This window comes from Phascolarctos cinereus, unplaced genomic scaffold (assembly GCF_003287225.1).
Source record: "Phascolarctos cinereus isolate Bilbo 61053 unplaced genomic scaffold, phaCin_HiC Scaffold_9;HRSCAF=440, whole genome shotgun sequence".
Taxonomy (NCBI): Eukaryota; Metazoa; Chordata; class Mammalia; order Diprotodontia; family Phascolarctidae; genus Phascolarctos; species Phascolarctos cinereus.
Genome location: NW_027556402.1, coordinates 120,832,741 through 120,904,829, shown reverse-complemented (window position 1 = coordinate 120,904,829; position 72,089 = coordinate 120,832,741).

The window sequence follows — 72,089 nt, the reverse complement described above, 5'->3', positions numbered from 1 at the left end:
CAGTCCTTCAGAATTGAAGGATGCCTAGTAATAACAGGATTAGCCTAGTTCTTCTTGGCCCCAGAAGGCAGAACTAAAAGTCCTGGGAGATCAGTACAGATGTGGCTTCATGTTAGCAAATAATTCCTAACAATTAGAGCCATCAAAAAGCAGACAAGTCTCCTTCAGGAGATAGTGCTTTCTGGTCACTAGAGGCCTTCAAATGGAAGCTGAATAACCTGAACGGTCTGAGAGAATTTTTATTCAGCTATAATTTGAACCAGTTGGCCTCTGAGGTTCCTCCCACACTGAGATTATGTGATACTATGAGAAAATCCAATTCAATTTACATCATTTTGACTTTTCAGTGCCTTTTCCAGGTACATAATCTGCCGTGAAGGCAAGAGCTGCCTGCAGAAGTGCATTGAGCCATATTTTAAATTTTCATTAAAATGCTTCCTTGCCCTCAGAATGATTTCCTTTATTCACAGCCCAATTTCAAGGTAAGCCCTTTGCCTGGGAAGGCAGGGTAATTTGCCTACTTGGAACCCAAGGACTCTCTGTGAATACCTTAATTAAAAGTGTTTATACCTAGAGGTGTTACAGCTTGTGGTGTGTGGAATCATGGGGCTGTACTGCATGCACATCCTTTAGGTGCGGAAACCCAGCTACAGGTACTTTCTTGGCTCCGGTCGCACATCATATGGTTAATTTCAATAGATCTTTCCTCAAAGGGCCTTCAAAGTGACAATGTGCCATATGATTGTTCACCGCAGGTAGAGATCGCTCAAACTCTAAATAGAAGAGTGAATTCAGTTCCTAAAACAGCATGCCTACATGATTCAAACAGTCATTTTTCTCAGGGAAACCTTTTTTTTTCTTTTTCTTTACAGAATCACCTATGTAGAACTGAAAAGGACCTCAGAGATCATATAGGCCACCCCCTTCACTTTAAACATGTAGAAACTGTGGCACAGAGAAATGAAATGACTTGCCTAAGGTCACAATTGTTGTCGTTCAATTGTTTCAGTTGTGTCCAACTCTTCATGACCCCATCTGGGGTTTTCTTGGCAAAGAAATGGGAGTGGTTTGCCATTTCCTTCTCATTTTACACATGAGGAAACTGAGGCAAACAGGGTTACATGACTTGCCCAGGGCTGCATAGCTAGTAAGTGTGTCAGGCTGTATTTGAACTCAGGTCTTCCTGACTCCAGCCCTGGTGCTTTATCCACTGCCACTGCATCACTTAGATGCCTTAAGTTCACAATAACAATTCCAAATCAATATGAAAACTAAAGTCCAATTTCTTGGTAAGTTGTATAGTGTGAAACAAATGGAATTGGATTTAGTAGGTTTGAGTTTTAATCCTACCTCTGACATTTCTGTATAATTGTGGATAAGTAATGTAACTTCTCAAAACTTCAGTTTTGTCTTTTGTGAAACTGAGATACCAATGCCAATAGCATCTATTTGACCATGCTTTGCTAACCTTATAGCACTACACAACTGTGAACTTTTTTTTTTTTACTAACCTCATGTCATTTCCTTTCAACCTTTTCCACTCCCCATTCTTCTTAGTAGACTGTATCAGGGCAATGCAGTGGTTTGGTGAGCTCTCTTACAAGGTACTCAGTTTTGATTGTTAAGTGTTGGAGGATGCTTTTAGAGGAAGCCCATAACTCTTCAACTGTCTTTCTCCCAGATTAATATCTGTAGTTTGAGGCCATCTCTATTCCCTGGCCACAAAAATGCGTGGAGTGTGATTGATGAATTTATCTTGGCCTTCCTCACGATTGATCAGAGCAGGGATCCATAGAGATGAGCATCCCTCATTAGCAGTCTAATTGACAAACCTGCTTTGTTTTGATACAGTGTTTTGGATGGGTATTCTTGTTTTTAAATTTTAAATGGATTCTTCTGTGGTGAATTTATGGGAATATAACATGAGAGCTATACACGGGCATGGATGTGTGATTTAAATCATTGGATGGAACATTAACATCACAGATCCATTGGCTTACCATGGTATTTTTGGTGATGAATGGGTTAATATTTACATTGATGAAGGAAACGTCCATATTGATAATTTCACTGATTGGTGTTGTTCAGTTGTTTTCCACTCATGTCTGACTCTTTGTGATCCCAAATGGGGCTTTCTTTGCAAAGATACTGGAGTGGTTTGTTATTTCCTTCTCTAGCTCATTTTACAGATGAGGAAATGGAGGCAAACAGAGTTAAGTGACTTGCCCAGGGCCACATAGCTAATAAGTGTCTAAGGCCAGATTTGAATCCAGGTAGATGAGTCTTCCTGACTTCAAGCCTGACACTCTATCCACTGTGCCACTTAGCTGCCCCTCATTGTTACATACAAGCAGTAAAATTCTCTTTTTGATTCTGGACGTAAAACAGACATTGATTAAGGTACTCCTGTTTACTTAGGCATTCTCCAAGTCAGAACAATTAATTAGGGATGGCAATAAAGAATCCTGGCAATAATGAGTATATTCTTGTTAAAGCTCCTTGCCTGTAAATGCTATGAAGAGAAGAGATGATTTTCAAAATGAACTATCTTTACCTCAAAGCATAAATCCCATGCATGGCTATTTTGAATGGCTTTGATTTTTTCATAATGAGTTTTCCCCAGCTGGAGACAACCCCACCCCTGTTTTTTTTTTTTCCTATACAGATAAAGGTCTTTAATAAGAAAAAAAAAAGTAAGACATCCATTATCTATCACTTTCATAAGACGGCAATACCGCAAAGAAGTTCTCCCTGTGAATTAAATGAAGGCTAGAACATTGGATCAATATTCATTTAATCAGGCAAAAAAAAAGCCTGGCATCCTATTTCCATGATAACTACTGACATCACTTGTCACTTGACATCTGAGGGCCTGGTAAGGTGCTGGGTTTGTATTCATCTGCCTCTATGTTACCGACAATTTAGATTTGTTTATCAGAATCGTCTGAGACCCAACGAAGGCCATGTTAGTTAATACACTGGTATTCACTCAAAAATACCTCGGTTGTAAATCCACACAGCTGCTGCTAGGTTTGTTAATATCACTAACTTGTTGAGGCAGGGTGACCAGGCATATGTATACTGAATCTTTAGATTCTGTTTAAGTCTGAAACTGAGATTGACTATCTGCTTATATCCCTCCAACAAATTTATTCCCCGCATTGTTGACTTTTATTACCTTGGCCTTATTTTTTATTTGTTAGGTTTTGTCTTGATGTGTGATTTCACCAATACAGGGAGCTCCCCATGTGTGGAAACTTTCTCCACCTATTCAGAGCAGCAAGTCCTCCAGAATTTATTTTTAGAGAGATGCTTGGGGGTGGTGGAAAGAACTAAAACGTTAAGTCACACTTCATAGGATCATAGATTTGCAGGTAGGAGGGACCTCCGGAAACCATCTAGTCCCATCCTTCCTTTGAGGAAACTGAGGCCCCCAAAGGTTGAAGATATTGCCCAGGATTAAACAAGCAGTGCCAGAGCATGGATTTGAACCCATGTCCTCTGCTATCAAATCTATCATTCTTTCTGCTGTGCCCAATTGCCTGTCTATGGTCATGTATAAATAAATGTCAAGCAGGATATAGACCCAGTCTTCCTGACTTTGTTGTCTACCCTCTATACATAACCCCACACTGCCTTTTACTTAAGCCTTATAAATTGGAATAAACAAAGCTCTGATAAATTGGGGAGTCCTGATAATCTATCAGTTATCTTTCATATTTTCTCACAGGGCTTTTTAACATTGAGTAAATGACAGACCTGGCTCTAGGCATTGGCACGGGATAGTACTCATTTATAAATTATGAAAGGCTACCATTGGTGTCTGGGAAACAGCCTTTGTACTCAAGAACTTACAAGAGTGGCATTCTGTATTTTGCTTATAACCCTTCTTCAGAGAAATCACCTAGACATTTATCAAGAACTTTAAAGTGATTCTGAATAAATTGACATCACTTTGCTGTCTTCTCCTATGCAAAGTGAAGGAAGTGAGGCAAATTGTGGACAAATGGCTTTCCCTAGGTCACACTATGTGTCAGTGACAATGCCAGGAATATAAAGCAGTTACTGTTGTTCCCAGCACAGCAGGGAAAGACAGGTCAAGCAACGTTCCAGTTGATTACCATCTTTGTCTCTCCACATGGTTAGCAGTTCATGCAAACCTTTTGACCTGACCTTAGAAAAATATTTAAAAGATTTTTTTAAATGTAAAAAATGTGAATACGGTGGAATCTGTACATCTGTCCATATACACTGGTCTATGGTTCAGCTTTTTAAAAAAAAATCCCTCTGCCTTAATGTAAATTTCCCTATGTAAAGATTGAGTTCGAAGAAGGAAATCAACTCAATTGATTTCTTTCATTGATCTGATGAACAAATCTCAGTTTCCTCACCTATCAGTTGACCCAATTTGGATCTGATGATCTGATCTAAGATCCCTTCTTAATCTCACATTCTATGATTTAAAACAAAACAAAAACATGAGCTGCCTAACAACATAACTTGGTTTTCATGGAATCTATTTGCATTGAGTGATGGCTAATCTGGATCATGCAATGATAAAAACAGCCATGCATGGATATGGTCTGAAAAAAAAAAAAGAAAAAAGAAAAAGAGAGAAACGTAAGTAGCACACAGGAAAGATTAGACATTTATCAATGATATGGAAGGAACTCTTCTCATACCACTTCAGTTAAAGCGCGCATCTGCCAGCCAGCCAAAGAGCTATGCTGCCACCTACTGGAATAATGAATAACATGCAAGCAATTGACAGCTTTTAAAACTGAACTTACCAACAATACTACCTTTGCTATCTCTGTTTCTTAAAAGTTGCGCCCTGGTTTGAATTATGCACACATATCTAGAAATGTTTCAATGCAGATACATAATGATTTTCCAATTTTTACAAACTGTACCATTTTTAGTTTGAGGGAGCATTGTCTACTTTACATAATCACTCATGCCCTTTTTTCAGTAACAAATAATGGATATTTTCATCAATATTCTGGTTTATTTGTGTTATCATCAACAACATCCACAGCAACACGTCTCAGACTTCCAAATCAGAAGGACATTCTAATTTTAGAGTCTACATCACCAATCTCTTCTGCAAATGGAAACTCCTAGGTATTGATACTACTCTAAATGAAAGACACAAAGTCACCTTATAATGACTAGCTATATAGAAAGTGAATCATGTAAGAAGGCATGTTTCCTTGACCTTTTCTAGTGTTACTAGCCTAAAAATAGCAGCACCATTTAGAAGAGTTAAACTTAAAAGTATTACCAACTAAGCAACTTCAGTGATGCCAAGAAATTAACCATTTATTCATCTGTAACTGCTCTTGTCTCAAAGACAGAATTAGATCCTGAATGTGCAGCTTTGATTCTTATTATCCTTTTTATAGAACACTGACAAAGAATGACATTGAAGGGATTGTGTTGTTTTGTGTGTGTGTGTGTGTGTGTGTGTGTGTGTTTCTGTTTGTCTGATAACGCAATTCTTTGACAGGATACTTGTTCTAGGGAAACCTGCCACAGGCAAAAGCAACTATCGTGTTTTAACAAATAACATTTATTTTCAATCTGCCAGTGGAAAGCAGTAAATCATACATTTTAAAATTTTTTAGGCTAGGATATTCTATTCTGCACCCCTGTCTGACCCACCTCCCCCCAAAAAAAGGAAAGAAAGAAAAGGAAAAGACATAGATCTTAGAGTAGGTTACCTGATTCTCATTTGACACAATAAATATAGAGATTGGAGAAGTAAAGGGTCAATCAAATGATTTCTCCTTCTTTCAGTCTGAGAAGGGCTGCTCTGTGATATTCTTAGGGCTTTGAACAGTCTTGCTTTAATGTTTTGAGCAGTGAATCCATAATCAAATAGATCACTTCATCACGAGGATTCCTGGAACAGTGAGCCTGAATTTTAACTTTTCTTCTCTAAGGTGAAGGATCCCATTTTGCCCAATTTTTTTTAAATTTTTTTTCCTTTTTGATAATTGCATTCTTTAAAATCTTTCTCTCTCTCTCTTTCTCTCTCTCTCTCTCTCTCTCTCTCTCTCTCTCTCTCTCTCTCTCTCTTTGCACATACAGAACTCCTTATTGTCTATACATTTAGATAGGAGAAAATTATGTGAAATGCATATATATGTATATATGTGGGAATATATCATGCATATATATGTTAGAGAGAGGAAGGAAACATTAGACATTATTAGCTATATGTTACTGGTTCTTATTATCACAAATGAAAGATGAAAACAGTCCCTTCAGGGTCGATCTAGCATATACCTCTCATTTTATAAATGATGAACCCAAGGCTCAGAAACTTGCCTATGAATATACAGCTAAGTGTCAGAGGTTGGGTTTAAATCCAGGTCTTGCCAATGAGTGTACATCTAAAACTCCCTTCACTATTGTGCAATGTTGTCTCTCAAACAGATTGACTAATCTGGGCAATGTTAAATCTATGCTTTTTTAATTTAATTTTATTTTTTTAGCTCATGTAAATACAGTTCTTTACAACAACATTTTCAAAGTGTCTTATTTTACCTATCATAGTATGTGAAACTTATTGTAATTCCCTGGGGGCTAGAAAGAGGTTGAATATAGATTAACAGATAAAATTAAGCTCTCACTACAATTCCATGGATTTTAGCTTTCTAACCCTTACTGAAGGCCCTCCTACTTGATTGGTGTAGAAGACCTGGCTGTTTATAATGACTGTTGAAATTATCTTTCTCAGTAATCATTTAGGATTAAATACATACATATATACATAAGATATGTTTTCAATTTCCTATTATCTGGGGAAAGAGGGAAATAGATTTAGTGAGTTTCCTCTTAAATACCTAGAGTCAGCTTGGTGGCATTGTGAATAGTGAATATGCAGCCAAGAAGACCTGAGTTCAAATCCTGTCCCAGACACTTACTACCTAAGAGATTCTGGGCAAGATACTTAAAAATCTTTGTGCGTCAATTTCCTCATTTGTAAAATGGGGTTGATAATAGCACCTTCACTGTTATTCTGAGGATCAAGTGAGATAATATTTTGAGAAGCACCTTGCAAACCTCAAAGCACTGTGTAAATGCTAGTTATTATGTTTACTACCTTTTAACCCTGATATTTCATGTCCGTGTAAGTTTGGGGTGAGCAATTAAATTGAACAAATGTTTATTCCATCCTTTCCCTCTTCCCTCAAACTCTTTCCCAGTCAAGAGGTTCGATAAAGTGGTGATGTGTTAGTTTAATTAATTAAATTAGATTAATTGAAGATTAGGTGTTTTAATACTATTTTAGAATGATTCAGAAGAGAGTTAAAGTCAAAGCAGTTTCACTAATATGAGCCAACCTGCTACTATTAGTTATGGCCAGGCCAAAACTTTCTCTCAATTTCTCTATAAGTATGAGCCAGTAGTAATTTGCATTGTGGTCATAGTTGAACTTCAGATATAAAGATTATGAACAGGGTTTTAGGAAGAAAAGGAAAGAATTCACAAGTTTCTTGGCTCCACAGAGATTAAATAAGAAGGAATTGGAACAGAGATGTTATACATGGGTAATGAGGAGGGAAATCAAATTCAAATAATATAGTTTATAACAGACAGTAGGCTAGTCTGGATTTTAGAATGTGGTATAGAAAGAATGCTGAATTTAGAGTCAATGGCTTTAGGTTTTAATTTGGAGTCTGGAATTTACTCTGAGTCTCAGTTCTCTCCCACCTAAGACTAGGTGATCTCTAATGATTCCGAACTTTGTACTTTTTGCTAAATGGTAAGAAAACATACATCATAGGTTTATCACTATAGACTTTTATCTTCCTCTTTTCCTTGAAAAGGTAAGAGATAGGGGTGTATGATGTTAAGTACTCTGTCAAAGTTGATCTCTGTGCCCATTGATTTTGTTTAATTATATTTCTTCACAAGAGAATGATCACTGAAGGGAGGGTATGCTGGTGTAGGGGCATTTTCTGGAAATAATTATCATGCAAAAATTATGGGAATCGATACAATTTAAATATATTGGAAAAAATTGATTTTGATAAATCTACAATCAATATCACTACTAGAACTAAAGTTTTAGATTTTCCTTGAGAAATAATAGGATGTAAATAACTATTCTTGGGTTTCAATTTTAATATACATCCTTATGTATCACAGGAAGAATGTGAGGATGTTGCCGAGATTCTTAACTATCCTTTAGAGTGAGTGACGAGATCTACAGTGAACTACCCTGGGACAATATGGATACAACTTTCAATTTTGTAATCAGTATATCTACCTCAGCATTGTTGCAAGTTGTTTTTGAAAGACATTGCTCAACATGTCATATTCATGTAGGTGGTTGCTTTGTGAGATTCCTCAATCACTAGCCCTGTTCAAGAACCTCTCTTGCTCTCTCTCTCCTGAGTTTCAATCCCACATCACCAATTGCCTCTTGGACATCTCAAATTGGAGATTCTATATGCATTGTTCATTCAACATAACCAAAAAAAGAACTCATTATCTGTCTTTCTAATTCTTCCTCTCCAAAATTTCTAATGTTATCTAAGAGACCACCATTTTCTCATTTTCTCAAGAATACAACCTTGCTGATCCAATCCATATGTATAAAATCTGATGTCAGTTCTTCTCTTTGCCTTCACGACATCCCTCTTTTGTGTATTCTTTTCACTCACTCAGCTTCCACTCTGGTAAAAGCCTTTATCAGTTGATATCTGTACGACTGCAATGGCCTTCTGTTTGGTCTCTCTTTTTCAGATCTGTCCCCACTCCAAACCATCATTCACTCAGCTGTTAAAGTGCCAAAGTTTACTTTCCTTAAAACATAAGTCTGACCATATTTTTTCCTGACTCCTCAGCTCCCTTAATAAATTCCAACAGCTCCCTATTACATCTTGAATGAAATGCAAGAAGTTATTTTTGACATTTAAAGTCCTTCACAAGGTGGCTATATTGACCTACTTCATCTCATGACTATACCTTTTCACTGGTTGTCCCTCATGTCTGTAATTCTCTCCCTCATCGTCTCTGGCTACTGGCTTCCTTCAAGATTCAGCTTAAATCTTCAAGAAGCCTTTCTTAGTCTACCTTGATACTAGTGTCTTCCCTTTGAGATTTCCTTCCACCTACTCTGTGTGTGTGTGTGTGTGTGTGTGTGTATTCAAGGGATGTATTGACTTGCGCATTGTCTTACAACTAGTAAGTGTCATAAATAAGATTCCTGTGGAAGCCATCTTGGAGACCTTTTCTATAACATTCTGATAAGAGAGAAGAGACCAAGAACAATAAATTTACATATATGTGTAATATATATTATGTAAAATATAGATTATATCACATATTATATATAATATGTTTTATATATTACAAATATTTATGACTATTTACATATTGTTTTCTTCATTAGAAAATGAAAACATGGGTCATGTTTTTGCCTATCTGTGTTTTAGCACATTGCTAATATATATAGTAAGTACTTAACAAAAGATTAACTGACTAACCATTCTATAAACAATTTTTTAAAAAGGCCAATCATAGTTTGCTTTTTGAGAGTCCAGTAGTTACAGTAGCTAAGACTGACTTTAGCTTCTGTAAAAATTCCAGCTTATTTGTTACTTAATACTTCAGTAATGAAAGGATTTGTAATGCAATTATTGTAGGTCTCTTCTCTCTTACTGAAGTGATGTTATAGAAAAAGAGATGACCCCTGCTGGAATCTCACTTATGACACTTACTAGTCCTATGACCATGGACAAGTCATTGAATGTCTTGAATTCTAGCCTCCTCATCTGTAAAATGGAGACAATAGTAACTATAGAAACTACCTCTAAAGGTTGTTGTGAAGGTAAAGTAATATAATTTATGAATAGTTCTGCAAGCTATAAAATACTATATAAAGTCTGTTTTCTTCATCATCATCATCATCATCATCATCATCATCACCATCATCATCATCATCATCATCATCATCATCACCTTCTTCTTCTTCTTCTTCTTCTTCTTCTTCTTCTTCTTCTTCTTCTTCTTCATTCTCATTGTCATTGTTGTTAAAGTATAGATCGTTTTCAGAAGTATTGTGGCAGAAAAATTCATCAGGCTTTGACTTACATTGTGATGATATGTTTAAACTTACCTGGGGTGGTTCTTAAACTATAGATGTATAGTCCATCACCAGGTATGTACTGTAAGTATTCCCTGCTTAACAGGATTTACCAAAGCTTAGCCTTTTCAGACACTTTCTTTGAGATTTCAGATTTAATTCTACATTATAATGAGATATCAGATTAACAGTTTAGGGGAGTGACATTTTTAGTAAATGACTTTTTCCTTCTTCAAGAAAAGGGAGAAGGAGCAAAAACATTACCTTTTATTTCAAGAATATGAAGGGGAATAATAGAATAAGAATGCTATAACCAGAACAAGTTTGGGTATATCTATACCTATATCTATATATTCACATCTATATCTTTATGTATGTATATGTGTATACACCCACTCACCCAACATATATATTGTATACAAACAATATATATTAAACATTGAGAGAGTAGTTAATTTCTATACTATATGAATTGTTTTCAAAGGAAAACATAACTGCTAAAATCCTTTTATGAGACAAAAAGAGGACTGATATGCAAAACAGAAAGATGAAAGAAAATACCCCCAAAAGAAAAGAAAAACAACCCCCAAAACCTTATATAACTGGGTATTGATAAAATGTTTTAATTAACTTTAGCAAAGACACAACAATGATATTTCTGAACAATTTATAATTTTGACCAATTTGGATTCATAACACACATACAAGGATGATTCAATATTAAAAAAAATCAGTATAACTAAGGTTTTAAATAATAGAAACCAACAAACAATCATATTATAGATATAGATTCAGAAAAAAGTCACTGGTAAAATAAAGTCCTTATTTATCTTACAAAATGCAAAAATAGTTTGAAGGATTTTTAATATAATCAAAAGTATTTATCAAAAAACAAAATCTAGAATTAATTATACTAGAGAAATCTTGTATCCTTTCCCAATAAACTTAAAGGTGAATAAAAACTATCTTTATTATTAGAATCCATAATATGACAAGAAAAAATAAAGTAAGGAAATGCTCATGAAGATTTCTAAGTTCCTTCTAGTTCTAAATCTTTGATCTTGTAGTGTTATGCTTTTTTTTTCCTGTGTGAAAACTGCATGATGGATTATTTAGGAAACCATACAGAATCCACAAAGAATCTACTCAACACAAGAACTTCAACAAAGTAACATGACAACAATTAATTACACACAATATTAGCATTTCTGTATATCACCAAATAATATAAAGAGAAGACTATAGAAAAAAATACACTCTAAATAATTGCAAAATTCATAAAATACGTGGAAACCAACAAAGATATAATTTAGACACATAAATACAACTTCAAAATACTCTCCAATATGGGGTCATAATGCTATCATAATATTACTACAATAATACTATATGATAATGCTACAATAATGCTCCCTGACGAAGTAAAAGAATATTACATAGCATTCAAAATTAATGACTGAGCCATACCAGCATAATAAAAATGAAATTTCTACTTAATTTGGTCTACAAACCTAAGAATGTATCAATCAACAAATAAAAAATAAATTTCATCAAAATTAAACAAAATTTAAAGACAAAATGATATTTTTCTCAGGAAAATATTGTGTATAAAATATGAATAAAGTTGTCTTAGCATTACAAAAATTCAAATTATTGTAAAAAGTGCTAATTAACTAAATCATTTGATAACTTACTAAATCATTAGTTTAAATGAGTAGAATAGACCAACGAATAGAGACTTATCAACAGAGTAACAAAAGGCAAATAATCTAAATTAATAGGTCATATCATAAAAGAAGGCCATATCTTTCTTGATGGTGAGGAGGGACAATTTGTCATTGAATCTTGTGGGCATTCATTTTGTATGCAGCACAATGTCAATCACAGGCAACAAGTGTAGTCTTTCACTTCTCTATCAAGAAGTGAGTAGCAGGTGGTGTCATCATTTCTCTGGAATATTGATTTGTTGATTGGATGTTGACTGGAGTTCTAAAGTCTTTCAAAGTTGATGTCTTTAGTATTATTTCATCTCCTTTGTGTGTTCATTTTTATGCAAATTGTTCTCTTGATTCTGTTCCCTTCACTCTGCTTCATTTTTACAAATCTTCCTAGGTTTCTTTTAAACTGTTTTTTTTTGGTCATCATTTCTTATAGCACAATTCATTTATAACTACCATATTTATACATTATAATTTACTTAATCATTCTCCAATTGATGGATGCCTTTCAATGTTAAATTCCTTGTATTACACAAAGAGTTATTACCTAATATTAGTATGCCTGGGTGAAAAGAGATGCACAGTATCACAATTTTTGGGTGTAACGTATTTTTTGGGGAAAAAAATTCAGTATCCTCATCAAATATTCAAAAGACAAATATTAGTGATATTGATGTTTATATAGTTATTCTTCTACTATCAAGTTAGTTTTCTTTCTCCTTTGCCTTTGAATTAATTTTGTAGTAGTAGTCTAATTTTTGTAATCATCTCTAGCCATGGGGTATGGAGGATGGTGACTCTGGCCTCAGATCTCCACTTTAGTCTGGAACCAAAGCCAAACCTCCAGTCCCTGGTAAGTGCCCCCAGCCAGGGGCCTTTTCCCCCACTGCTTCTGCGCTCACCAGCAGTGTTCTAGTTCCTTCTCACCCCTGTTAGTCTCCACAGCACAGTTAGTTCTGGTGTTCCTTATCAGCACAGATTCCCTGGATCCTTCCTGGCTCAGATATCCAACTCCCCTCACTATTTCAGGGATAAAAGTTCCTGTGGCTGGGACTGAGGCAGCCTCCTGAACCACCTAACCCCACTGCTTGTCACTTGTTATTAATGGGGCCTCTAGCCTAGAGGTGTTTACTCTATACAGGGACCAAACCCGTCCTGAGATTTTTTTTTTCTTCTGATCTTGAATTATGACAAGAATTATTTATTTATTTTTACCTCCATTTTGTTTCACCTAAGGTGCTATTTTGTCTCTTTCAGGGAAGATCTGGAAACTTCGGTATTTTCTAACCTACTCTGACATCTTCCCAGAATTCTCTCCTCAAGTTAGTTTTCTTAATGTCTCACCACACCTACCACTTCTCTCTCTGTCTCTCTCTCTCTCTATATATATATATACCTTTCCTGAAAATTATTATTCACATTACTATATACATGTTATCCTTATGGTTTATACTGCACAGTTAATATATACTATGATCAAGTAATCAATCAAACTTCTGTGTAAATTGAAGTAGTTGTCCTATACAATCTTGATCTAAGGTTTCTAAATTCTGTCATCAAACGTTAAGAATTCCTGTTCCAGTCATAAAATGGTATCAAAAAGTAGAAGACAGCACATGCTAAGTTATATGTATATACCTAAATGCTGAAGTTTTGAGAGATAAATGAGTACTAAAGTACTGTATACAGAAAAATTATATGTAACAGTTGGGACTAGATTTAGAACTTGAAGGATGAGAAGGATTTATTACAGAGTTGAAGCAGAGGAAGGTCTTAAATATACTTAAGATATTAATATTTCATCATGTTCTGTCATATGCAAGGACACAAGGGACCTTTCTCCTTTGCAAATTAATGGAGCATGGAGAATACTATTCTAAGACCATGTACTGTTTGAACAAACAGGGAAAGTAAAAATAGTGTCAGATAGTTATTTGGTAAAACCCTGCTTAATTTTGGTAACCAACATTTAGAAGAAAATTCTATCTTTATGTCAATCATTGTCAAACTCTAAGGCAATAATTATTTATAGGTGAGGCTATTAACATTGAAAGGTCTTCTAGGCAACCTCAGACTATCAAAAATACTTCTTGTAATATTAATATTATAGTAGAAATTATTCTTCTGGTTCTGCTTTCTCCAATTTGCATCAATTAATGCAATTCTTTCCATGCCTCTTTGAAATTATTTACTTCCTCACTTCTTACAGCATAATAGTACTCTATCACATTAATGAACCATGTCTTATTTAATTTTTTTTCAATTTTTAACTTTCTTTTTTTATTTCCACAAAAAGAGCTAATATAATCATTTTTGTATATATGGGAACCTTTCCTCTCTCTTTGACGTCTTTTGCCTATAGGCTTAGGAGAGGTGTAGTTGAGTCAAAGGGCATGCACTATTTAGGAATGTTTTGTCTATAATTTCAAACTGCTTTTCAAAATGGTTGTACCTGTTCACTACAGTGTCTCTGTTTTCCCACAACTACTCAAACATTTGTTGTTTTCCTTTTTTGTCATAATGTCTAATCTGATAATTGTGAGGCAGACATTCAGAATTAGTTTGTTATGTTCTATAATTATTAGCGATCTTGAGCATTTTCTCACATTCCCAAAAATAGCCTGTGACTCTTCTCTTAAAAAAATCAATATTATTAAAAATAATAATTTTGAAGACTTTTATAAACTCATGAAGAATGAAATGAGCAGAATTAGAAGAAGTAATGCATAACAACAACAGTCTGAAGACAAAGACTTTTAAAAGCTCTAAGAGTTATGACCAACATGATAACTATCCATTATTCCAAAAGATGTATGATGAAGCATACTATTTACTTCCTGACAGAGAGATAATAGAAATAGTAGATTTCTGTACAGGGGCACAGAATAAGACATATACACACATGTATGTGTGTGTGTATATATATATATATATATATATATATATATATATATATATATATATATATATATATATATATACATATATATATATATATATATATATACATATGTCACTACTAATGAGATAATTTGTTTGCTTGATATACATATTACTTACAAGAAATTGTTTGATTCTCCCCCTTCCAGACCTGCAATAATATGAGTGTTGAGAAAGAGAGAAATAGATTTCTTCTAATTAAAAAAAAAAACTTTAGTAAAATGAAAAAAAAGAACTAACTAATGTACTTAGAATAATTCATATAACCTTGTTGATTGGGTCAATTACAAAATTTTATTATCTAATCTCAAGAAGGCTCTCACTAGTGAATGGGGATTCAATTATTCCTCCCTAATTGACTTTATTTTTTAAAAATATATTTTTATTTCTTTCTTTCATATTTCCCAATTACAGGGGTGGAGCCAAGATGGTGGAGTAAAAGCAGTGACTTGCTTGAACTCTCCCCCAAACCCCTCCAAATACCTGTAAAGTAGGGCTCTCAACAAGTTCTAGAGCATCAGAACCCACAAAAAGACAGAGTAAAACAAATTACCAGACCAAGACAACCTGGATGGTTCATTGGAAAAGTCTATTGCACCAGGCTGAGAGAGGTGGACAGTTTAGCATGGACAACACAGGCAAAGACTGGGACTCAGAGAGCTTGGAACAGTCCTCAAGGGGTTGAATGAAGGGGAGCAGTAGTGGTGTCCAAACTTCTCAGCCTACGAACAGCAAATACAGCTTAGAAGGCTAGTAGGAAAGGTTTGCCAGATCATGGTGAGAGAGGAATTCAGTGCAGCCCCAGCCCCAGCATAGTCTCTGGGTAGCAGATGCTTCTGGATAGGGGAAATTGAATGGCTTATCAGAGAGGGGTTGCAGGGATCTTTGATGGTGCTGAGCCAGAATTCCCTTGTTTTGCCCATACTTGGGTCTGGATCACGGTCCTGGGTGGCAGGACTGCTGCGAGGAGTGCTAGCATGGTGGAGCTTGTGATGGTGGTTGCAGAGAGAATCCTTCTAGCAATTACAAGGCAGAAAGAGTGCTTGTGGTCACTCCTAGACCAGAGCACAGTCCAGAAAAGGAGTAAACACCTCACCCTTGATCATATCACCTTGGAAGAACTGAAAACTTGTAAGTCCCTAAAAGTATCTCTGAAAACAGCTGCACCAAACCCCTGAAGCTTGGGACAGTGCATTCTCCACACTGGAAGTAGACCTCTACATTAACAAAGAATTTAAAACTCAAGTAATTGGCCAGGATCATGAGCAAGCAGCACAAAAAGTCAGATCATAGAATCTTACTTTGGTGACAAGGATCAAAACATACAACCAGAAGAAGACAACAAAGTCAAAGCTCCTACATCCAAAGCCTCCAAGAAAAGTATGAATCAGTCCTAGGATGTAGAAGAGCTCAAAATGGATTTTGAGAAGCAAATCAGAGAAGTAGAGGAAAAACTGGGAAGAGAAATGAGAGTGATAAAAGAAAATCATGAAAAACAAGTCAACAGCTTGCTAAAGGAGACACACATACAGAAAAAAGAAAATACTGAAGAAAATAACACCTTAAAAAATAGCCTAATCAAAGTGGCAAAAGAGGTCCAAAAAGCCAATAAGTAGAAGAATGCCTTAAAAAGCATAATTGGCCAGAATGAAAAGGAAGTCCAAAAGTTCACTGAAGAAAATACTTCCCTAAAAATTAGAATGGAGCAAATAGAATCTAGTGACATTATGAAAAATCAAGACATGGTAAAACAAAACCAAAAGAATGAAAAAAATAGCAGACAATGTAAAAAATCTCAGTGGAAAAACAACTGACCTGGAAAATAGATCCAGGAGAGACAATTTAGAAATTATTGGACTACCTGAAAGCAATGATCAAAAAAAAAAAAGAGCCTAGACATCATCTTTCAATACATTTTCAAGGAAAATTGTCCTGATATTCTAGAACCACAGGGTAAAATAGAAATCAAAAGAATCCACTGAGCACCTCTTGGAAGAGATCCCCCAAGGAAAATTCCTAGGAATATTATAGCCAAACTCCAGAGTTCCCAGGTTGAGGAGAAAATGTTGCAAGCAGCCAGAAAGAAACAATTCAAGTACTGTGGAAACAGAAGCAGGATAACACAGGATTTAGCAGTTTCTACATTAAGGAATTAGAGGGGTGGAATATATATTCTGGAGGTTAAAAGGAGATAGGATTACAGCCACGAATCACCTACCCAGCAAAACTGAGTATAATCCTTCAAGGGAAAAAGTGGACGTTCTGTGAAATACAGAACTTTCAAGTATTCTTGATGAAAAGACCAGAGCTGAATAGAAAATTTAACTTTCAAATAAAAAAAATGAAAAACATGAAAAGGTAAACAGGAAAGATAAATCATAAGGAACTTATTAAAATTGAACTGTTTACATTCCTACATGGAAAGATAATATTTGTAACTCCTGAGACCTTTGTCAGTATTAAGGTAGTTGGAGGGGAAAATATATGGATAGATAGATAGATAGATAGATAGATAGATAGATAGATAGATAGATAGATGAATAAATAGACAGAGGGCATAGGTTGAGTTGAAGATGAAAGGGTGATATATAAAAAATAAAATTAAGGGGTGAGAGAGGATTATACTGTGAGAAAGAAAAAGGGAGAGGTAGAATGGGGTAAATTATTTCATGTAAAACAGAAGAAAAAGCCTTTAAAGTGGAGGGGAAGTGGGGGAAGGTAAGAGCAAATAAGTGAATCTCATTCACATTGGATTTAGCTTCAGGAGGGAATACCATGTACACTCAATTGGGTATGAAAATATGTCACACCTAACAGGAAAATGGTGGAAAAGGGGATAAGAGAGTGGGGAGATGATAGAGGGGAGGTGTGATTGGTGGAGGGTGTAATCAGAACCAAACACTTGTGAGGAGCAATAGAGTGAACCTCACTCTTATCAAAATTGGTTCAAAGAGGAAAGAAAATTTTTGCACATTATAGTGTTTATGATGAGAACATTTATGGCTTTTCTTCTTTTGTATCTTATGGGACTTATTTAGCATAACGTGCAAATACATGCATCTAATGAATGACTCAAAAAACATTTATTGAGTGAATAATGCATGTCAAACGTTGTCCAAAACTTTGTGGCTACAAAAAAAAAAAGTCAAAGAACTCCCTGATCTCAATGTGCTAGGGTAAGGCAATACATAAAGAAGGTTTCAGCTGCAAATCCATTGGAAAGGTCTAGTGGTCCTTAGGGTGTGGTAGTATTACAGATGGTAATGCCTCTTCTTTAACATAAATGATATTATTACAGTTAGGTTAGTTTTTGGCATTAAAATAATTGAGAGTTCAAAGAACTCTGTACTTGAATACTTCTTCTTTTCTTCCCCCCCTTCCCCATCCTGGGTGTTCAGAAACTGTGGGTGCTGAGAAGAAAGGGGCTGTAGCTTTCTGCAGATGTAGCTGCCAATTCTTATCTACACAAGAGTTACTCCAGTGGATGATGGCTGTGGCATCCAAGATGGAAGCAAGGTTGATAGTATGAAGGGAAGGATGGCATTTCTGGGGCTTTTCAAAATTAGTGTGTATCAGTTTCAAATAACAGATTAATATTTTCAGTAGTATTCATAGACATAGAAATTAAAGTAATTTCTACATATTAGACTCAACACAGGCAAAATGAAGTGGAGAGATGAGAAATCATTCAGCATAAACAGTTAAAGGAATTGGAAATTTACCTTACAAAGATAAGAGAAGACTTACAGCAGGGATCACATCATAACTGTCTTCAAGTACTTTAAAGCTGTCAAAAATGTTTATACCTACTGAATAGCAAAATAGAGTGCAATACAAATTTTAATTAATAGTGATTATTGTCAGTCAAATTTGGGCTGGAATATATGGACATTCTCTAATATATGTGTGCCACACCCAGCTAAGAAATATGTACAACCCTTTATATTCCCATTCAATAACTCTCTGGAGTCCATGATATCTAACCTCTCCAAAATTCTATTTAGGCCTAAGTTCTTTCTCTTTATTTATTTTTATTAGATTTATCTATGGCTGAAAGAGTTTCATTGAAGTTCCCTACAATTATAATTTTTATATTTCTCCATGTAACTCATTTAACTTTTTCTTTAAGAATTTATAGGAACTGTCATTTGATTCATATGTTTAATATTGACAGTTACTCTTCATCTATAATACCTGTCATTAAGATGTAGTTTTCCTGTTCATTTCTATTAATTTAATCTATTTTTGCTTTCATCTTGTGTGACATTGTGAATGTTAACCTTGCCGTTTTCATCATCAGTTAAATATAATAAATTTTGGTGAAGGCCCATATATTTACTCAGTGCAAACATTTATGTTTCATAAAGATTTATAAAGTTTGTATAAAGAACATATTGCTTGAATTTGTATTCATTAGAATTCTGCTGTCCTCTTTACTCTTAAGGGTGAATTCTTCCCTTTCACATGAACAGTTATGATCATTAATTGAGTATTTCTCTTCATCCTGTTCCCTTATTCTTTTCTTTCTCTTTGTTTCCTGTGCCATCTTGATACAAATGAAGAGGATAGTGAACCATAAGGAATAACAGTAACATTTCTCTATGTTTGATGTGATATGCTTTTACTCACCTGTTCCTCTTCTTTTTCCTTGTCTAAAACCCAATCACAAGTTCTTTCCCCTTCTTTCATTCTCTTAAAACTCTTCTTTGTGATCCATTCTCTTTTGATAGAGCTTGCATTTTTAATGTATAATTTCTCGTTTAATTTACCCTCCCTCTTTTTGCCCTGTCTTCTACATCTCTCTGTCTCTCTGTTTTTCTCTCTTTCTCTCTTCCCTCTCTCTTCATTCTCTGTATATGTATATGCATATGTATATGTATATACATATATGCACATATGTATATATATTTTGCACATATGTTTTACATATATGCTATATATGCACATACACAGAAATACGTGTATGTGTATATATATACACACACACATATGTATATGTATATACATATGTGTGTGTGTATACTCCACTCCTTTGATCAGAGTAGATAAAAGTGAGGCCCAAGTGAACATGATTTCTCTTACCTTTTCCTCTTTGTATAGTATTCTATTTGTGCAACACAAACATGCTAGAAAATTTCCTTCATCCTTCTTCCCCCCCATACTAGTATGTTATTTTCGCCTCTCCCTCCTCTTTTTCTACCTCCTTTTACATATTTTCTTTTCACATTAGACTATAAGCTGCTTGAGAGAAGGAGCTTTCTGCTTTCATTTCTATTTTGAGTGCTCAAGTACTGTGCCTACCACTAGTAAGTGTTTAACAAATGTGTATTGATTTGCCATGCCCTCCTTTCCTTTTCTTCTTTTAAAATCCTCAAACATAATAAAGCCACTTCTAGGTTATCTGCCTTTTTAAATTCCCTCTTTCACCACTGATAATAATAGGATTCTAAGGGGATTTATGTATCTTCTCCCCATATTATGATGTAAACAGTTCATTCTTGTTAATACTTCATGATTACTCTCTCATATTTATCTCTTCGTATTTCTGTTGAATTTTATGTTTGTATTTCATATTCTATTTAGCTTTTTATTTTAGCGTGATGTGTAGAAGTTTTCCATTTCATTAAATAATATTCAGTTTTAGTGGGAAAGTTGTTCTTGATTGTATACCTGCAGTTTTTCGGGGTTTTTTGGGGATATGAGTTTCCACTTTTCTACTACTTTTTTTTTTATGGCTACTAAATCTTATGTGATCCAGATTGTGACTTCTTGGACTTTGGATTATTGTTGGCACTATTTTTTTTTGACATGTAAATTCCGTATTTTGGCTATATATTCCTCTCAGGAATTTGTATTTTTAATTTATTCTATGGTTATTGAAGATCTGGGTAGATTTCTTTCATACTTTCTTGAAATATATCTAAGTTCTTTTTTGTTCATGTCTTTCAGGTAATCCAAAGATTCTTAAATTATCTCTCCTTGAAATAGTTTTTCCTTGGTCAATATTTTTTTCTATCAGATAACTTGCCTTTCTACTATTTTCTTAAGTCTTTTGACCTTATTTTATTTTTATTGTCCCATGGAGTCATTAGTTTCTAACATATCCATTTTAATATTTGTACGATCTGTTGCTTTGATAAATCGGTTACTTTTGCACTGAGCTGTTAATTTTCTCTCTGATTCTTTTTTCTACAATTCTCAGTTCTTTTGCCAATCTTTCCTCTGGCTCACTCATTTTATTTATAAAATAATCTAATCATTAAAAATAACAACAACAATTGTTACATTGTCTGTACTTAACTCCAAGAAAAAGATTTGCTATATGGCATTCACCTTTCATTTTTTTTCTACATGATTCTTTAAAAAATATGATATGATATGATATTATTTATTTGTTTTTATCATTCTTTTCTTTTTAAAGTTTGAGTTCCAAATTCCCTCCCTCCCTCCCATCAATTTACCAACCCACTCAGAAGGCAAGCAATATGTATCCATTTACGTGTGAAATTACTCAAGATAGATTCAATATTAGCCATATTAAAAAATAAAGTGAGGAAATTCTATTTCAATGTGCACTCAGAGTTCTTCAGTACTCTCTGGAGGTCGCTAGCATTTTTTCCATCATGAGTCTTTTGGGAATGTCTTGAATTATTTTATTGATCAGAATATATTAAGCTTTCACAGTTGATTTTCATTACAACATTGTTGTTACGGTGCACAATGATCTCCCAGTTCTTCTCACTTCACTTTGCATCAGTTCATGTAAATCTTGCCATCTTTTTTTTTTTTTTTCGGAAATCACTCCTCATCATTTCTTATACCAAAATAGTATTCCATAACAATAATATATTAAAAAATGTTTAGCCATTTCCCAGTTGATAAGCATCCCCTCAGTTTTCCAATCCTTTGCCAAAAAGGGCTTCTATAAATGGTTCTGTATGAATAGATTCTTTTCCTTTTCCTTTGATCTCTTTGGGATACAGACCTAGTAGTGGTGTTGCTGGGGCAAAGGGTATGCCCAATTTTAGGGCCCTTTGGGCATAGTTTAAAATTGTTTTACATAATAGATCAGTTTATCACTCCACCAAGTGTTCCTATTTTTCTCTCATTCCATTCAATTTTGTAGTTTTTAGAAGATATGAGGTGGTATCTAAGAATCATTTTAATTTTTATTCCTCTAATTAATAGTTACTTAGAACATTTTTCATATGACTATAAATAGCTTTGATTTCTTCTGAAAACTGTCTATTTTTATCCTCAGAGCATTTATCAACTGGCTCTTATTTTAAAAATTTGATAGTTCTCTACTTAGTATGTATTTTGAAAAATGAGGCTTTTATCAGAGAAACTTGCTATAATTTTTTTGATATTACTTCATTGTCTGTGGTTGTTGCTGTTGTTGTTCAGTCATTTCCCAGTTATGTCTAACTCTATAACCTCATTTGGAGTTTTCTTTTGTTAAATATACTGGAAATATTGGCCATTTCCTTCTCTAGCTCATTTTGCAGGTGAGGAAAATGAGATGAACAAGGTTAAATGATTTGCCCAGGGTTATACAGCTAGTAAGTAGCGAAGCCCAAATTTGAACTCAGGAAGATGTCTTCTTGACTCCAGGCCCTTTACCATATCATGCAGCTGTGTTTGTCTAAGATACCTTTTGGCATAATATAGTTCTTTGAATCATCTCTTTTAATTATGTCTATGTTTGTTTTTGCTCTATCTGAGATCAAGATTGCCACTTCTTCCTTTATCACTTCAGCTGAAGCATAACAGATTCTGTTCCATCCTGTGTCTTTCTCTTTTAAGTGTGTCTCTTACAAAAAACAAAAAACAAAAAACAAAATATTGTTGGATACTTGTTTCTAATCCATTCTGCTATCTACTACTATTTTATGGTTGAGCTTATCTCATTCCAGGTAATAATTACTGTATATTTCCTCCTCCTCCTCCTCCTCCTCCTCTCTCCTCTTCTTCTTCTTCTTCTTCTTCTTCTTCTTCTTCTTCTTCTTCTTCTTCTTCTTCTTCTTCTTCTTCTTCCTCTTCTTCTTCTTCTCTCTCCTTTTCCTTTCCCACAAAACTCTATTCTAATATTTTACTTCTGACCACTGCTTCCCTTAATACACCATCCCTTTTATCATCTGCCCCAACCTTCTCTTATCTGCTTTCCCTCCTATTTCTCTCCTTGGTAACTTATATTTCTATACACAGCTAAGTGTACACACACACATACAAACCCACACACCTACATATGAGTGTGTATACACATATATGCACACATACATGCATAAACACACATATATACATATATGTGTGTATGTATAGATACATATACACACATACATACATACACTTACACACCTATCCTTCTTTGAAGCAATTCCAATAAGAATAAGATTCAAGCATTGTTTCCCACTCTTTCCATTTTCCCCTCCTTTATGAAAGCTCCTCCTTGTGTGCCTCTTTCATGTAAGACAATTTTCCATTCTAACTCTCCATTTCCCCTTCTCACAGGGCATCCCTCTTTATCATTCTATCCTTTTAAAAATCTCTTATATGATATTTTTCCCCATTCTAACTCTCCCTTCCTTTTTCTCACATTGCATATCTCTCATCTATACTTTTTTTTTTAACACTACCCAAAATAACTGGCTTATTCCTATATCCTCTTTCTATGCAGAATACTTCTAATTGCCTTGATAATGGTAGAAGTCTTAAAAGATATGTCTCATATTTCCATACAGAATGTTAAACAGTTTAACTTTAATGAATTCCTTATGATTTCTTTTTAATGTTTACCTTTTTATGTTTCTCTTGAGGCTGGTATTTTTTACTTATTAATTTATTTAGCTTTAGCTTTCAACATTCACTTCCACAAGGTTTTGAGTTCTAAATTTTCTCCCCATGTCATCCCTCCCCTACCCTAAGACGGCATACATTCTGAATACCCCTTCCCCTGATCTTCCCTTTCTTCTATCTCTACCCCTTCTCTTATCTCATTCCCCTTCTATTTTCCTGTAGGGCAGGATAGATTTTTATACCCCAATTGCCTGTACATCTTATTTCCCAGTTGCATGTGAAAAGAATTTTTAACATTTGCTTTTAAAACTTTGGGTTTCAAATTTTTTCCCTTCCTCCTTCTCCACTCATTATCTTTGAGAAGGCAGCAACTCAATACAGGTTATATACATGTAGTCATGCAAAGCACTTCCATAGCAGTTATTTTGTGGAAAACTAACTATATTTCCCTTCATCCTATCCCATCTCTCATTTCTTCTACTCTCTCTTTTGATGCTATTCTCACAAGTGTCTGCTTCTGATTACCCCTCCCCCAATCTGACCTCCCTTCTATCATCCCCCTGCCCTCTTATCCCTTTGCCCCTTATTTTCCTGTAGGGTAAGATAGATTTCCATATCCAATTGAGTGTGTATGGTGTTCCCTCCTTAATCCAAATGTGATGAAAATAAGATTCACTTATTCCCTCTCACCTTCCCCCAATTCCCCTCCACTGTAAAAGCTTTTTCTTCTCTTTTTCATGTGACATAATTTGCTCCATTCCATGTCTTCCTTTCTCCCTCTTTCAATGTAATCCTATCTCACCCCTTAATTTTATTCTCTGTGTATCACCCCTTCATCTTCAACTCACCCTGTGCCTTCTATCTATCTATCTATCTATCTATCTATCTATCTATCTATCCATCTATATATATATATATATATATATATATGTGTGTGTGTGTGTGTGTGTGTGTGTGTGTGTGTGTGTGTGTGTGTGTTTCACTCCAAGTACTTCAATACTGACAAAGTTCTCATGAGCTAAAAATATCATCTTTCCATGTAGGAATATAAACAGTTCAACCTTAATAAGTCTCTTATGATTTCTTCCATGTTTGCTTCTTAATGCTTCTCTTGAGTCTTGTATTTGAAAGTCAAATTTTCCATTCAGCACTGGTCTTTTTTATCAAGAATGCTTGAAAGTCCTCTATTTCACTGAATGTCCATTTTTTTTCCTTTTCGGATTAGACTCAGTTTTACCAGATTCTTGTTTTTAATCTTAGCTCCTTTGATTTCCAGAATATCATATTCCAAGCCCTCCAGTCCCTTAATGTAGAAGCTGCTAAATTTTATGTTATCCTGATTGTCTTTCCACAATACTTGAATTGTTTCTTTCTGGCTGCTTGCAATATTTTCTCTTTGACCTGGGAACTCTGGATTTTGGTTGCAATATTCCTAGGAATTTTCCTTGGGGGACCTCTTTCAGGAGAAGGTCAGTGGATTCTTTCAATTTCTATTTTACTCTTTGATTCTAGAATATCAGGGCAGTTTTCCTTGATAATTTCTTGAAAGATGATGTCTAGGCTCTTTTTTTTTTTTAATCAGCTTTCAGGTAGTCTGATAATTTTTTATATGCTCTCTCCTGGAACTATTTTCAAGGTCAGTTGTTTTTCCACTGAGATATTTCACATTGTCTACTAGTTTTTCATTCTTTTCATTTTGTTTTACCATGTCCTGATTTTTCATGTCACTAGCTTCTATTTGCTCTGTTATAATTTTTAAGGAAGTATTTTCTTCAGTGAGCTTTTGGACTTCCTTTTCAATCTGTCCAATTATGCTTTTTTAAGGTATTCTTCTCCTTATTAGCTTTCTGGACCTCTTTTGCCACTTGGGTTATACTATTTTTTAAGTGTTATTTTCTTCAGCATTTTTTTTGTGTGTCTCGTTTAGCATGCTGTTGACTTGTTTTTCATGATTTTCTTGCATCACTCTCATTTCTCCTCCAAATTTTTCCTCTACTTCTCTTAATTGCTTCTCAAAATTCTTTTTGATCTCTTCTATGCCTGGGACTGATTCACATTTTTCTTGGAGGCTTTCGATGTAGGAGCTTTGACTTTACTTTTTTTCCTGGTTGTATGTTTTGATCTTCTTTGTCAACAAAGTAAGATTCTATAGTCTGACTTTTCTGGACTGTTTGGTCATGATTGCAGCCAATTATTTGAGTTTTAAACTTTTTGTTAAGGTAGCATTCTGTTTCTAGTGTGAAGATGCACTGTCCCATGATTCAGGGGTTTTGTGCAGCTGTTTTCAGAGATGCTTTTAGGGACCTGTAAATTTTCAGTTCTTCCAAGGTGGTATGGTAATGGGTGAGGTGTTACTCCTTCCCTGGCCTGTGCTCTGGTCTATGAGTGACCACAAGCACTGTTTTCTGCCTTGGAAGTATGAGGAGGATTTTCTCTTCACCACCACTATAAGCTCCACCATGCCAGTACTCTTCCTCACCCTAGGACCACAACCCAGAACTGTGACTCAGATCCAAGCATGGCCACAGCATGAGAATGCTGCCTCAGCACCATCAATGAGATCCCTGCAATTCCTCTCTGATCAGCCACTTGGTTCCCCCTCAGTCTGTTGCCTGAGAGCTCCTGAAGGAGCTGCAGGCCTTGGGCTGTGCTGGACTTGGGCTGGGACCAAGGTTCTGTCTCATCACAGTCACAGACCTTTCCTACTGACTTTCTTAGTTGACTTTGGTGTTTGTGTGTTGAGAAGTCTGGAAACTACTACAGCTGCCTGTGATTCCGTCCTCTGAGGCCTTCTCCAGGTTTGCAGTTTGCCTTGTGCGAGCACCCATACTGAATTGCATTCCTCTTCGAGCCCGGCACAATAGACTTTTCCAATCCACCACCCAGGTTGTCTTGGGCAGGAAATTTGTTTCACTCTGTCTTTTTTTGGATTCTGCTGTTCTAGATTTTGTTAGACCCCTTTTTTTATAGGTAGTTGGAGAGGTTTGGGGGAGAGCTCAAGCAAGTTATTGCTTTCACTCTACAATCGTGGCTGTGTGGTGAGGCTTGTATTTTAAAGACATATTTCTTATTCATCGTTTGTCTTTTCATTAGGAGCGTTTAAAAGTTCTCTATTTCATTAAACATCAGTTTTTTACCTGAATAATTACACTTAATTTTACTGGGTATATTATTCCTGGTTATAATCCTACCTACTTTACTTTCCAAAATACCATATTCCAAGCCCTCTACTTATTTAATGTGGAAGCCATTAAATCTTATGTGACCCTGCCTATGACTCCATGACATTTTAATGGTTTCTTTCTTGCTGTTCAATGTATTTTATCTGACCTAGGAGCTCCTGATTTTGGTCATAATATTTGTGGGATTATTTATTTTTTGGATCTCTTTCGGGAGTTGATCAGTAGATTCTTTTAATGGCTATTTTATCATTTGAATCTAAGATACCATATCATATTTAGTTTCTTTGGTAATGGCTTTCAGGTAGCTCAATAATTTCTAAATTATGTCTCCTTGATTTATTTTCAGATAAATTGTTTTTCTACCAAGATATTCCCCATTTTTCACATTTTCTTCTATTTTTTCATTCTTTTGAATTTATTTTATCATTTATTCATGTCTCACGGAGTCATTAACTTCCACTTGCCCAATTCTAATCTTTAAGGAGTTCTTCTTCTATCAATTTTTGTACCTCTTTTACCAAGATATTAATTCCCTTTTCATAATTTTCTTGCATAACTCTCATTTATTTCCTTATTTTTCCTTCACCACTCATCACTTTCTTTAACTCTTCTAGGAATTCTTTTTGACTTTGAGTCCAATTAATATTTTTAAGGCTATTTTTGTATCTCTTTTCCTATTGCTTTCTTATGTGTTCACATCTTTGTCTTCCCTGCCATCTTAGTTGCTTTTTGTAGTTAGGTATTATTTTTTTCTTTGCTTGCTCATTTTTCCAGTATAATTTTTGACTTTGAACTTTGGTCAAAGTGGGCTCTTTTCACCTGGACCTGGAGAAGCCCTTTGCAAAGCATCTGGCTTTTTCATGCTGCTACTTTCAGATTTAGTTTTGGGGATCTGCAAGTTTTTAATGCTTCCAAGGTGGTGTGATATGGGAAGAGGTATGTCCTTCTTATGCACTCTTGTCTTTACCCAGGAAAAACCATTGGACCCCTGTCATGTTTTTTTGCTTTGGAATCGTTACCAGGGCTACTGCTCCCTTGTGACCATCCACCACTATTCCTTTCCTCCCTGGAATTGTGACCCAAAACTGTGTATGGGCAATAGAGTTGCCAATCAGTATCAGCTGCACCCAGTGATACCAAAGATTCCCTATAATCTTTTTTGACAAGTTATCCAATCCCCTTACTCTTTCTGGGCTGAAAGCACCCAAAGCTGCTGTAGCTGTGGTCACTGTTGCCTCTGCTGCTTGAATAGCCTACTGACATACCTCCACCCTAATGTCACAGACTTTTTATGACCTCTGAAGTTTTTTTTTTAAGGTTAGAAAAATGTGTCACCCCAATCCTTTGTTGGTTCTATGGCTGCAAAATATGATTTCAGTTATTTGGAGGGGAATATTGGAAGATTTTACTTGATGGATGCCCCTAATCAGCCATTCTGATGGCATGAAGATTTTTATATGATTCTCACTGAAGAATAAAACTAAAACTCCATGATTAATATAACCTCTTTTTTTCTGGGATGGGAGATTTTAAGGAACTTTAATTTCATCATTGTAGGATATTTCTGTCATGAAAACTCCCTTAAATGTTGCCAATCTGCAACTGCTCTCCAATTTGTAATTTTAGAGAATTGGCTGAAGGAACTGGGGAAATGAAGGACTTCCAAAGGGTCACATCACTAGTTTGTGTCACAGGTAGTACTCAAACCCAGGTCTGCCTGATTTCAAGGCCAGCCTCCTTTTTCATTAAGCCACACAGCTCCTCCAAAAGAACCAATAAACCTACAGCATCCTCAATTTACCTTTAGCATTTTAGAAATTATTTATTTTGCATCCTATAAATATTAAGCTATTTAATTAGACCTTTTCTTCCAAACTGTTTTTATGGTTTAATTTAATGGAAAAAAAAAACCTCAACTATTTCATATAAATTAGAAGAAAAGTTTCTATATTTAAAGTCAGAAATGTTACAAAATGGAAATAGCCATTAACAAATGCTATTGTCAGTCTGTAACAATCACGGTCTTTTCCATCTCAAATTTCTATTGGTCCACAAAGCCATCATCTTGATCTTGCAGGTCTATTCCCCTGTATTATGTTCTTGAGTTTCCTGTCTATTCCATTATGAAATGAATCAAATGACACAGCGCTCACTGCTTCTCTTGGGAAGAACCACTGTATATCCAGCGTACTTTATTATTATGAAATTTCATGTCCTGATAATTCAATCTCAATTTTACTTTATAAGTTTCATCTCATTATTTGTAGTTACAAAATCTTTTAGGTCTCAGTTGCTCTCAGCACAGTTTTTCTTAAAAAATATGTCCTATGGGAAATTGGACACTATTATCTGGAATATGTGTGTATATATAAACTACTATTTATGAATTATAATATATTCAACATACAAGAATAAATCATTATAGTTACAAATACAATATATGCACACTTATGTATATATAGACCCATATATGTGTCTATGTATGTTTATGTAAAAATGTGTATATTTATGTGTATATATATCTATATCTACAGATATGTATATATCACCTATTTATATATTATACAACTATATCTCTGGGGGAATTGGTTGTCAATATTCAAATACATTTATGTATACATGTTTGAAAAATATGTGTGTACACATATACCTATCATTAAATTTTATTGCATTCAGATTTTGAAAAGATATAATTTAATTTAATATATTTAATAAGGTATCAAAAATTATAGGTACCACTACATACATGCATTTTAAGATATTGAATATTTAAATGGCTCTGTAATCATATCAGGGTGGTTATTCCATCCATCAGTGCAGAAAATAACTATCTTCTATTTTCTAGTTCTGAGTAACTATTGTCTATTCCTTCCCATAAACTTGTTTAGGTGGGCCACCTAGGGTATCTTCCAAAATTCTTAACATTGAATAGATAGATATCAAAGGAGTAGAAGGCTTGTCCATTGGTTATGCCATCACAAACCTGATTCAATATCCTGCCTGAATCAAGACAGGAAATAAAATTTACAGCAGAATCCTTTATTTCCTGTATGGAATCTGTACAATGAAAACTCGCTCTCATTTTCTGGAAATATGATTCAAAGGAATATAATAGCAGCATATCACCACAATATGGAGTAGGAGATCATATCTCTTATCATTCTGATTGCCACCATCTATGCTCAGAGCTGAATGTTTAGGGGAGGTCTCATTAATGAGTCTGTATAGCTGACCCCTGCTGTCAAGGGTATTACAACTCCACAGGTTTCCATCACACCATTTTCTGGGTATATCGAAAGCATATGTCAGACCAAAAAGGGCAGAGATAAACCTCAGGGATTCTCTAGAGTGACACCTGGCTGGAATTCAACTTAAAATGAAAGATAGAGCTGCTGTGTAAGACAGCAAGAACCTTGGCTTAGTTTAAAAATGACTCATTTGCTGGAGTATGAAATGAACTCTAAGGACCCTCAGTGACAGTATTCAAACTCAGAGCAAATTCAATGTTGAAATATTTATACCCAGTGCAAATTATGTTTTGATTCAAGACAATGAATATGCTTAATTAAACTGGCATTGGAAATGTAAATATTTCAGCTAGTATTGCATTAATGGTAAAACCCTGGGAATTAAAATGTACATTTCTAATCGTTCATAATGAGGAAATTCACAATGTTATTGTTGTGTTTATAAAGGATCCCCTTTGTTAGGCAGCATATTCATTATGAAACAGTGGCTGCCCATCTAATTCCACAGCAGGAATTGTATTCAAAGCATCTGTATCATGGCACACTATAATAATAATACAATTCTAAAAAACTCAATAAAATGGAATGAATATTGAATTCTAAAACATGAACTACAGGAAAAGGACAGTACAACACCACACCTCAGTGTCTATAATTATGACTCTATTCCATTTTAACCTGTACAATAATCTAATTGTCTTAGTAATTGTGTAAGCTATTGGCACTCAAATCCACCAAACTGCCAGAAATGGCCCTTTCAGTAGTAATTTACTATGTGTCTTGTTTGTAATTCAGCAGCAAGAAAATATTCTCTTGGTTTGCTAGGAGATATACTTCATACGGATAAATGAATCCCATGTGCAAGGTCACTTATCTTGTTCTTATGTATAATACTGATTTTATTCCACAGTCTGGGAGAGAGTTTGAAGGGTGAGGTAGTCTCCTCCACAATCTAGAAAGGAACTACTATCATAATAGAAAATGCCTATGTAAGTTTGTCTATTTTGTTATTAAAAATGACATTCATTGCTTGCTAACTACAGTTAAAACATTCTGATTAAACTTGTTGAAATTTAAAAAGAACTGATGGACAAAAAAATCAAGAGGTCAGACCATATACTTTTACAGAAGTTTTATTATTTTTTATTTATAATTAAATATCTCTAAAACTTCACATGTTTCTAAATATTTTGGTCTCTTTATGATTTTTATCCTTTTTCTACCTCTGATTCATTCCTCCATTCTTCCTCCTTGTAATTTCCTCACCTATGCCAGACCATCTCTGTTCTGTTTCTTCTCCTTAAAAACTGCCTTTTGATGAAGTTTTTTTTTTTTATCCTGGTCATGTAGTTTTGATATCCTTTTATCACTATCATGTATCAATAACTTAAGACATTATTTCTAGGAACTTTCATACACACACACACACACACACACACACACACACACACACACACATATATATATATATCATTATATTCCTACAATTATCCTGATGATATCACAATTTTAAAAGAAAAAAAGTCACAGTATAAAATACTGACAAAATCATATTTTGAAAAAAGTCATGAGCCTGTCCATCAAGAATATTAAATATAATTTTTCAACATTACATCATACATTGGCTGTGCCAAAAAATTAACCAATAACATTTATTGAATAGTATACTTATGGAAGTGAGAAAGAAAAATAAATGAAAAACAATTCTGATCCTTTACAAATATAATACTTTGGTAGTAGGAACCTTATCTGCCATGTAGGAGAAACGCGCAAGTGAAAGTCTCTGTCTCTCTCTCTCTCTCTCTCTCTCTCTCTCTCTCTCTCTCTCTCTCTCTCTCTCTCTCTTTCTCTTTCTCTCTCTCTCTCTTTTTTTTATTTTTAAAGTCCAACTTCTTGAATAAATACCCCAAATACCTAAATAAAAGCAGAAAGGAGACACAGTGAGTAGAGCACTCAGCTTGGAGTCAGAAAGACCAGAGTTGATATCTGGTTGCAGGTACTTAGTAGCTATGTGACTCAGGGCATGTTACTTAACCTCTGTTTGCCTCAGTTTCCTGAATTATAAAATGGGGATAATAGCACTTATCTGAAAGGATAGTTGTGAGGAGCAAGTGAGATAATATTTACAAAACACTTATCACAGTGCCTGACACAGGGTTGGCACTTAATAAGGCTAGCTATTAAACTTTTTATTATTACCCTGAGTTATATACCTGGGGCCTGGATGGATATCTTAAGAGTGGCAAAGCACTATCATTGCTATGAAGATTAGATTTAGGATTAATCTAATGCACTCCTCTGTTTCTAGATGAATTACAAATTTTAGAAATCATCTCATTATACAAATGAAGAAAATTTGAAGCATAAAGTTAAGAGACTTACCCAATATAATATAGATAGCATATGACCAAAATGGATTTAGGATCTAGGTCTTCTGAATCCAGAAGCAGAACTCTTTCCACTACATTGTTCTTACATTTTAGGAATATTGATGTCAATTCTGACCCCACAACTATTCAATGAAACATCAAATAATTATTACTTCTTTGAAAGTGGAAGTGGAATAGATGAAAGAACTCAAATTTGTTACCCCATAAGCTCAACTAGCTTGAATTACATATAAGAACAACACTAACAGCAACAACAACAATAATTTTAGGTAATAGTTTAGATCAAGAGTAGGAAAAATAATTCAGAATAGACTATAATGTGATATATCTATACCTATTTCTTTCTATCTATCTATTTATCTATCTATCTATCTATCTATCTATCTATCATCTATCTATCTAATGTATGGAATTTTTTAAAAAGGACAAAATGAATGAATATTTCTTGGAAAAAAAGATATCAAAATTTAATGTTATTCAGGAAAAAAATTTGGATTAAGGGAAGATGCATTTGAAACCACAACCGTATCAAGTTGGGGAAAAGGCAAGAGCGAAAGGGGAGAGTAAATATATAGAAAGACAGGGATACACAGGAAAAAAGATATTGGTAAAATATTGATACATTCAGGAAACTTGATAACAGAAAGGTAAGCAAGGTTCAGCATGAGAAAGAGTTTGGGAATAGAATATTATCAAAGTAATATTAAAAAAATGAATTAGGGACAAATTTCTCATTTTAAAGAGTAATGTGATAAAATAAATGGAAAGGATATAAATGGAGGAAGACATAAACCTAACAATTGTCACATTGAATGTAAATGGATAAAATAATCCTCTAAAATGAATATTAAAATAAAAGAGAATAGCAGAACAAATAAGAAAAGAAAATATAATGATTTGTACTGTGCCAATGTAAAGAGTGGTTTCACTGAGTATGTGGTTTAATTACTTCACTTCATGTACAGTATGTGATAATTTCTGGGTCAAGCCAGTTGAGGACACATCTCAAATAATCAGTCAAAAACTTTAAATTATGTATAAAAAATCACTGAAAGTTGAAAATCTATTCTGGTTGGAAGAAGGACTTGGTCATATGCTGGGGAACTTGTATCAAACAAAGGACTGGCTTTGTACCAAAGAAATTAGAGCAAGTAGTGGGCCAGTACAGCATAATTCTTGCTAAGTCCCTGAAGAAATACTTGGGGATAGAATATATTCAATTTGTCTCCTCCTCTTTCCCCACCCCTATTGGAGAATGATCTTGTGAATTTCAGAGGACAAAATTGTTTGTATTTTCCTAATAATAAGAGAAATAGAAATAAAAACAACTCTGAATTTTGAACTCACAGCCGACTAACTGGGAAGATAATTTCAAAACAATCTATGTTGGAAATTCCACAGGAAAATAGGCCCACTAATACAATTTTGGTAAAACTTTGACTTAGTCCAAGTTATTATTTTTTTGGAACCACGATAAGAAAAAAAATCTACTTCTTTATCAATATCTATATTTTTTATATTTAAATATATACCTATATATAGCTATATCTATATATAATTATATGAGCAATTTTATGATAGAATAAAAAATAGAAAAAAGGGGTTGATCTTCTGGGGAATGGATAAATTGTTTTATGTTAAACTGTGATTTCAGTATTCCAAAAAAAATTAAGGAATTGAGTTCAAATTCAAAGTGAACTTTGAGTACCAGAAACTCAAAGATGAGAAAACTTTTTCTACAGGTTGTCACCTTCTCTATAATTTATAATTTTAGAGAATTCCTGATACCACTTCAAGATTAAGTGATTTGCACAAGATGACAGTATATGTCAATATGTTAGAGATAGGCCTTTAACTCAAATCTTTCTGGTTAGCTCTTCATCTGCTACACCATATTACATGAAATAAAGTGAACAGGAGTAATTCAGAGAAATATTGGAAGAGTTGTATACAGATGCACAATGAAGTAAACATAACCAGGGAAACATTATACCCCATAGTGGGAAAAGAAAGAGTGATAAAATGAAAATGAATGGTGTTATTATAACATGCAATGACTAAATTTTAATTTAGAATGAAAGATGAGAAATTGCACTAACATTTCATTAGAAAAGTTGTGGACAATGAATTTGGAAGTTTGCATACACTTTCAAATGCAGCTAATGGGTGAATTAATTGCACTGTACTATTTCTTTTGATTTTTTTTCCTTTTATTCATAAAGGAAGGATCACTTGGAAAAGTTTGGAGAGAAATAAAATTAATTAAAAATGAATGTGATAGAACAACAATGAACATAAATATAATTGTAAAAATTGAACTCTATACCTTGGCTATAGTCTCTACTATCACTTATTCATTATATAATCTTGAATATTTGTCTTGCTCTGAGAGACTCAGTTCCTTCATCAACACAGAGCTCAAACTTAATACTCAATGAATGTTTATTGAAGTGCTTAAAAATGTCCTTAGATAATCTGTTAGTGCAGTTACTTATATTATCATAATATAAGTGGAAAGACTTCCATTGTTAAAGCTGGGTTTAAATCCAACTTTAGTCACTTAAAATCTCTGTGACCTGCATTAGTCACTTAATTTATTATTTATGCTTTATTTATTTTAACAATCTTTTTTTTAATTGAGTTTCAAATTTTCTTTGTCCTCCAGTCCCTCCTCCACTCATTGTAAAAACAAGCAATATGACATCAATCATACCTGTGAAGGCATACAAACCATTTTAGCTATGTTGCAAAAGGGAACCCAATGATTATATGAACACAATTATATATTTTTTCACAGAAAAAAACCAAATCTAAATAATTTGGAGAAATATGGCATTTACAATGCCTTGAACATATTAGGAACTTAATAAATACTTGCTAAATTGATGTGTTTAATTTAGTCTTGTTTTATGTATTATTTTTGCCATAGAAAGTTTCATTGAAATAGTAGTTGACATTATTGTGAGTTAAAATATTGAGAAAAGTGGTCAGCTTCTCTACTTTTCATATTTAATAACTCTCTGTGGTGTTGTCCTAAAGACAGCAATCATTTAAGGTGAAATAATGTAATATTATGTTTCATGGAGATATTGCCAGATATTAATGTGCACATTGAAATGAAATAAATGGCTATTAAGCATAATAAAAGTAGAATCCACACTGAATATATTATAGGCTCCTGAGAATGGAATGATCCAATTTCTGTTGATCACCATTTTTTTTTCACTTGGATCTTTTACTTAGCCTAAAATCCTCCACTCCCTTTCCCAGGCCCCAGTAGCTAAACCTTGCAATTTGTTTGCGGCTTGTAAGGTTTAACATCTTATATTAAAAGCTCTTAAAATCCAGGTACAGAATGTCAAATGATTTTTGTAGTCTAATTTATGCACAGTGTCTTTCACTTAGTATGTGCTTCATGAAGTCTTGTTGAATGTGATTGAATCTTCAATCTACCATAATTATAAATTTAGGTTTATATAAATTAAATTTTAATTAATTTTAGATACTTTTAAAATAAATTAGATTTACATGGAATGTTCAAAATTTAAAGTTAGTTAGAACACTCTCAACTAGATTCAGATAATACTTCCATTCAGATGCTACATTTACTATACCCACTCCCTCCGTATTTCCTTGGCATGATGGAAATTTCTCTCATATTGAGTCCTCACTATCCTGTTCTTGGGGCCCAGGAGACATCACTTCAAATTCATATGCCTGCACTATTCTCTTGACTTTTAAGAAGGATATCTGACACAGAAGTCAAGATCATACAGAGAAATGGAAAGAGGAACTAGATAGGTATACTTACCATTAAGCACTATGCACCAGGCACGGTATTAAGCATGATGGAAAAAAATCAAGCCAAAAAGTGTCCCTAGGCTCAAAGAGCTTAATTCAAATTGGAGAAGATCACATATGAAAGGGCTGGAGAAAGAGGAGGGAAAATTATAACTACTTGGTGGCAAAGTGAAAAATTTCATGCCCTTTGACCCAGCAATACCACTTCTTAGTCTGTGTCTCAAAGAAATCATAAAAATGAGGAAAGGACTCACATGAACAAAAATATTTATAGCAGCTATTTTTTGTGGTGGCCAAAAATTGGAAATTGAGGGGATGCCAATCAATTTGGGAATGGCTGAACAAGTTGTCATGTCTCAATATAATGGAATATTATTGTTTCATGAGAAATAATGAGCAGGTGAAATTCAGAAAAACCAGGAAAGACTTAAATTAACTGATGCTGAATAAAGTGAGCAGAACGAGGAGAGCATTTTACACAGTAACAGCAACATTGTGCAACGACTAACTTAGATAGACTTAGCTCTTCTCAGCAATGTAAGGATCTAAGACAACTCATAAAGACTCATGATGAAAAATGCTATGCACATCCAGAAAAAGATCTATGGAGTCTGAATGTAGATTGAAGCATACTATTTGCTCTCTCCTTTTTTTTTTTTTTTTATTTCTTCTTTCTTGTGCTTTCTCCCTTTGGTTCTAATTCTTTACAACATGACTAATGTGAAAATATATTTAATATGAAGGTATATGTGAAGCCCATATCAGTTTGCATTCTGTCTTGGGGAGGGATAAGGGGAAGGAGAGGAAGAAAATTTACAACTCAAAATCTAGTGGAAGTGAATGTTGCAAGCTAAAAATTAATTAATTAATTAAAAAAAGAAAACGAGATGAGAATAGACAGGTTTTCATAAAGGATTTTCCTCCAGAATACATCTTTTCTATCACACAATTTACCTAAAAGTGTAGAGAATACATGATCATATTCTGTTTATTACTTATTGATTATACAACAAATATTGCTGATAGACAGTCTTAAGGGAGTCTCCCATGAGTATGAAAAGATTGCTCAATAAAAGAAGACCATATAACTCCTTTTAACAACCATATACTGGGAATGCCTAGAAAGGCATAAAATAATGACAAGAATGCTCATGCTTTCCGATTCCATTGATGTATAAGGAATGTCATGGTACACAACTTGTACAAAGTCAAGTCTCTCCCATGCATTTTTGTTGAAATCTTGCGAATGTGCTTTTTTTGTGTGAATTAAAGTTTGCTGATTACACCAAAAGCAAATAAATAATTGACATGACAAAACAGTTTATATCCGCATTTTGTCACTCAAAAATAAAATAATTCATTACATTAAAATTCTGATTCCTAAAATATGTTGAGACTGGAACAGAAAAATGGATTTAAAGTAATACAATATATTGTTTTAAAAATCTATCAAATTTGCCACCTGTTTCTATGTGTAACTCAACAACAAATTCCATTTTTTAAAAAAAATCAAATGGTTTAATTTAGTGCTACCTATCTTTCTTCCAGCTTTCATCAAGTTTATTCAAAAAAGATCACCCTAACAATTTATACAATAAATGCAAGGAAATTACCCATTTTCCCTGCAGAGAAATTCTCTCTCTCTCTCTCTCTCTCTCTCTCTCTCTCTCTCCTCTCTCTCTCTCTCTCTCTCTCTCTCTCTCCTTCCCTCCCTCCTAATTCTGTCTCTGTCTATTTGTCCCTTGATATCTACAGATATCTACTACAGATATTGATATTTAGGACGTACATGGTAGGCAGATAATAACTTGGGTCCATAATTGAATAAGATGAAGAAAACCAGCTGAACTGCATCTGGGGAACTGTGGAATTAATTTTTGAATTCCCAGCTACATCTCCATTGCAATGACTCATCTTTTTTGACACAAATGTTTTGCTGGCAATATAATATGGTTATGAATATTAGAATAGCACAATATCCAAGAAATCAGTGTTGTTGGTGACTCAAATGGCATCAGGAAAATCCCTGCTATAGGCAAGTGAGATGTTTGTTGGTGAACAAGGCTCAGAAAGTACCACAAAGGTCACTACTGTTCGCTGCATTGAAAAGAATTCTGAAGTCTTCCAAAGTTGTTTTTCCTTCACATTGTTGTTGTAGCATGAATTGGTCTTCTGGTTCTGCTCATTTCAATCTGCATCAATTTGTCTAAGGACTCTTTTTTTTTCTGAATCTGTCATGTTCACCATGCTGAACCTTGGTAGGGTGATAATGGACTAGAGATACAGAATAAGATATGCATTTTCTGGCATGGCCAACATGCTTATTTGATGGACATATTTGCTACAAGGGAGGTCATTTATTGGCAGCTGTGGAGGTGTTTGGTAATAGATATGCTCTCCCCTAAGTCCTCCCAAAGAGCTTCAAAACATTTTAAATGCACAAAGGGAACAAAGCAATTTTGTCACTTATTGTTGTTGTTATTCAGTTGTTCAGTCATGTCCAACTCTTAGTGACTCCATGACATAGCATGACAAGCACTTCTTTCCTCCCCTATCTCCAAAAGTCTGTTTAAATTCAAGTTTATTGCTTCTATGACACTATTGATCCACGTCATCTTCTGACATCGCCTTTTCCTTTTGCCTTCAGTCTCTCCAAACATTGGTGTCTTCTCCAATGAGTCCTGTCTTCTCATTATGTGGCCAAAGTATTAAAACTTCTTCTTTAGTATTTGACCTTCCAGTGTATAGCCTGCATTTATTTCTTTAAGTATTCACTAATTTGTTCTACTTGCTCTCCAAGGGACTCTTGAAAGTCTTTTACAACACCAGAGTTTGAAAACATTGATTCTGAAGTGCTCAGTTTTCTTTACAGTCAAACTCTCACAGATATACATTGCTATTGGAAAAACTACAAGGGCCTTGCTTGGCAATATGATGCTTCTGGCTTTTAGTATGCTATACAGATTTTCATTGGTATTGCTGGATCATAGTGCATGCACAGTTTTACAGCCCTTTGGGTAAAGTTCCAAATTGCTCTCCAGAATGGTTGGATCAGTGCACAACTCCACCAACAGTACATTTGTGTCCCAATTTTACCATATCCCTTCCAACATTATCATTTACATTTTTTGTCTTATTAACCAATCTAATATGTGTGAGGTGGTACCTCAGAGTTCTTTTAATTAACATTTCTCTAATCAATAGTGGTTTAAAACATTTTTTATATGACTATAGATAGCTTTGATTTCTTTGTCTAAAAACTACCCATTCATATCATTTGACCATTTATCAGTTGAAGGATGACTTGTGTTTTCATAAATTTGACTCAATTTTCTATATATTTGAAAAATGAGACCTTTATCAGAGATACTTGTTGCAAAATCACCCATTTTCTGCTTTCTTTTTAATTTTGGTTGCCTTGATTTTGTTTGAACAAAACCCTTTTAATTTATATAATCAAAATTATCTATTTCACATTTTGTGATGCTCTCTATATTTTCTTTGGTCTTGAATTCTTCCATTTTCCATAGATCTGATAAATAAACTGTTCCATGATTTGCTAATTTGCTTCTGGTGTCATTCTTTATATGTAAATCAGGTATTCATTTTGAACTTATCTTCCTATATGGTGTGAGATCTCAGTCTATACCTAGTTTCTGCCATACTGTTTTCCAGTTCTCTTGGTAGTTTTTGTCAAATAATGAGTTTTTGTTCCAAAAGCTTGTATCTTTGAGTTTATTATATACTAGATCATGCCAGTCATTTATTATAATGTAATGTGTACCTAATTCATTCCATTTATCTACCACTCTATTTCTTAGTCATTATCAGATAGTTTTTTGTTTGTTTGTTTGTTTTTTTAGTAATAACTGCTTTAAGAGTAGTGGATAAGTGGAATAGGTTAGGTACACAAGACACAGTAGCAAATGACTATAATAATCAACCGTTTGATAAATGCAAAAACTCAAACTTCTGTGATAAGAACTCACTATTTGAAAATTGCTGGGAAAACTGGAAAATTATATGGTAAAAACTAGGAATAGACCAACATGTCACACTCTATACTAAGATAAGATCAAAATGGCCACTTGATTTAGATATAAAGAGTGATATCATAAGTAAATTAGGAGAGCAAGGAATAGTTTATCTGTCATATTTATGTAGAAGGGAAGAATTTATGACCAAACAAACAAGACATAGAACATTATGAAATGCAAAATGGATAATTTTGATTACATTAAACTAAACAAGTTTTTGCACAAACAAAATCAATACAACCAAGATTAGAAAGAAAGAAGAAATCTGAGAAACACTTTTTATGGATAGTGTTTATAATAAATGTTTCATTTCTAAAACACATAGAAAAACAAATCTAATTTATATGAATACAAGTCATTCCCCAATTGATAAATGGTCAAAGGAAATGAATAGGCAGTTCTTAGAGGAATAAATTAAAGCTATCTATAATGATATGGAAAATGCTCTAAATTATTATTGATTATAGAAATGTAAATCAAAACCACATAACACCTATCACATTGGCTACTATGACAGAAAAGGAAAACTAAAATGTTGGAGAAAATGTAGGTAAGTTGGAACATTAAAGAACTGTTGGTGGACTTGTGAACTGATCGAATCATTCTGGAGAGCAATTTGGAACTATGCCCAAAGGGCTATAAAACTATGCATATCCTGTGATTCTAAAAATACCACTACTGGGTCTGTATCCCAAAGAGATCATAAAAAAGGGGAAAAGATCCACATGTACAAAAATATTTATAGCAGCTCTTTTTGTGGTGGCAAAGAATTTGAAATTTAGGGAATGCCCATCATTTGGGAAATGGTCAAACAAGTTGTGGTATATGTGTGTAATGGATGATTCTTGTTCTGTAAGATATGTTGAGAAAGCCTTTCCAGAAAAAGCTGGAAAGACTTATATAAAATGATACTAAGTGAAATGAGCAGAAGTAGGAGGAAGAGAGAAAAATATGGAACTCAAAATTTTACAAAAATGAATGTTGAAAACTCTATATGTAATTGGAAAAAAAAGATACTATTAAGGAAAAAAAAAGATAAATTACCACTTTATAATACAGTTCAGGATCTGTTACAATTATCTTCCATATATTATTGCCACCACTTCTTAATCTCTTCTACTTCTATTAAGTGCCTATCAGTTTTGTCTTTTTCATGAATGTTTTACATCAAAATTTTCCTTGCTATCTGTATTTTTTTAAATAGATCTCTTTTCTTTCCCATTCTATTGTTTTCTTCTATTTCTTTGCATGCTCATTTAAAAAAAAATCTCATTGCTGTTCTCTGGAATTCTGCATTCATTTAGGGATGTTTTTCCTTTTTGCCTTTCCCTTTCATTTTCCTTCTTTCCTTAGCTTTTTGGAAAGCCTCACCAGACCCTCATTTTGCTTTCTTACTCATCTTTTCCTTTGTGATGATTTTTACTCTTGTACAATATCATTAGCCTTTGTTCCTAGTTCTTCAAGTACTCTATCCACCAGATCGAATTCCTTAATTCTATCCATCATGCCCATTTAGTGTTCATAAGGAATGCTATTTATATCATATTAATATTTTATATAACATATGTATGGATGTAGTTTATAAAAGAAAAAAACTTATACATTACAGAAATTCAGTTTCCTATTCCATGTTCTTTCTTTTTATTTGTATATTGAAATGTTTGCATTTGTGGATAAGTAAGTTCATGATAAAAAAGAAAAACATAGCATTGTCCACTACTGGCCAAACACAGCCTGTTTTCTGATACCTACTCTCTCTTCCTTCTAAGGCAGAAAGTTTATTTAGTCAGACTGACCAACTAAATGAGAGGGAAATATTATTAAAGTAAGGCAATTCAGGAACAAATAAAAACAGAGTAACTATATACTGGAAAATATTTTGCTGCCATTGTACTATCAAAATCTATTACACACAATTAACAAGTACTTTTTTAGGTTCAAGGCACTGTTCCAGGATTTGAAGAAACAAAGAGATATCTGACACATCTTTAATCTCTCCCTCACATATGGAAAATTAATCTAGATGAGTATTTAGTGCATTATACTAATATTACGAGTGAGTGAGATACAACAGATAAACCATGGGTTCTGAAGGGAGAGGAGCTGGATTTATATCCTGCCCCTCCTGCTTACTACCTATTTGACTTGGGAAAATCAATTAGCCCCCTATGACTGCATTTCCCAATCTATCAGTCAAGGTGGTTGAAGTAAATGGCTTCTAAGGTTCATTCCGACTTTAGAGCTATGATCTTATGGGGGCAAAAATTTTCATTATGGTACCACAACATAGCTGCAAGGATTAGATTTGCCTGTCGACTCAGTCCCTGTATATCACACTTGTTCAGGTGAATGTTCATGGAGTAGTAAATGAAAAATATATTTGAATTGTCTAGGATTTATCCTTGACTAACACTTTCTGAAAGCCCATTAGTATATTGCTACAATGTGCTTAATGTCACCCAACAATGAAACTGTGCCTATCAAAAGACTGAACATATAAAGGGAAAGAAGAGATCTAGTAATGTGGAGAAAAGTACTTGAGGAATGACATCTTCATACAAATTCAGCTCACAGTGATTATGTAGTGCAGAGTTTCTATTACTGTAAGACTTTCACATTAATCTTGGAAGAATAGATGTGACCAGTGTAGAAGCAACAAGCCAAGACTTGAAGTGGAAAATTGTAATTAAAAATGTTGACAGTTTTTTTTTTTTTGATAGGGATTTTTTTTTTCTGTAGAGATTACAGAGAGAATAAAGCATATCCAATTAAATGCCAGATAAGCAACAGTTTACTTTTTGAGCTGACTGGCAAATAAGCAATGTCTCTCTGTGTGTGTGTGTGTGTGTGTGTGTGTGTGTGTGTGTATAGATTTATGTGAATTTCATATCTATATGTGAAATATTTATGTTTATAAGGTTGGAGTGATGAGAGATAAATGGAGAAAAAAATAGATAGATAGATAGATAGATAGATAGACAGACAGACAGACAGATAGATAGATAGATGATAGTTAGACAGATGATAGATAGCTAGATCTGAGAAGAGTGATCACACTGTTGCAATGTTATTACATATGAAGAAACAGCATTATATGAGGGGTAGGATGCTGCACTTGGATTTATGAAAATCTGAGTTTAAATTCAAACTATTTCTAGATGTTTAACACTGAACAAGACATTTAACTTCTATGAGCTTCAGTTCTGTCATCTATAAAATGGGAATAGCTAACTTACAGAACTGTGATTATCTAATAATACAATGTATGTAAAATGTTTTGCAAGGCTGGGGAAGGGAAAGCTATGTAAATGATACTAATTTGTATTATATTTGGTATACTGCCTCTTTCATATGTAAACAATTTGGTTGCTGAAAGGGGCAGAAAAAAGAAAATATATATAAGGAAAACAGATAAAATATGCTGAGAGGAAACAGATACTTTCAGATAAAATGTTGAGGAGATTGTTTCAAGGACTACAATCAGACGAATGTAAGTAGAGAACCTGTTTAAAAAAAATAGTAATGGCTAAGGTAAGGAAGGATGCAGAGCAGTATGGTCCAACAGTTCTCTTGAATGTGACTATTTTCTTTTTTTTTTCTTACTTAAACTTAAATACACAATAAAAAAGACACTATAAACTTATATACAAAATAAGAAAAGGAAAAAAGCATATGTAATTTGCACAGCAGAATGCAAGAGAGCATTCAAAATATATAGCAATAAATTTCCATTTTAAGAAAGCCTACATAATAAACACTGCAGGTGATGTTGAGAGCTGCCTAATTTTCTTTGCTTCCTTGTTAGTTTTATTTTGTTCTCTGCTGTGCACTTTTTACTTTGTTCATTTTTGCCCCTTCCTCCCCCTCAGAAGGCTACAATTAAATGTGTATAAGTTTATATACAGATACACATATACATATATACACATACATACATACATAGAAATATACTTTCCCTAACAAATTCTACTTCTGATCTTTGTTTCTATGTCTGTGTATATCTCTTATTTCCTGTCCCCTCTAACTCCTCTACTTTACTTCTACCCACTACTTTGCCCTCCTATTACTTAACCAACCTTCCTTTCCTTATCCTCCCATTCCTATAAATCTAAACACCCTTCTGTATCCCCTGTTGACCTATTCCCTCACCCTCCCCTCTAGAATACCTCCCTTATTCTCTCCCCAATCCTTATTTCCTTAGTGTTTTATTTCTTTCTGAATTTAGAAGACTTTTATATTCTTCCAGCTATATATGTATTGTTTCCTCTTGAACTCATTTCTGCTGAAACTAGGTTTCTAGAACTCCAAACCTCCCTTTTCTATCTAATTCCTCTGTGTTAGTTCTTGTTCCCTCACTTCATTTATTTTAAATGATTACCTTTTTTAGCTGTTTCTAAACAGTTTTACTTTTTAAAGTCATGTCATACTCGTCTACCACAATCTTTCTTATAAACTACCCAATTACTAATAACCTTAGACATATGTTTTACATTTTACATACATAAAAGATAAACAATCTGTCCTTATTGAATCCCTTGTAATTAGTTTTTGTATGTACCTTATATTTCTCTTGGCTCTTGTATGTCAAATCTTCTAGTAATTTAGGTGTTTTTTTTTCTTCGTTTGTTTTTACAAAGCCCTGAAAGTCTGAAAGTTCTTTAACTATTTTTTTTTTCATTCAGGATTATGCTTAGCTTTGCTGGGTATGATATTTTCACCCGGAACCTGAATTTTTTTTTTCCCTTCGATATATTGTGTTCCAAGACCTTTGGTCTTTTAGTGTCTCTGCTACTGATCTTGTGTGATTCTAATTGTGGCTCCACCATATTTAAATTGTTTTTTTTTCCTTTTTGCTCATAATATTTTATCCTTCAACTGGGGGTTTAGGGATTTGGCTATGGTATGCCTATGGGTTTTCCTCATAGAATCTGTTCCACATAGTGATCAGTGGATTTTTTCTATTTCTTCCTTCCCTTCTTGTTCTAATGTTTCAGGACAATTTCCTTTAATTATTTTTGTATTATTGTATTACGATTATTTTTTTTATCATAGCTTTCAGGTAGTCTGATTATGCTTATGTTTTCTCTTCTTGATCTATTCTCTAGATCAGTCATTTTTCTTATGAGATATTGCACATTCTCTTCTATTTTTTCATTCTTCATATTTAGTTTTTATTATTTCTTGGTCTCATAACTTTTCTGGCTTCCTCTTGACAATTCTGTTTTTCAAGGAGTAGTTTTCTTACTTAAGGTTCTAGATTTCCTTTTCTAATTAGTTAAATTTCTTTTCACAATCTTGTTTTTTACTCAGACTGTTCTTACTTTTTTTTTTAGTTTTTCCTCAATCTCTCCCATTTGATTTTAAAAATCCTTTTAAAGTTCTTCTATGAATTCTTTTTGAGCAGGTGACCATTTGATGTTACTCTTTGGGGTAGAAAAGGATTTCTTCACTTCAACATCCTTTTCTGAATATGAACCCCAGGCTTATCTATTCTCATAGCAACTCTCTATGGTTGGATGCTTTTTCCTTTGCCTGTGCATTTTTTTTTTTTATTTGTAGTAGCTTAGTTTTATAATCACCTCTAATTTGGGGGTATGGAGGATGGTGCCTCTAGACTCGGATTTTCCCTCTGTTCTCCCCTCCGGCCTGGAACTGGAACCAAGACCTCCGACCTCCTGTAAGTGCTTACTGCCAGCAGCATCCTGCTTCACTGTTTCTGTGTACTTATTCTTTCTTGCCCTGCTGCATTTCTGCAGCACAGCTGATTCTGGTTCCCTTGATCTAGCTAGCTCAGAAACCCAACTCCCTACACTGTCCCAGAGGTAAAAGTTCCCGTGGTTGGGCCCAGGCAGCCTCCCAACCCAAGTAACCCCAGGGCTTGTTGTTTGTTGTTCAAATAGACGTAGGACCTAGCCTAGAGGTGTTTCTCTTCACACACACACCAAACCTCATTTTGGAACTTATCTTCAGATTTTTCTCCAATTATTCCAAGAGGGCCCCTGTTCTGCCCTGACTCTGATTTATTTTTAGTGTTCAGTATTCACCTTGGGGTGCTATTTCAACTCTTTTGTGAGGGAAAATCTTGAGAGCTTGAAATTTTCCAACCTATTCTACCATTTTCCCAGAATCCTCTTGAATGTGACTATTTTCAAAGAGTTGAAAGTTCTGAGGATTTGTTAAATAAATAATGATTTGGAAACTATGAGGAGATAATAGAATAAATGTTAGGGTTATACATAATATAATTATTGAATTTCATATCATAAGTTAGAGATGGGTCACTGGTAATGAAAAGGCACTGATTTGAGTCATTAGAAGTTAGAGAGAAGAAATTATGAGAAACTATAAGCCAAAGAAGCAAGAGAATAATTTGAATTCAGGAGGGGCACAAGAAGTCAAGGACAGAAAACAGAAAGGGATGAGAAAAGCTGCTGCCAACTGAGAAACTTGACTGTTGACAGGTTTGTTCTTTAGTTATTTTTTTCTGGGAAATGGGTGTCTCCACTTACTTTTTATTTTCACTCTCTCCTTAACTTCCAACTTCATCATTCAACTATAACTGCTTTTTCCAATAATGATCTATTCATTGTAAAATCTAATGGTTTAAATTCCATCCTTATCCTTCTTGGCTTCTACAATCATAGCTTCATAATTTCCCTGTTTCTATCAAAGACATCATTGTCTTGCAACTTCAGCATCATCCTTAACTCTTTATGCTCTCTCGATTCCTATATGTAAATAATTGTGAATTCCTGTCATTTCTACTTTGGTAATATTTCTTTGTATACACCTCCATCTCTCATCTGGTACTGCAATCACCTTGGTGTGGGCCCTCATCACTTCATGACTGGACTTATTTATAGTAGTATTCTGACTGTTTTCCTTGCTGCAAGATTCTCCCACCTATAGTCCATCTTTTACTCAACTGTCAAATTGTTTCCCCTAAAATGCAATTCTGACCATGTCACACTACCCCCATTCAATGAACTCTAGTCCCTTCAAGATCAAATATAAAATTATTTTTGCCTTTTAAGTGCTTTAATAATCTGGACTCTTCCTACCTTACCAGTGTTGTTATACCTTACTTTTCTCCACATCCTCTATGATCCTTCTGGCTATTCTCATCTCCCAACTCTGAGTATTTACATGACCTATTTTCCACGCCTGGAATTTTCTCTCTTCTAATCTCAGTTAAAATCCCACTTATTCAGCAAGGCTTTCCAATATCCTCATTCTTAGTGCTTTCCCTCTGACATTTCCCCTAATTTACGTTATAAATACCTTATTTGTACAAATTTGTATGCACGCTACCTCACTCATTATGAGTTTTTTTGGGAACAGAGACTGTTTTTCTTTTTTTCCCTTTATCTCAAGTGCTTAGCACATAGTAAGTAAAATGTTTGTTGAATGACTGACTGAAAGAGAGATATTGTGTTGTGTATGGCTGGGGAAACTCTGGCTCAACTGAGAGATCTGTTTGGCTTTAGTTTTAGAGAAAAGTTGTCTCCTTCAACTGCATCTTGACTTCGGTCTTGCCACTGGACTTCAATGACTCAAGAAGAGAGAGTAGGGCTGATGACTTTATGCAACTCTGCCTCACTTAAATCCAATTTATGCACAAGTCAAGACATCAGCCTGTGATATCCATCCTCTTTGAAAATGAAGGTTGGGCTTCCGGGAGCCAAGATGGCGAGTGAAAAGGTAGTCACTCTCACTCTCTCCTATCAACTCTGAAAACCCAGAAAATATCACCCAGAAAAAAACCCTGGAACACCTGAACTAGAAGAAAGACAGGAGCAGCAGTGCAGCAGCCCAGCAAACGGGTCTCCAGTGCCTCAGCAAAAATAAGGGAGGCAGAACTACAAGGGGCCCCAGGTGAAAGTACCTGTGCATTCATCTGAAAGGAGGTGAAGAAAACAACCTAAAGGCTTCCTAAAGCCCGCCTTGCTGATTCCAACCCAACACCAGGTGAGCTGTAGAGCCCTGAGCCTCCAATTGTGAAGAAATCCTGAAGCCCAGGTGGTAGAGCAGGCAAACACCAACACCTGGACCTCCGAGTGCCTCAGTGAGGGTGGGGGAACCGGTGGAAACCAGCTCAGAAAACCACCAGGCCTCGGCACTCCACCAAAGGAATCTCCCAGTGCATTAGCAGAAACGAGGGAGACAACACTGCAGGGGGCCCCAGGCAGATAAACACCTGCAGCACCCATCTAAAAGGAGCTGAAGAAAGCTAAAGGAAAGGAAAAGCAGGCAACCTAGAATTGCCTGAAAGTTCCAGCCTTGCTGATTCCAGCACAAGAGGTAAGCTGCCAGAAACCTACAGCCTCCAATTGCCAGCATAAGAGGCCCCAGCACAAAGCCAGTGACCAAGACCTAGGCTCCCAACACAAGAAGCTCTGCTCCCCAGCAGGAGAGCTCAATCTCTTTAAAGGCCAGGGAACAAAGAAACACCATGAGTAAAAAGAAATGTACCATAGATTCATATTATGAAAAGAGTGAAGATCAAGACAGAAATTATGAAGAGGACAACATTGTCAACAAACCCACATCTGCAACAACAAAAGGGAATATGAACTGGTCTGAAGCCCAAAAAGCCTTCTTAGAAGAGAAGAGAAAGAGTCCTTCAAAAATACAATTGGCCAATTGGAAAAAAAATACACTGAAGAAAACAAGTCCCTAAAAAACACATTGGCCAGTTGAAGAAGGAAGTACAAAAACTAACAGAAGAAAACAATCTGTTAAAAACTAGAATTGGACAAATGGAAACTAATGTCTCTATGAGAGAGCAAGAATCAGTCAAACAGAAACAAAAAAAAAAAAATAGATGAAAATGTAAAATACCTCATCAGTAAAACAACCACCTGGAAAATCGACTCAGGAGAGACAATTTAAAAATTATTGGACTACCTGAAAATCATGATGAAAAAAGAGCCTGGACAGTATCTTTCAGGAAATCATAAAGGAAAACTGCCCGAAGTCCTAGAACCAGAAGGGAAAATAACCATAGAAAGAATCCACACCACCTGAAAGAGATCCCAAATTGACAACCCAAGAATATAATAGCAAAATTCCAAAATTACCAGATGAAAGAGAAGGTGCTGCAAGCAGCCAGAAAGAAACAATTTAAATATCATGGAACCACAGTCAGGATTACACAGGACCTTGCAGCTTCTACATTAAAAGACCGCAGGGCATGGAACATGATATTCCATAAGGCAAAGGAGCTTGGAATGCAGCCAAGGATCAATTACCCAGCAAAAATGAGCATCATTTTTCAAGGGAGGAGGTGGATATTCAACAAATAGGAGACTTCCAAACTTTCCTGATAAAAAGACCAGAGCTCAACAAAAAATTTGATCTTCAAGTACAGGACTCAAGAAGGACTTAAAAAGGTAAATGGGACAGAAATACAATATGTTGTTAATAAGGGGGGGCTGTTTAAACCCTACAAGGGAATATGAGACTTGCAACCCTTGAGAACTGTATTGTTATTACACCTTGTTAAAGGAGTATACATAAAGAGGGTGGATATTAGTTGACTTTGATGTAATGATAAAAAAAATCTAATCAAGTGGGTTAAATGGATCCAAATAAGTGGATCAATCTGATCTTAGAAAATGTACTGAGAAAGGAGGAGGCAGACAAGGGTAAATTACATTACAGGAAAAGACACAAAATCCTATTACAGCAGAGGGAAAGAAGGGGGGGGAGCATTGTTTGAACCTTACTCTCATCAGATTTGGCTCAAGAAGGGCATAATATAATCAGTTAGGTATAGAAATCTAACTTGCCCTATAGGCAGTAGGAGGGAAAAGGGGAAAGAAAAGGGAGGGGAAAGAAGGGAGGGGGAAAGAAGGGAGGAAGCAGCAGTAAGTAAAGGGGAAGAAAAGGGAAAGGGATAATAAAAGGGGGAGGGACTGAAGGAGGCGTGGTCAAAAGCAAAACACTAGTGAAGGGGGAAAGGAAAAAGGAGAAAGAAAAGCATAAATGGGGGAAAAGGATGGAGAAAAAGACACAGATAGTAATCATAACTGTGAATGTGAATGGGATGAACTCTCCCATAAAACGGAAAGGATTGCAGAATGGATTAAAAACCATAATCCTACAATATGTTGTTTACAGGAAACACATTTGAAAAAGAGTGACACATACAGGGTAAAGGTAAAAGGCTGGAGCAGAATATATTATGCTCAGCTGAAGTAAAAAAGCAGGGGTAGCAATCCTGATCTCAGACAAAGCAAAAGCAAAAATAGATCTAATCAAAAGAGATAAGGAAGGAAACTACATCCTGCTAAAAGGCACCATAGACAATGAAGTAATATCATTACTAAACATATATGCACCAAATGGTATAGCATCCAAATTCTTACAGGAGAAGTTCAGGGAGTTACAGGAAGAAATAGACAGCAAAACTATACTAGTGGGGGACCTGAACCTCCCCTCTCGCACTAGATAAGTCTAACCACAAAATAAACAAGAAAGAAGTTAAGGAGGTGAATAGAACATTAGAAAAGTTAGGTATGATAGACCTCTGGAGAAAACTGAATGGGGATAGAAAGGAATATACTTTTTTCTCACAGTACATGGCACATACACAAAAATTGACCATGTACTAGGGCATAAAAACCTCACAATCCAATGCAGAAAGGCAGAAATATTAAATGCATCCTTTTCAGATCATGATGCAATAAAAATTATATGTAATAAAGGGCCATGGAAAGATAGACTAAAAAATAATTGGAAACTAAATAATCTAATCCTAAAAAATGATTGGGTCAAACAACAAATCATAGAAACAATCAATAATTTCATTCAAGAGAATGACAATAATGAGACAACATACCAAAACCTATGGGATGCAGCGAAAGCAGTTCTTAGGGGAAGTTTTATATCTCTAAATGCTTACATAAATAAAATAGAAAAAGAGGAGATTAATGAATTGGGCATACAACTAAAAAAATAGAAAAAGAACAAATTAAAAATCCTCAACTAAACACCAAATTAGAAATATTGAAAACCAAAGGAAAAATTAATAAAATTGAAATTAAGAAAACTATTGAACTAATAAATAAAACTAAGAGCTGGTTTTATGAAAAAACCAATAAAATAGATAAACCTTTGGTTAATTTAATTAAAAAAAGAAGAAAACCAAATTACTAGTATCAAGAATGAAAAGGGTGAAGCTACCACCAAGGAAGAGGAAATTAAAACAATAATTAGGAATTATTTTGCCCAACTATATGCCAACAAATTTGACAATCTTAGTGAAATGGATACATATTTACAAAAATATAAATTGCCCAGATTAACCGAAGAGGAAGTAAAATACTTAAATAACCCCATCTCAGAAAAAGAAATTGAACAAGCCATTGATGAACTCCCTAGGAAAAAATCTCCAGGGCCAGATGGATTTACATGTGAATTCTATCAAACATTTAAAGAACAATTAATTCCAATACTATATAGACTATTTGGGAAAATAGGTGAAGAAGGAGTCTTACCAAATTCTTTTTATGATACAAATATGGTGTTGATACCTAAACCAGGAAGAGTCAAAATAGAGAAAGAAAATTATAGACCAATTTCTCTAATGAATATAGATGCAAAAATTTTAAACAAAATACTAGCAAAGATTGCAGCAACTTATCACAAGAATAATACACTATGACCAGGTAGGATTTATACCAGGAATGCAGGGTTGGTTCAATATTAGGAAAACTATCAGCATCATTGAGCATATCAACACAAAACCAACAGAAACCACATGATCATCTCAATAGATGCAGAAAAAGCTTTTGATAAAATACAACACCCATTCCTATTAAAAACACTAGAAAGCATAGGTATAAATGGAGTCTTCCTTAAAATAATAAATAGCATATATCTAAAACCTTCAGCAAGCATTATATGTAATGGGGACAGGCTAGAAGCATTTCCAATAAGATCGGGGTGAAACAAGGATGTCCATTATCACCACTGTTATTCAATATTGTACTGGAAACCTTAGCTTTAGCAATAAGAGAAGAAAAAGAAATTGAAGGCATTAGAATAGGCAAAGAAGAAACAAAGCTATCACTCTTTGCAGATGACATGATGATATACTTAGAGAATCCTAGAGAATCAAGTAAAAAACTACTTGAAATAATAAACAACTTTAGCAAAGTTGCAGGCTATAAAATAAACCCACATAAATCATCAGCATTTCTATATATTACCAACAAAGCCCAACAGCAAGAGATAGAAAGAGAAATCCCATTTAAACTTACTGTAGACATTATAAAATATTTAGGAGTCTACCTCCCAAACAAACCCAGGAACTCTATGAACACAATTACAAAACACTTTTCACACAAATAAAATCAGATCTAAATAATTGGAAAAACATCAGTTGCTCATGGGTAGGCCGAGCTAATATAATAAAAATGACAATCCTACCTAAGCTAATTTACTTATTCAGTGCCATACCAATCAAACTACCAAGAAATTATTTTATAGAGTTAGAAAAAATAATAAACAAGATTCATTTGGAAAAACAAAAGGTCCAGAATATCAAAGAAACTAATGAAAAGAAATGCAGGGGAAGGTGGCCTAGCAATTCCAGATCTTAAATTGTATTATAAAGCAGCAATCATCAAAACTGCTTGGTACTGGCTAAGAAATAGGGAGGTGGATCAGTGGAATAGGTTAAATATGCAAGACACAGTAGTCAATGACTATAGTAATCTATTATTTGATAAACCCAAAGACCCCAGCTTCTGGGATAAGAACCCACTCTTTGAAAAAAACTGCTGGGAAAACTGGAAAAGAGTATGGCAGAAACTAGGCATAGACCCAAATCTCACACCATATACCAAAATAAAGTCAAAATGGGTTCATGACTTAGATATAAAGGCTGATACCATAAGTAAACTGGGAGAACAAGGAATAGTTTACCTATCAGATCTATGGAGAACAGAAGAATTCATGACCAAACAGGAGATAGAGAACATTATGAAAAGCAAAATGGATAATTTTGATTACATTAAATTGAAAAGTTTTTGCACAAACAAAGCCAATGCAACTAAGATTAGAAGGAAGGTAGAAAATTGGGAAAGAATTTTTACAACCAGTCTCTCTGATAAAGGCCTCATTTCTAAAATATATAGAGAATTAAGACAAATTTATAAGAACACAAGCCATTCCCCAATTGATAAATGGTCAAAGGATATGAACAGACAGTTCTCAGATGAAGAAATTAAAGCCATCTATAGTCATATGAAAAAATGCTCTAAATCGTTATTGATTAGAGAAATGCAAATCAAAACAACTCTGAGGTACCACATCACACCTATCAGATTGGCCAACATGACAAAACAGGAAAATGATAAATGTTGGAGAAGATGTGGGAAAATTGGAACACTAATACATTGTTGGTGGAGTTGTGAAATGATCCAACCATTTTGGAGAACAATTTGGAACTATGCCCAAAGGGCTACAAAAATGTGCATACCCTTTGATCCAGCAATAGCACTTCTAGGGCTATATCCCAAAGAGATCAAACAAATGGGAAAAGGACCCACATGTACAAAAATATTCATAGCAGCTCTTTTTATGGTGGCAAAGAATTGGAAATTGAGAGGATGCCCATCCATTGGGGAATGGCTGAGCAAGTTGTGGTATATGAATGTAATGGAATACTATTGTGCCATAAGAAATGATGAGCAGGCTGACTTCAGAAAAAGCTGGGAAGACTTATATGGTCTGATGCTGAGTGAAGTGAGCAGAACCAAGAGGATTTTGTACACAATAACAGCCATGTTATGCAATGACTAAGAATGTTAAATTGAACCGTTCTCAGCATTACAAGGATCTAAGACATCTCCAGAGGCCTCGGATGGAAAATGCTGTCCCCGTCCAAAGAAAGAACTATGGAAGTCGAATCGCTATCACTTATTTTTACCTTCTGTTGAGTTTTGTTTCATCTTTCTGATGGTTCTTCCTATTGGTTTTAATTTTTACCTATAACTTCGCTAATGTGAAGTTATGTTTAATGGGTATGTAAATATAAAGCCTATATCAGATTGTGCACTGTCTTGGGGAGGGTGGGGGGAGGAAAGGGAGAAAAATGTTCAACTCAAAAGTATATGGAAAAAAAAATAAATTAAATTAAAAAAAAAAAGAAAATGAAGGATGAACAACATGTTACATTGTTCTCTGACCTTATTGTTCCTTAGTGCCATATGTAACCTGAGTAAGGGGAAATCTTAGGTGCCTGCTTGCCCTCTACTAACCTCGTGATTTGAGAGATGAAAAAACATGGGGAAGTGTAAGCTTTCAGTCTGCTTCATTGTGAGCCATGCTTATTTGAGAAAGGACTTTACTTTGCTAGAAGAAAATATGGGGGCAGGGAACAACAAAATTTTAATGAGTAGAGAATTATGTATACTTTTCTACATTGCCCAAAGATACAACATAATGTGCTTTGCAGTTCCTGGTTTAAGGTATCTGCTTTTAACTGAATATGTCTAATGTTCAAATATGTTTATTAAAAGAGAGTAATAATTTCTAAACAACACAGAAAGCATAGCTGTGGGATGCAGCTTGTCACTGCTTCAGCCACTGTCTCTTTGGCCATTGACTAGAAGAGTCCCCAGAAAGAATGAAATGAGAAGCTGAAAGGTAGCAACTAGAAGAGAATCACATCTGTGTGGTCCAGATTATCCCCACAGGCCCAAGTATATCAAGGACTTTAGGCTTTATTTTATGTTGTCCGTGGCTTATGAGTTTCACTACCAATGTTTCTATCTCATAGGTTTTTATAAGGTGTCCATTTTCCTCACAGAGACAATACATTATTTTTTAGAGAAAAGAACCAAGATTATGAGTGGACTGTGATTATTGATTTCTGCTTTTGCATTTTATTGAGTAAAAGTTATGATTGTTCCTCTTTTTCCTTCTATTGGGTGTTATTATTTTTATTATTATGTTTGCCTTATTGTTGTTGTTCAGTTGTTCATTCATTTCTCACTCTTTGTGACCTTGTATGGGGTTTTATTGATTATTGAGTATTAAGGATTGTTAAAGATACTGGAGCTCGCTGTCATTTTCCTCTCTAGTCTATTAAGGCAAACCAAGGTTAAGTGACTTGCTCAAGGTTACATAGCTACTAAGTGTCTGATAATAGCTTTTAAATCAGATATTCTTGACTCCAGGCCCAGTGCTCTCTGCCTTACTATTTAGTAAACATTGATTTGTTTGTTTATTTAAAAGTCAATGGGGCAGCTAGATGGTGCAGTGGATAGAGTGCTGGGCATGTAGTTAGAAAGACTCATCTTCATGAGTTCAAATCTAGTCTCAGATGCTTACCAGCTGTGTGACCGTGGGCAAGTCACTTAACCCTATTTGCTTCAGTTCCTCATCTGCAAAATGAACTGGAGAAGGAAGTGGCAAGCAACTCTAGTATGTTTGCCATGAAAACCCCAAATTGTGTCACAAAGAGTTAGACACAACTGAAATAACTGAACAACAACAATGGTATCATTGTGATTAGTTGATTTTGCTGTGTAAAAGGAAAGCACACAGATAGAAACTCGGTAGAAAGTAGGAGTACATTCACACAACACCACGGTTACCTCTAATAGAGAGAGGGGGGGAAGGAGGCAGGGAGGAAGAAAGAAGGGAGAGAGGGAGAGAGAGAGAGTTGAACCATATGTAGTGGCATGGGATATAACTCTCAGGGCATCCTAATACTGCCAGCATAATTTTAGGTTGAGAGAGTGAACAGCTTAGAGAATAAAATTGGTGGTCTGTACAATGCCCAGGCTTAAAATTGAAAACAAAAGTCACCCTCATCCACTGTGCTTCATACGATTTGTCAAGGAAATTCAAGTTCACTTTATTCTAAAGCCCATGCTTCTGGATTCAAACTGTGAGTTTTAAAATAGAACACTTATAATCACATTTATGTAGCATTTCAGTATTTGCAAAATAACTTAATGATATTCTTTCATTTAGTGCTCAAAATTATATGTCATAGGTGTTATTATTTGATTTTATAGACCAAAACCTGAAACTTAAAGAAGTCCAATGACTCTTTTTGCATGAGTATTTTGCATGAGTATGTATGAGGCAGAATTCAAATCTGTGTCTTCTAGCCTTCAAGTCTAGCTTTCTAATTGTATGCCATGCTACTTGTCAGAGAAAAGTATTGTCCACATACTCAAAATGGAAAATTTTCTCTGGGCCCAAGTTTCCCCCTTAAGCTGTTGCTTAGCCCTCTCTATTTTCTATTTTTATAGAACTTTTCCTACCAGCAGAGAATACTTTTTTCATGACTACAGAATACAGAAAATGAAAATTCCTGGCAGCTGGGATAGAAGCTCTTCACATTTCATTGACAGGCTGACTGGCTTAGGTCATTTTTAGGGATTTTTTTCTATTTCAGAGATGGTATAGCTACATCTTCCACAATTTTGCTAATGTTTTCAATTGGATTAATGCTCTTAATCTATGTTAGTATGTTCCATAATCACCAGATCACTAATTGCATTCATTAAATACTATCAGAAAAAGACGGACTCCACAATTAGATTTCTGTAATTGAATCTTTCATTTATTATGAGAATATGACATTGAATTTTCTTCCATAAATATAAGGCTCTTGAATAGCTATATGTAGTGGAATTATTCTTATACAATGTACTATTTGTCCTCCCTTTATGTTATTCCTATGTCTTAACCCTTAATCTGAAATAACAGGTTTTGCTCATATAAAAGCATTCATTGTTTTGTAATTTATTCTAGGCCAAAGAAATTGGCCATGTATACATATGGATCTTTCAGTAACCATTCATTCGGATTTGTTCTTACATTGTAATCTACATTTAAGCCTGATTATTTTGCATTATTCAATTCCTCAATGGGTGCTGTAAGTACAGGCATTCTTTCCAAGAGCCAAGATGAAAACAGAATTACGATTCACATTTATCTTCAGCTCTCAAATGATCAAGATAGGTGCACAGTAGAGGCATGATGAAATTCATCAAAAAGCGAGAACTTTAACAGCAGCAACAATAATAACGGAAAGATCGTAGGCCAGTGAGGTGAACGAATCAAATTTGTTCCTACGTTTCCTAACGGTTCTTGAAGTCAGGCCAATTGACATGAGAACTTCTAAGACCAGAAAATAACTTTTTGTAGAGCGATGCCTGCTCAGACCTTAATTTGGCTTTGTCAAAAAAAAATTGTCTGTGAGTAAAGTCTTCTTTATCATGTCAGCCTGATTAAAGCTTCTGTTGTACAAGACCAGAAAGCTAATTTGTTTCTAAGTGTTTTGAAATGTGCACAAGTCAAAAACAAATTCTGTAGTATGTACCTTTGGTTCATTGGACAGTTTTCAATACAAATAGCCAAAGATACTCTGTAGCAAATCAGAATTGATCTTGATAATTTAAAGGAAAAATTATATTAGTTTTTAACCTTGGGTAATAATTAGTTAATTAAGTGCTCACATTTACCTATTGTCTGATATTTAACAAGGTTCCTTATTAATTTGATTTCATTTGATTCTCACAACAACCAGTGAAATATGCAATTTAATATGTTTTGTTTTGTGGTTGAGTTGTTTCAGTCATGTTTTACCCTTCATGACCCCATTTAAGGGTTTTCTTATTAAAGATATTAGAGTAGTTTGACATTTCTTTCTCCATATCGTTTTATGGATGAGGAAACCAAAGCAAACAGGTTTAAATAACTTCATATGGTCACACAGATAGTAAGTATCTGAGGTCAGATTTCAGCTCATGAAGATGAGTCTTCCTCACTCCAGACCAGACATCTAGTGAGTCATCTAGCTACCCACATTAACTATTTTATTTATACCCATTTTACTAATAAACAATGATTCAGAGACTTTGAGTACATTTTCCCAAATCAGAAACCTAACAAAGTGTTCAACAAGAGCTCAAACCCAGGTCTCAGATATAATCCCAATGCTCTTTTTTATTGCCCTGTGGTGAGCAATGCTTCAATAGCTTCATTTGTGCCTGGTAATTTTAACATTGAGGTAGCTAGGTAGCACAGTGGGTACAGCTGTGGGCTTAGAATTAGAAAGACTCATCTTTATGAGTTCAAATCCAGCCTCAAACATTTATTAGTTGTGTAACCTCAGTAAGTTACTTAACCCTGTTTGCCTCAGTTTCCTCATCTGTAAAATGAGCTGGAGAAAGAAATGGAAAGCCAATTTAATATCTTTACTAAGAAAACCCCCAAATGGGGTCATGAAGAGTTAGAAGTGACTAAAATACCTCTACAACAGCAACAACAACAAATTCACAACATCTATTTGCCTTAATCCACTACAGATGGAAAAGACCAACCACTCCAGTATCTTTGTCAAGAAAACCACATGGATGTTGTTGGCATACTGTGGTCCAAAGGGTCACAAACAATCAGAATGACTGAATGACTGAAAAATAACAAAGATTTAACAAGGTCATTACAAACACTGGACCTCCAATAATTTATAGAGGAGCAATGGTAATTATTCAGTAGTTAGTTCTCCTGCTTCTGATTCAGCATTGATGTGTCAGTTTCCAGATTGACAGGTATTTCTTACCATTCTAACTTCACCACCCCCCCCAATAGAAAGAGTGTCAAGGTTTGAAGATACCCGACAGATCATTTCATCCAGTGTATACCTGAATCCCGTTGTAATAACCTTGACAAATAAGTGGACATCCAGTTTCAAGCTGACAACTACTGCAGATGGAGAAGCACTAGCTTACAAAAGCCAGTCTAATTATTAGAAAGTGTTTCCTTCATTGGTGTCTAAACTGGCCTCCTTAGTTTCTACCTATAGTTCCAAGTTATTTCTTAGGAAGCCCATCAGGGGAAACAAATAAATTTCTCCTTTATACATTAGCCCTACAAATCTATAAAGGCATCCATCATGTCCCACCTAAGTCTTTTCTTCTCCTGGCAAAATGACAGGTGCCTTCAATCAATCACAGTAGGACATGATCTTTAGTTACCTCCTCATGCTGACTACTCTCCTCTGTACGTGATTTTCAATGTCCTTCCTAAAATGTGATATCTAGAAAAAAACCAAAATATTCCAAATGTGGTCTTACATGCACATAATGTAATGAGGCAATCACTTTCCTCATTCTGCACACTATGCCTCTCTCAATGCTAAGAGAGCATTAGCTTTCTTGACTGCCAAATCAAATTGTTAATTCATATTGAGCTTTCAGTCTCACAAAATGCTAAGACTCTCTTTCCATATGAAATGTTGCCTGATCAGTTCTGCTGATTCTTTGTAGTCTAGCTTCTAATTGTGTACGTATCATGAGTATATTTCTACAGTCCTCTGCCCCAGTCAGCTCACAATGTAAATATGTTCATTTCAAAGCTCAATATTTCAGGAAGGACATTAAATATATTAAAGCATGTCTAGACAAAGGCAACTGGGATGGTGAAGGAATAGAGAACCATATTATATGAGAGTCAGGTGAAGAAATACAAAATGTATAACCATTTATAGCCACATAAGAATACTTAAGTGGACATGATATCTATGTTCAAATATCTAACTTTATGGAGAAAAAGTAAGAGAGTCAGATTTTGAATTTATATAAGGAAAATTCTCTGAACTCTTATGATTTTTCAAAAGTAGAATGGGAAGACTGCCCTGACAAGAAAGATGCAAATTTTAATTACTTCACTAGCAGTCTTCAGATAGGTACTGGATGTTGTAAAGGATACTCCTAATCACATGAAAATAATGTTTGCAACTGTGAGAAAACATTGTATGGTGGGGTGCTATGGGAAGAGATACTTAAGGCAGAATAGAAAACCATGTATACAGATGAGAAAGGAGGAAGGGAGAGAACTGGCCATCATTCAGAATAGGCATTGGAGTCCAGAAAGCAGGCCACAAAGAGGGATACCATGACAATGTGACACTAATTCTATCAGCTTGGACAGCAAGCAAAGACTGGTAGATAAAACATGGAACACTAGTCACACTGGTGGTCTCACACCTCAACTCTAAAATATATTGTAACTCTTGAGCTAGTCATAGCTCTGGAACCAGGTTAATGTTGAAGACCATTTCAATTCTAGATTGTAAGATTATGTAATGACATGTGTTTATATCACACTTTTGAGAGCTATTTCCTCAAGTACCCCTTTAATTAGTTTTCTGGTCCCCACAGAGTGGCTGACAACTACTGTCTCAAGGCTTTAGAGGCAACTCCAAGAGTAATGTCACTCAGGAGCTGCCACCAGTCCATTCCCTAATGATTATTAGGCAGAACTAAATGTGTGTGTGTGTGTGTGTGGTGTGTGTGTGTGTGTGTGTATGTGTGTGTGAGAGAGAGAGAGAGAGAGAGAGAGTCTACATATTCTTCCTAATCCAAAAAAGCAATTGCCTCTCTCATGAGTTCTTAACCTCTGGATTTTACCATTCCTCAGATGGAATGTTATGGTTGAATTCTTGGACAAAATTGCTATTTTATCCATAGCCCTACAGGGCTATGACTCCCTTCAACCAACCATAAGATATTTCCCACGTGGCATATTAAGCTTTCATTTAATGATTCAAAGCCCTTGTGATCCTTTTAAATTGACTACAAGTCTTGTTCAAACCTAGTTTATTTTTAATTGTTTGACTCATTTGGGATGTCTGAGGCTTCTATGACTAATTAGAGTTGGAGTGGAATCTCATTCTTTTCCACACATTTTTCAAGAATTGGGGATTTTCTCAATGGGCTTGAATTAGCTGTATCCTAAAGCAATTTTTTTCTTAAAAAAAAGATCCTTGATCATTGTAGGACAAAAGGTTAGGCATCATTATATGAAAGTAAACTGCTAGTTACAGAGAAGAGTTCTCAAGTTTTATAAGCCACCTGCAATTTATAGAAACATTCAGCTATTCTCCATAACAAATGTAATCGTTTATGTTTTGTATAATGTTGTTCAGAGAACATCAATTGTGCCAAATTGATAACAGTTCCACCCAAGGATTACATAGCCAATTACGTGTCACTTTCATTTGCCACACTAGATTAGATTTTTAGGCCATGTAGAGAAGCAGAATGACACTGCCAGTGACCAATATCTGAGGTTTCAAAGTGAGGCAAAAAAAAAAAAGCAATAATAAATGCTGATTGTAAAATTACTGGGTGTCGTTGAACATGCCAAGGGTGACTATAAGCATACAATCAAACAACCACCGACCTATGTTTTCAATAGAGCTTAAAATGCAATACCAATAATGAGTCCCAGTATTAAAGAGATGGTAATAGTTATTTGTATTTGCTTTATTTCTTACCTGGAGCCTAACAAGGTACTAGTGATCAGGTAACTCTAGATTAAGAAAGATAAGGTGCTACATCAGAATTAAAGATTCGATTAATCTTAGATTAAATTTCATCCAGTAGCATTGTCTTCCATGTTATCATCAGGATATACATGAATTTGGAAAAAAAAAATTAGAAATCACTTTATGAACTATTCTCACTTTACATATTATTGCATCTCTTCATTCAGCAACATTTATGAGCCATATTTTATGCCTGACATTGTGCTAGATGTTGAGGATGCAAAAAAAAAATCTTAGCCCTCAAGGAGCTTACAACTGCTGATCAAGGTGTAGGTGTAGAGGAGGGGAGGGAACAACATGTACAACAACAAGCACGCAGACAAGGAAAGACAATATAAATATAAAGTAATTTCAAGGAAAGGAGGCATTAGCAATGGGGAAATCAGCATTGACCTCATTTAGAAAGTGACATAAACTGAAATGTTAAGGAAGAAGGGAATGGTCAATAGTGTCAAATGATGAAGAGGGATCAAGAAGAATTAAGACAGAAAATGATCATTGAATTTGGAATTGAAGAAATCATTGTTTGCCTTTGAGAGAACAGTGTCATTTGAAAGCTGGTATCAGAAGTATTATTTCAAGAGATGGAAAAATGAATGTCAGGAAAAGAAATGGAAGCCACAAATGTGGATGGCTTTTCTAGGAGTTTGACTGAAAGGAGAGATACAGGGAGATAGCATAAGTAGATTGGGAAAGAGCTCTAGAATGCGGTGGTTGACCTAAATGTTGAAGGAAACTAAGAGGTAGAAATGTGGCATGCATTCCAGGTATGGGTAACAGTCTAGGCAAAACACTGAGATGGGAGGCAGAATATCTCCTATCTGATTCTATTCAATAAATGGAAATTAGGTCAAAGCTGGGAAATTAAGGTGTATGAGAGAGATTAAAATATAAAAATCCTGGAAAGGTAAGCTGAATCCAGATTATTAAAGACTAAATGCTTCTACAAACCTAAATATTCTCAAATGTAAAATGGAAACAATAATACCTGTTGTGGCTATCTCATAAGCTTGTTTTGAACATCCAATGACATAAATCAATTAACTATCACTTATTAAGTACCATGAATATTTTTTTAGGTACTAGAGACAAAAGGACAAAAGTGAAATAATTCTTGTTCTTGTATATGATAGTTTAGTCAACATTCCGTATCTATAGCATCACTCATCTCTCTGAATACAATGAATAAGATGCATTTTCTAATCTTTTCACTGGGGGGCTAGGGAAGAATATTAATCATTATAATTACAGAATGTTCAAGTTTTTGTTGTATTTTCATTTTCTTTGTTTTAGTCATTATGACTATTGTTCCCAGGATATGATTATATTACTCTGCCACCAGTTCATAAAGTTTTTCATGTTTCTCTAAATTCTTCATATTATTCTATTCTGAGAGTTAATTTTATTCATTCATATTAATGTACCTCTTTATTCCCAGTTATTTGCCACCATACAAAGTGTTGCTATTAATATTTCAGCATACATAGATAGGACCTTCCTATCTATTCTCCTTGGAGTTTAAGCCAACCATTGAGAAGTATGAGTAAGGTCCTTTTTGTCACTTTAACTTAAAGATTCTAAACCCTTTCTTTTTTTTGTGTGTGTACGTGGGTGTGTCATGGACTCTTTAATTTTCAATATATAAAATAAAATAAAGAGAAGTATACAGAAAACAAATTTTATTAAAATAAAGATATAATTTTCAGGTGAAGAACTCCTCAGGCCAAATTGCCATTTGGTTTTTCAGAATGCTTAAAGCTCTATCAATAAACTATTAATGTGGGAGGTGGATTCAAGATAGCAGGATATTTGGAAGAAGTAGAGTGAGACTCCTGTGCCCCCATTTCCTCCAAACAGATCTAAACATATACCAGACCAAATATGGAAGGGAAATCCAAGAAATAAAAATCAGAGTGAATCATTGTTTTTTCTACTCCATGTTAGCGTAAGGAGACAGAGATAGAAGTGGACACTAGGGGCAGGGTTTGGTGATTATTATTTTATAGTATAATTTAAGATAAAAAATTGTTAATTTCCCCTCATTCCTCCCTTTGTTCATCATCCCCCTTTAGATGATAGAACTTTTGTTTCTCAAAGTGAATTTGCTTATTATTTCATATAGCTTTATAACATACTTCTTGATTGTTTGGTTAGTATAATGCAAAACCTGTAAATTAATTTATAAGTATAATCATTTTTATTAAGCTGTCATTGCCCAACCATGATCAATGAATAGCCCTCCAATTATTTCTTGAATTTTATTTCTTCTTAAAAAAGTTTTTGTCATTATATTTATTTCTATTGTTTTGTGGAAGATGGGATCCCAAATATTTTTCCCTTTTGAAGTTTTTTTTTTTCTGAATGTGTCTTTACTTTCTATTATTTCCTCAGTATACCATTTCTACACCAATGAAATCACAGGTCTAGGCCAAAAATAGTTCAAGATGCTCTTCTAAAATTTCGTTTACATTCTTGCCATTATTCCATTCAGTTTTTGTTAAATTTGGAGCCCAGCCGATGTCCTTTACATTCTTGTGTTATTGAGCACAAGGCTATTGAGTTCTACTGTTCCTTATTCATGTTTAATTTGTTTCATTGTTCTACTTTTCTATTTTTAACTAGCATAACATAGTTTTGATGATTACCGTATTAAAACATGGTTTGAGGTCTATAATTACTAGTGCCTCTTTATTTCTCTGGGTTTTTTTCAATATATCCCTTGAGACTCAAGATCTTTTATTCCTCCAAATGAATTTTTTTCCCTCGATTTTATGGTATGTTCTTTTGACATTGAATTTCTCTAGTACAACATACACAAATTAATTAAGATATAACATTATTTTTAATGTATATTGGACGGTATGTTGGTACACACAGCACAATTTTAAGCACTGGCTACCCACAGGGACACATACACACTCTCCTTTCTCATCACAGTCTTGGGGAGCATGATCCAAGCTCAGACAAGCTGCTCTATTATGCTCATTCTCACCCAGGCAAAAGCTTTGTCAATACACAAATAAAATTCCTTCCCTTTCCACCATAGAAATCTCACCCTTTCTCTTCATTTCTAGGCTAAGAAACACTTTCTAATTCCCGCATTCTAATCCCTTTCCTCCATTTTTACCTGCTTTTTCCATACCTCTTCTTTTTCCACACCCATTTTTTTTTTATTAAGAGATTAGAGAAATTACCTTCCTTCTCTTCTCTCCCCTCATTGGGTTGGAGATATAGATCTATCTATTATTTTGTTGTTGTTCTTGTTCCTTAATTACCCGTGTACCTCTAACATAATTTCATTTGCATATATGGATATATGCACAAATAAATAGGTTTATGAGTAGACTGGAATAGTGGTGTCAAAGTCAAATGGAAAGGCATATGTCTAGGTCCTGTATTAACATAGAAAACAACAAACTAACATTATCAATGTTGTATCATATTCTGATTAATTTTGTTAAACATTTTAATCTGATTCTAGCATTAGTTAAGTTTACAACCGGTGGATTTGACATGTCTGGCCTAGAAACATGAAAAAAATAGACTTCTTTACTTGGTTGTTGTTGTTGTTACTGTTTAGTCATTCATTCAGGTCTGACTTTTCATGACCCCATGGTCCACAGAACACCAATTCTGTCCATGAATTATTCTTAACAAAGATACTGGAGTGATTCGCCATTTCCTTTTCCAGTGGACCACCTTTTGTCAGAACTCTCTGCTATGACCTGTGCATCTTGGCTAACCCTTCATGACTTAGCTCATAGTTTCATTGAACTATGCAAGTCCCCTTGCTATGACAAGGCAGTGATCTAGGAGAGAATTTCATTGTTTACTCAGAGTCAAATGAGATAATATTTAGAGCACTTTGCAAACCTTCAAGTAACATATAGATGCTAGCTATTTTTAAAAAAGATTATTATTGTCATTATTAGTCTCTTATTGGCAATTGTACTCATTTATTTATTTATTCATTCTGTTTATCTTGTTTGTAATATTTGCAAAATGTATCCTTTGCCTTTGTTTTGTTTTTGTTGCTGTTTTTGTAAGAATGGCCCAATGATTTGTCAGAGCTTTATAGAACGTATTACCTTGGGAGCTAAGATTATCCTCAGCCTTTCCGTCCTTTCAACATTTTTGTTGTGTTTCCAGTAGATTCTTTCTGACTTCCTTCTTATCTCTTGATCTTCCATTTTCTCTTGCTCTGTTACACTATTTTCAAAACAGACTCTTGAGGCTGAAACTCTTCAGCTTCCTTAGGTCCTGGGAACTTAAGAACTCAGCTGGTTATCTGCCCAGAGGAAATTCTGTGGGGAATACATTGATGCTGAGATAAGCTTTTAGTTCCATATCCATTCATCAAAGGCTGGCCTGGTTTTAAGACCTGTTGGTAAGATATTTAAAGTATTTAAATTTGTTAATGTTATTTTATGAGGCATTCCCCTATGTTGTTGAATATGCCTTCTTATTTTGTGGAATCAACTTTAATTACTCCAAATTTGGTGCATATTTCTTTCTTTTGGGGTTTTTAAGTTGGAGACGTATTTGGAAAAGAGTACCATCTTGCCAATCAAGTCTCCTGGTAATATTTTGAACAGCCATCTGAAAAATATTGAGGCATTACCCATGATGCTTGTCCTCCAGTGATGTCCTGGAGTCAACTAATCTCAGATCATGAGAGCTGATTATTTAAATTTCAGTAAAAGCATTAACATTTTGGGAATTTGCAAGCTCTACAAATCAGGGCTTCACAGATATATATATATATATATATATATATACACACACACACACATGTATATGTGTGTATGTATTTATATGTATATGTGTATGTTTGCATATGTACATTATACATATTTTCATTGATTGTCAAGACTTAAGACAATAATGGACGCAATCTTAATAATACATTTGCAACTTAAAAGTATATCATGTGTTTTCAGTGAGCCAGTTATTAAATATTTATCAGTGCTCCCTGGTCTTGAGCTATTTTTAGGCATGCAGGGAGTAGATAATCTGCTCAACCTTTAGTAAGAAAGACTTGCTTTTAAGTCCAGTGTCTTGATGCTTATTAGTCACGAGTCTATGGGCAAGTCATTTAAGTTCACTGTTCCTTTTTTTCTTATCTGATAAACTGAGATAATATCTGTACTATTAAACTCATGGAAAAAAAACTGTGAGAATCAAATTAAATCATGTATGTGAAGAGTTTTGAAACCTTTAAAGCATGAGTGAAAAATCTTCTATTGTTGTAATGATTGTTGTAATCATCTATTGTTGTAATGATTTTCTATGTATGTGTTTACTGAAGGAGCCGTTTCATGTAGTCCTAAATATTTATTGAATTATTATATTAAGCCAATTTCGTTAGAGAAGCAGATAGTATCTATGGAGCAAAGGTCAAGTTATATCATTTGGGAGCTTCCTTAGGTCTTTTTTCTCTTTTTCAATACATAAAAAACAGCTCTCAGCATTAGCAAATTCCTGACGTAGCAGTTATTTTTTTTTCTGTTTCCAAATGCATTTCATGTCTTTACTCTTACCTCTATAGTTTCATCTTCCCTCTCACCATAGCCCTTATCTTGTTTCCTATATCATCACTATCATACCTCTAAACAATGCATATAAAGGATAGTTTTCCACACTCTAGGGAGAGAAATTTACAATTGACTGTTACATCAAACAGCTGATGATCAGTGAGAAATAGAAGCAAAATGAGATAGAACAATACAAACATAATAATACAGAATTTACAGACAGAAAATATACTATTATAGCACTAAGGGAACTAAGAGAGCAGACTCTAACCTCACCCACTTATATACAAAGGAAGTGATGTTCATAAAAGTTAAGTGACCAGCCCAAAGTAATAGAATCAGGGAGTAGCTAAACTCACATTGATATTGAGGTATTCAGACTCCAAATATAATGATTTTCCCCCTATATCACAAAATTCTAAGATGCCGATTTTTTTTTTACTTTATTATCACTTATTCATTTTGACATACCTTACATCTCTTTTATTTACCAGTTTTTTGAAAGGCAATATAGACATAGTTCTAGACTCTTCTCCCCCAATGTCAGAGCTTGGTGTATTCTGAAAATTTATTCTAAGCAATTTTCAGCTTGGGTGGAAATTTCCTGCTGAAATGAGGAGCTCTGTGGGAATGGTACGTCTGGCCATTGTTAATAACAACATGACTATATATAACGTTAAGACTTACAAAGCACATTACCATAATAATAACAAGACCAATAATAATATTCATATATTATTTTAAAGTTTGCAAAGTGCTTTAGAAATATTATCCAAGTCTCATTCATCCTCACAGCAATCCTATGATGTAGGTGCTATTATTATCCTATTTTATGGATGAGAAAACTGAAGCAGACAGAGGCCAAATGGATAGGTTAAGGCCACACATCTCCTATGCTGGAGGTCAGATTTGAACTCAGATCTTCACTAGGATATTGTGAAACTCAGATTCGTTAATAGATGTAAATCACTTTGCAAACCTTACAGTAGTATGTGAATGTCTATTATTACTCTTGTTGTTACTATTATGGTTGTTATGATTATTATTATTATTAATTTTAGCCTCCAGTTAATAAGCCTCCAGTCTGGTGATGTGGTTTTTTTTTTCCTTAAGACTTCTACTGTTCTGTTGCTGAGTGCAAGCAATGTATATCATGCAATACAAAAACGTGTTAATAAGTAAATGTTTAACACTGGTGTTTCTGAAAAAAAAAACATACACACAAACATTTAATTTTAATCTGCATTATTAACACTTTCTTAGGTCTAGTCAACTGAAAAAAGGAAAAAAAGAAACATCAATTTCTGATGTTTTATTTGACAGTTTCTGAAATGGAAAATTTCACCAACTATCATTTAACGATGTGCTCTTGCAAGCCAAACAGTGTACTTTTGCAACATATTCCTTGGTCTTTTTCATTCCAGGTCTAGCACTTTAACAACTTCACCACCTAGCTATCATATTATTTTATCCTTACAATAATCCTTAATCAATTGGTATTTCAATTCATCTTTGTTAACCCTTGTCCAATTTTCCAATTTATGAGTGGGAAAACCTGTAGTATCATTCATTCCTCTCTCCTGGGTCAGCTTTTCAGGTATTTCCCTCACAACCCTCCATTCTTTCTTTCCTTTCAAAGGATTTATGGTTGGCCTGCCTTCTCTCATTTCCATTACTTTTTTATTTCCTTTCTTTTTACTTCTGCTGAACCAATTGCAGTCATACAACATCCTTTCCCTGCTATCCCTAAAGTAAAAAACAAACAACAAACAACCACAACAACCACAACAACAACAAAACACAACTCTTTCAAGGATTTTTTTTCCTGCTACTGATAAGGGGTCAGGGTGCCTATCCATATATGAGAAACTTTAGCTCAGCATACAAAAGTCTTGACTGTAGGAAAGTGAAGAGCATGTTTCTTCTGCCATATATGTTTTGTAGTAGTCTGATGTTTCTTAAATCCAATTATACTTTTTTTTGTTAAGAGCTACCTAGCTCTTAATGGTTTACAAGGCCATTTGTCATTTCAAAGATAAATGTGGTGTCAACAAAAAAGGGGAAAAATGTATCTACACAACTGTACTGGATATTCACCTTTCTGCTAGGTTAAGCTAGTTATGACTAAAAATGTTGAGTTTGAAAGCTTCTTGTATTTTGTTTGTATGCCAAAAGCTAATTTTGCTAATTCTTTCAGAAAAAGTGGAAAATTAGTCACAGGATGCATCCGCATTCAAAATAGAAGAAGGAATCTAATAAAGATATTAGGCAATAATAATAATAATAGCTAGTATTTATATAGCATTTAAAGTTTTACAATGTTATATATGTATATATATATATACACAAATATATACAAATATATATATCTAAACACAAATATGCATAGATATGTCTGTGTGTGTATATGTAAATATATATATATATATTTGTATATATATATATATATTTGTATATATATATACACACATATATATCTGCATGTATAAATTATGTAACTACGACCCTATGAAGTAGTGCTATAACTATTCCTATTTTACAGATGAAGAAACTGAGTTAGAAAGAGGTTAAATAGCTTGCCCATCAGGACCACAAAGCTGGTAAGTATCTGGTAAGGATTAAAACTCTGGCCTTCCTGATTCCAAGTACCAAGCTCTATGCACTGCACCAGGGCTTCTTAAACTTTTTCCACTTGTGACCACTTCTAACTTTTAGGCAGTGTTTGTTGCCATTGCATGGCCTGAGTGTATGCACAATGCAAAGTGCACATGCTTTGTGTTCAGAACCAAGACTGGAATGAAGTTATACATGGCAACAAGGGTAAGTGTTGCCATGAACACCTCAAATTCATTACATGTTAGATTTTTTATTAATTTTAGTCACTGTATATTCAGAAACCTTTTACCGCTGCCAAATATGGGGTCACAACCCACAGTTAAAGTGATATGAGTATACCATCTACATACGAAAAGGCTACTGTGTGAGTCACAAAGAGAATGATCCTCATCTTTTCCACTTATGCCATTAAACAAACCTGCAGAGACAGGAAGCAGGGAGTAGCTGGCTCTCTCCCTGTATGCATATGGATATATGTGCACAACTTCTGATTGTGAGTCCATTGATTTGTGCTGTCTACATATAGTAAAAATGGAATTATTTAAAAGATAAATGACTGTGTGCATTTCCTATTCATTAAAACTCAAGTATCACCTCCCATAGGAAACTTATCCTGATTTCCTTAGTTATTATTAATCTCCTTGAAATTTCTATGTATACATTTTGTATCAAATTTTCTACATGCTTCTTGTTTTCCATAATAAAATCTAATATCCTTGAGAGCATAAAGTGTTTCATTTTTATCTTTGTAGCATCTCAGCAATTAACTCACTGCCTTGTCCATGATAGATACTTAATAAGCTCTTGTTGAAAAGGGTATGGTAATCATTTAGAAAAGATAATGAATTGGAGGAGACCTCTGAAACCATCTAATCTAACTCATTTCTGAACAAGTAGTCCTCTAACCTTTGTGTGAAGACTTCTAGTGAATAGAAACCCATTATCTCTTGGGGTAGCCTTTTTCACTTTGAGATTACTCTAATAGTTATGAAGACTTTACATCAAATATAACTAGCCCTCTTTAAAATTTCCACCCATTGCTGCTAGCTCTGTACACTGGGCCCACTTTTGTAAACTAAATTGTAAGTTCAATTTGACATGCATACCAACACTAGAGAGACTTTTACAGTAATAGAAGTTTTCTCAGAAAGGTGAAAATTAAACCTCAGCATTTACCTTCTTCTTCTATTCCCCTCCCCACCCCAATGAACTGGAGCCATGGGCAGCAGAAACTCATCTCAGAATTAGTTTATTAGGGTAATAAGGAACACAGCTTCTCTAGAATAAATAAAAATGCAAATGGATTTTTGAGTTAGCCACTCATGAAAAAGACTTACAAAAATAAGTTAAGAAGCAGCAGACTTGAAAAAAGCTGCAGAAGTTTTGATTACTAAGCACAAGAAAGAGCAATATGACCCAGGAGGGAGACAGGAAATAAATTCAGGAATGGAACATCCAAAAACCACTATGATATTGCATCTTAGTGATTGTATTTGGTTAATAGACTATGCCTGTGGCGGAATGTGTGACCCAAAGTAATAGCATTTCATGATCATTGTTAATGACCACTATTTAAGGAAGGATAGCTACTCCCAAAGAGATTGCTACTAATGGGAACAGATTTTTAACTTTCCACAATGCAGCTGTTGATTGCTAGCATATGACATTTCAAAAATATAGTTTCGTATTCAAATTTAAGAGTATCCCAAAGTTAGAGAAGTATTAAATATCAGTTGAAAATAATTAAAGAGGCTTTATTCAGCAGAGAGAGGGAAATGTTAGAGACTCTTCCACATCTCAACCTACAACCTTGGCAACTTTCATTTTAGTGAGTCTGTCACAAAATCCGTGAAGGCCAGCTAAGAAAGTATACATTTTTCCTACCTGACAAAATATGTGAGATTCCACTTAATATTTCACCTCAATTCAAGACATTCATGGAGTACCTAATATTTGCATGAAATTGTATTAACTAACAGAGCAACAATGATAGAAATAAAATATCTGCTCACCTCATATAGCTTGCATTTTGCTTCAAGAATACAATATGCAAAAAGAGACACACAGATCAATAGGTGGAAGTTGCTTTGAGGAAGGAAAGTGAACTAATAGCTGGGTTGGGATACTGGTGGGGCATGGATCAAGAAGCCTTTATAGAAGAGGTTAACATAGGAGCTTCACCTATAATGTAATTAAGCATCTACTTCATGTTAGGTGTTGTGCTAAGCTCTAAGGATATAATGACAAGATAAAATATACCTTTCACCCTATCTTCAAGGACATTGCATTCACAATATGCAAATAAACATGTACCAGACAATTTGACAAGGTAGAAAATATGTGTAGACATAATAGCTCATA